This window comes from Microchirus variegatus (genome assembly GCF_963457635.1).
Source record: "Microchirus variegatus genome assembly, chromosome: 20".
Lineage (NCBI taxonomy): Eukaryota > Metazoa > Chordata > Actinopteri > Pleuronectiformes > Soleidae > Microchirus > Microchirus variegatus.
The window spans coordinates 8,652,408-8,724,496 of NC_139821.1; the positions used below are offsets into that span (position 1 = coordinate 8,652,408).

At 40.5% G+C, this 72,089-nt stretch overlaps 3 protein-coding genes across 5 annotated transcripts in view; 2 read left to right on the top strand and 1 right to left on the bottom strand.

The window, feature by feature from the left end:
* Positions 1-1,174: 1,174 nt before the first annotated feature.
* Positions 1,175-14,750, top strand: wnt5b (wingless-type MMTV integration site family, member 5b; the record flags this gene model as incomplete). Its single annotated transcript, XM_083906924.1, has 6 exons — positions 1,175-1,350; positions 2,198-2,285; positions 2,435-2,594; positions 6,582-6,874; positions 13,758-13,916; positions 14,307-14,750. The coding sequence occupies 6 exons, from the start codon at positions 1,175-1,177 to the stop codon at positions 14,604-14,606; spliced, it is 1,176 nt and encodes a 391-aa protein (XP_083763050.1). The 3' UTR covers positions 14,607-14,750.
* A 7,502-nt stretch (positions 14,751-22,252) lies between these two features.
* Positions 22,253-47,836, top strand: adipor2 (adiponectin receptor 2). Its single transcript, XM_083907122.1, has 9 exons — positions 22,253-22,362; positions 35,077-35,128; positions 35,215-35,507; positions 42,088-42,303; positions 43,187-43,358; positions 43,924-44,110; positions 44,200-44,387; positions 44,570-44,763; positions 45,707-47,836. The coding sequence occupies exons 3-9, from the start codon at positions 35,418-35,420 to the stop codon at positions 45,833-45,835; spliced, it is 1,176 nt and encodes a 391-aa protein (XP_083763248.1). The 5' UTR covers positions 22,253-22,362; positions 35,077-35,128; positions 35,215-35,417; the 3' UTR covers positions 45,836-47,836.
* A 9,376-nt stretch (positions 47,837-57,212) lies between these two features.
* Positions 57,213-72,089, bottom strand: part of LOC310941753 (protein PHTF2) — a 39,772-nt gene continuing 24,895 nt past the window's right edge. For 2 of the 3 annotated variants that reach the window (XM_083906990.1, XM_083906989.1), the window contains 16 exons: positions 70,463-70,532; positions 69,358-69,516; positions 67,919-68,084; positions 65,645-65,809; positions 64,202-64,424; positions 63,368-63,674; positions 63,198-63,265; positions 62,629-62,757; positions 62,450-62,535; positions 62,175-62,367; positions 61,970-62,101; positions 61,777-61,863; positions 61,522-61,677; positions 60,693-60,788; positions 60,480-60,605; positions 57,213-59,890 (listed from right to left, as the gene is read on the bottom strand). In XM_083906990.1, the coding sequence (XP_083763116.1) occupies positions 59,870-59,890; positions 60,480-60,605; positions 60,693-60,788; positions 61,522-61,677; positions 61,777-61,863; positions 61,970-62,101; positions 62,175-62,367; positions 62,450-62,535; positions 62,629-62,757; positions 63,198-63,265; positions 63,368-63,674; positions 64,202-64,424; positions 65,645-65,809; positions 67,919-68,084; positions 69,358-69,516; positions 70,463-70,532 (2,184 nt within the window). In that variant the 3' untranslated portion in view covers positions 57,213-59,869. The remainder of the gene's footprint in view (positions 59,891-60,479; positions 60,606-60,692; positions 60,789-61,521; positions 61,678-61,776; positions 61,864-61,969; positions 62,102-62,174; positions 62,368-62,449; positions 62,536-62,628; positions 62,758-63,197; positions 63,266-63,367; positions 63,675-64,201; positions 64,425-65,644; positions 65,810-67,918; positions 68,085-69,357; positions 69,517-70,462; positions 70,533-72,089) is intronic. The other variant, XM_083906991.1, reaches the window with a different exon arrangement.

Below are 72,089 nucleotides of genomic sequence, written 5' to 3' on the forward strand. Positions count from 1 at the left end.
TCTCTTCATTTCAGAGACGCTTAAATCTTTCTTTGCCCACCTTGGCTCGTGGACGCGCTCTCTTTACAAAAGCACTGAGTCGGATCAAAGCGGAGTCTGCTCCTCTGCAGGTTCACTGCCCAACGACCCGGTCGCAGTTTGTCTTTGACCGGGTTATGAATTGTGCGAGAGCTCGCTTCAACGCGCCTTTTCTTTACTCCGCGACTCCTGGCTGCGAGTGTGTGTCCGTGCGTAAAAGTGTGTGTGTGTGGGTGGAGGCGGGGTCGTGTGGTGTGTCGCCTTTCATTTCTCAAACCACACACGAAAAAGGATTAGGAGATTTTCAAGCGCTCACCTTTTATGCAAACACTTCAAGGAATTTCACTCATTTTCTTGGCCTATACAGTGATGTGTAATCTTGATTAATTCCACTATTCCCACTGTTAATGTCTATGTGTGGTCAATTCTCTGTGAAGAGACTATTCTTTAGAAGATAAAAAAAGGCTTAATTGTCCATGTTTTGTTTGTGCACCCAACCTCTCCAGCAACGCAGGTGCTTGTAGTCTAAAAAAAATGTTTTACCCATTTGTTGATCTGCTCTGTGCGCACATGCGCGCCCCTGCGCAATTTATGTGTATATTTATATATATGGCTGTAAAACGGGGAGGGAGGGAGTGAGGGAGGGATGGAGGGTCTGGTCTGAGGTGAAGTGGGGGTGAGAAGAGGAGGAGGAGTGCAGACCAGAGAAAGAGATGTGGAATGACCTGTGAGGGGACAGGAAGGGAAAGGAACAATCGCTCCGCTGCTCAATAAGCGTTTTACTCTACTTCGTGTTAATCTTTTTCCTTAAGACCACACATTTACGCACTTTTTATCGTTTTGTTTGTTTCCTTCTTAAAGCCAAGTAAGCGCGCGTGGACGCAAACTGGCACCAAACCATTTTTACGCACGAGTTACGTTTTATTTACAAGCGTCAGAAACAACTTTGGGCTCTATAACCACAGTGAAACTACCTGGGAATTACATTTTTGTTTGTTATGGTTGATTTTTTTCATCATTTTTGAGGGACTTTGTCTTTTTTTTAAATAACAGAGACAAAGAAGAGGAAAAGGCGAACAGAAAGTGGACTGCCTGAAAAGTGGGACAGAACATCAGGAGGCTTTGGCGAGGCAGGACGCCTCCTCGGTCTCTGGCCATGTCTCCACAGCGGAGCGCTTCCTCAAACACCGGCTGCGAGGCGGTGACGCAGCGGACCATGGACTACAGGACTGTCCGGAGAAGGCGAACCGGTGCTGTCCGACATCTGTTGCTGGCAGCCGCCTTCCTCGCCTGCAGCTCGCAGCTGCTGCTGGTGGATGCCAACTCATGGTGGTGAGTAGCTGAGAGATGAGTGGATTTGAATTTGAAAGATAAGTGGCACGATTGACGCGTGGGGTGAAATGTGATCGATCTTTAATGCGGTGCGTATTTGTGATTTTACGCACGAATGTTTTTTTTTTTTGACAAGGTGACACCTTTGGGCACACTGTGCGCCAGGGGATTTACTCATGTGTCTGTGTGTATGTTTTAGAGAGGGAGGGGGGGTGGTTATGTATGTTCCACTCGTGTGGTGTAGCACCAACAATGAATGGAACAAATGTGAAGGCTCTGTCACAATATTTACCCTGGCTGGGGCCCAAATGGCGCTGTTGGGCGACCTGTTGCTGCTGCTGCATGCTGCTGCGTCATTTAGCCACACTTGTTATTGACTTTCAAAAATGCTGCTGCTGCTGCTCAGTAGTATTCAAGGTGAAAAGAATTGTGCCATAATTTCATAAAGAGAAGTCAGAAAATCAATACTCAGCTTACAGATCTGATGTATTCTAACTGTATTTGTCTTTATTTAAAGCAGCTTTTACACAAATGGGTTGACCTTTTTTGGGGGGAGATTGTTAAAAAAAATGTGTAGGAAAAGAAGGCACAAAGAAAAACAGAGATGAAACCATGTGGATAGTAGCTACACAGATGTTCACCAGACCAGAGGGGCCGGCAGTAAATCTAATACATTTTATAGGCAGGTTGTACTAATAAAACCCGCGTCTGAACTTTGTCCCCCTGCAGCACGGACCTCGTCTCAAAGAGCGAGCAGCGTCTCCGTCTGTGCCACTTTCTCTTTGAGCTTACGAAACTGAGTTTATGAGATTGAAAAAGGTGAATTATTGTGGCCTCTGTGTCTCAGGTCACTCGCTCTGACCCCGATCCAGCGGCCTGAGATGTACATCATCGGAGCTCAGCCTCTCTGCAGTCAGCTCTCTGGACTCTCTCAGGTATCTCCCCTGCCTCCATAAATGTTACCTCATTTTTTAAAAAGCATATTCATATCTATTCGAATCCAGCACCTGATGTTCCCATCAGCTCCTCTTCTGTATATTCACCATCTCCTTCTCTGCTGCTGCTGCTGCTGTGTGGTCTGCAGGGCCAGAGGAAGCTTTGCCAGCTGTACCAGGACCACATGGTCCACATCGGCGACGGAGCCAAGACCGGAATCAAGGAGTGCCAGTACCAGTTCAGGCAGAGGAGATGGAACTGCAGCACCGTGGACAACACGTCCGTGTTCGGGCGAGTCATGCAGATCGGTGAGTTTGGTGGAGCAGAGGATTTCAGGATGAAGGAGATGGAGGAGTTTTTTAAGGAGCTTTATTTGTTGCAGTTTTATTCCAATGCCGCTGCATATTTTGCATTCCTTTGTAGTGTGAGACAATGAATATGAGCCCAGAAGATACTGTTCACTACAAACTGCATCCAACAAAGAAAATGTTTCAATATGTCCTAATTTAAAGTTGAGAAAAAACAGCATATTCAAACATTGGACAATGTGTCCAAAAACACAGAACGTGTCTTTCTTTGAATATAGCAGATGGTGGATGGTTTGATGGAGACTGCTGTTTGTTTTGAGTGACGGCAAAGGCAGGATCTGATGTCTGTAGTTATTACAGCATGTGAAATCACATGAGGTAAATAGTGTTAAAACAGTTGGTTTCATGGATGCACATTTATATACAACCAGGTGAATCAATAAGTTAGTTGTGCAGGAAAAGTTTCCCATTTATTTAACCTTTATATAACCTGGTAAAAGACCCTTGGAGTTTGAGATCTCATTTGCAAGGGGAGAAAGGGATTACAAACAAACAATACATTGAAATAAAACAGTGGTTTAAAAGGTGACAGTGAAAGAGCAGGAGTTGTGAATGCAGTAACACTTTTAAAAAGCTTTAAATGACATTAGTTTTGTCACTTTTTGAGTTCAGATTGGAGAGAATTCCAAGCAGAGTGGAAACACACAAACCCAGTTCAGTCCAAACATGTGGAACAGTCAAGTGAAAGATGTCACCGCAGCGTAAGTGAAGCGTAGAGGCTCGGAGATCTCTGAAAGATACATAAATAGAAGGGAACTAAACCAAGAAGAGCTTTATAAATCAGCCACTGTGTATATCAGGCAACATTATGGAAGACAACTGTTCTTTAATTCTTTATTATACTGTATTTTTTGCACCAAAAACACCTTCCTTGTGTGTTAAAACCCTCTTGTGTTACAGCTGATGATGAGAAACAAATACACAATGAGAATAAAAACAGAAATAATCTACAATTTTAGAATATAGATGCGGATTCTCGTTGAATTACATGTTATTAGGACCAATATTTGTAATACTTTATGTTGATTTTAACTACAGACGACATTCATTGTGTAAACGTTCTGCCCACTGACTTTACGCATGACTTTACGCAATTACACTTTATTAGGACTATTATTTGTCATATTTATGTTGATTTTAACTACAGTGGACATTAATTGTCGAAGTTCTGCCCACTGACTTTACGCATAACTTTACGCATGACTTTACGCATGACTTGACGCAATTACACGTTATCAGGACTATTATTTGTAATATTTATGTTGATTTTAACAACAGAGAACATTAATTGTCTTAGTTCTGCCCACTGACTTTACGCATGCGCAGTGCCAGCATTAACTTTCGTCTCTCGGAGCCTCCTCCGCAGTCATGTCGTCGTTGCTCCGATCGCGGATCAGCGTCTTTAATTCGCAGCGGGCGATGAATCTGATGTGGGAAAGCGCTCATCAACACGTAAGTGTCAAATCCGCTGCGGGCAGTCAGTGAGTCAGCGGAGGTGTTTGCGTCTGCGGGCTTTTTCTCTCTGCCCGTCTCTCTATTGACAGTCAGTCTCTCTCTCTCTCTTGCGCGTTTATATGGAGGTGTGAGTCGCTCCATTGTCCTGTTTTTTTGAAATGCGCTGATGAGCTGACACCGAGCCGGCACATCCGGCCCTGCTGTTTGAAGTCGAGGCTCCGCACTCTCATAAAAAACAGCGCTTCATTCTCGGCCTCAGTGTCTCATGATCCTGCTGCGTCTCTGGTGCGCCACTGTCCTCACTGATACTGCTCTGCCTGTCTGTCTGCAGGACTGCTGTTAATCCCAGACCATAAAATTCCCACCACAGATTACACACCTTTAGATTGGATCATTCATGATAATCTAATAATTATTCATATTTCAGTGCTCCTGTATTTGTGTATATATAATTCTACCAGGGATGCGACCGATACCACTTTTTTTTTATACCGATATCACAAACTCAAGTATCTACCGATATTAGTCCGATATTGTCATTTTAGACCAGTCATGAACTATGACGCTGTTGATTCAGCCCAAACATGACTCAGCTAAAATGCTTTAGATGATTTTTTTTTTACAGAGCATTGTGAAGCATGCGATTTAAAGGATTTTTGGATTTTATTGGAATTGAAATCTTTATCTGTTCGATATCCAATCCAGTGATTTTTGACCAGTATCGGACCGATACTCATGATACTGACCAATACTGATGATACTGACCGATACTGATGATACTGACCGATACTGATTCCCATCCCCAGTATAAACCCTGTGGGGTTTAGTGTCAATATTGTAAGATAAAATAGTATACCATTTTTTTAGGTTTCAGGTTTTAGTTAAATGTCTTCATAAAGTTTGAGTCCAAAACAATTCTTAATAACAAAACACATTAAGTTATTTCTAAGATTATTTCTGATTATCATTTCAGTACAAATATGCGTTTCACACATCTCAAATATTGAACAAATGTCATTAATTAAGTTAATAAAGTCTTAGTCTGAGTTTTAGGACATTGGTGCAGTATCAGGTGTTGTTGTCGCATGTATTTCGTCCCATAAAGTAGAAATTTATTGTGTAGCAGCAGCAAAGACGGTCAAAAAGGTCATGTTTACGAATATACAGTAGAAGAAAAACACATTATTTAATAACACAATGAAAAAATAGAAGCGTTTGTGAGATCAGGGTTTAAAGATGTTAAAGCTGTTTGCTCATTTAAAAACAATAAAATATTCGCGTGATGTAAAATACTCTCCACTGTTCACATGCAAATCCAGGAGTTTCACAGCACTTAACGCTGGAGCTGTCAGACTGTTGTCGTCGCGTTGTCGCGTTGTGTATTCCACAGCTGACGTGTAAGATGGTGTTAGTGTTTTCTGAGTTGATGATGTAGGATCTGAACGACGACATCTGTGATTGTCTCTGTAGACCGTGAATGGACAACAATGACAGAAATGACCAAATGATTTGAGACTTAATCATGTGATGCTTGTGTGTTTGTGTCACGGACGACCGAGCTGTTGAGTTTAACCAGGTACTGAGTTATGTAGAGCCTCAAATCACATCTGTTGTCTATTGTTAGGACTCTATGGGTGTGAGGCTGTTTGCTGTGTGAGTGTTAACCTGAGCAGCTACCCATATTTCCTTCAGAGATTGAACACACACACACAAACACAGGCTGTATCCTTACGACTATGTTTTCATGTTTAAAAAAAGGGTGTTTGCAAATTTAAAGGATCAGCATCCTGTCCAGCATTTAATCCCTGTATTTGAGGTAATCTGCGTTCATACTAACACACCTGAAAACCTATATCACATGACCATGGCAGCATGTAGGTGCTGATAATCTGACTTAGATTATGAGACCGACGACAAGGCAAGAAGATGAAAGTGAACATTTGTTTTAGTAGAGCTTCTCGTTCACAGAAAGACAGTCAAATTGTGTAAATAATCTCAGTTTCTCAGATCTCAGTTTTCTGCCCGTCCACACTAAAATATAAACCTCGTCATTTTCATAATTCTCCGTTTTCAGGCTTAGAAAAGTCATGTGGACAGCAGTTGTATCTGTATGTATATGCATTTTAAACTGGAAACCGAGTAGTGTGCATGTAGCCGTACAAACATTTAATTGAGCCTTTGTGTAAACATGTATGGTTCACTTCGCACACGAGCAACATAAGGCCCTGGGTCCGGATCTGGCCCGCAAACCAGTTTCATCCGGCCCGCGTCGTCCTCACAGGGTGACCCTTAACTTGACCCCAGCTCAGCTGAAGTTGTAGCATTAGCAGTTTTGATGACAGAATGAGAGCTAAAAGGAGAATTGTCAGTTTCACACCTTCACATTAAGAGTTTAGCCAAACTTTTATTTTGAAATAATCTCACTCCTTGTTCAATTTGTTAAAAATACTCACTCTGTGTTTCCTCCCTCAGGCTCCAGGGAAACCGCCTTCACCTACGCCATCAGCGCGGCCGGCGTGGTCAACGCCATCAGCCGGGCGTGCCGCGAGGGCGAGCTCTCCACCTGCGGCTGCAGCCGGGCGGCACGGCCCCGCGACCTGCCGCGCGACTGGCTGTGGGGCGGCTGCGGCGACAACGTCCACTACGGCTACCGGTTCGCCCGGGAGTTCGTGGACGCCAGGGAGAGGGAGAAGAATTACCCGCGCGGCTCCGGCGAGCACTCGCGGACGCTGATGAACCTGCAGAACAACGAGGCCGGGAGACAGGTATGAAAACGCACACCCGTGGTTTTATATTTGTCACAGAAGACGCAGGGTTTGAAAACGTAAAGTAAAACTATAGTGAAGGAAGTCGGTAGTGTGTGTACCTATGACATGACCTTTAACCCCTGACTATATCTGTATGTGTGTGTGTGTGTAAGTCAAGGTGGCCCCAAATTGCCTGACCTGCCAGTGTGGTGTGTGTATGTTTGTGTGTGTGTGTGTGTGTAGGTTATTTATTGGGAGGGTCCAAATGGTAGAACTGCTAACGCCCTTGGAGTCTGGTTAGGTCGCTAGGTCAACACGCATTCCATCGGAGTAACACACAAACACACACACACACATGCAAATATATCCTCCTTCACACATAAATAATGCAGCAACACACAACGACAATAGAGTAGTTTATATTTCTACACAGTAGTTTATATATTTCTAGTATTAACCCTTTACCATCCAACCCTCAAAATGTCCACGTTAGAGTTGTAGGGTCAACTTTTTGAGGGTTTTTGCTTATTTTAACTATAAAATGGACAGAAAAATGTCCTGTGAATAATTGAAATATCATGTTGAAATAGTGTATTAAGAATTTAAAATGAAGGAAAAAAGCGGTAGAAAAGTTGTACCCGAACACCATATTTTGCATGTTAAATTAGAATTTTGAGTTTAAAACATATTTACAAAAACATTTGTTTGAGTCTTTGTCTCAATGTGTAAAAACAGGCCTATGCACAGTGCGAGTGAAATTACCGTAATAACCACACGTTGGCATAACGTGCAACTTCTCAGCTTTCAGAAACAGTTGGAATTTTTTCCCGATACCACAAACTGTTGTCGGTTTATCAAGTAAATTAAGTTTTTTGTGTTCTGAAGCGTTTTTCCACACACACATGCTCACAAATGTATCCTAAACACTGGACATCTGCATAATTAGGGTTTGACCGATGAATTGTAGTTTTTCTAAGGCTTTTGTCCCTCACTGGTTGCCGTACGGAGACAATAGAAAACTTTAAACTTGACATAGGAACGTGTTTGGCAATGTTTTCAGGTACAGAGAGCGAGAGAGAGAGCGAGCGTCACAAGAAATGCACTTAAAGAAACCTTTCACCTTTGACTGGGATGTAAACAGTCACACACACACACACACACACACACACACACACACACACACACACACACACACACACACACACACACACACACACACTTGCCTCGTAAAAGGTCCATTTGGGCATTCAGGTGCAGAGTGGATCAGAAGAATGTGTTTATCTTGAGTTTTATCTTCAGAGAAGCTTTGTTTAAGCTGTTTACAAGAAAACGACACTCAGTGTCTGTCTTAACGTGTGTGTTTTTGTGCTCGCGCACACACACACACACACAGCTCAGCTCCCATTTGATTTGTGTGAGAGACAGCGAGTCTGGTTTTTGTGCGTGTGTGTCAGAGGTGAAAGGTGAGGGTCTGGAGAGAGGTTGTGTTTCTGCTGAGGGTTCCCTTCGGGGCAATAATAAACTGTATGAGAGAAAGATCTGCTGCTGCTCCAGCCTTATATTAACACACACACACACAGAGAGAGAGAGAAAGAGAGGGAGTTCTGTAACACACACTCTTTTCATTCTTGGCTTTCATTGTTGTCTGTCCATTGGGACGGAAGAGAGGAGAAGACTGGGATGAAAAGGAGGAGAGGAAAAAAAGTTTCTCTCCTCCTCATCTCTGTTTTTCCTCTTTTTCACGCGGAACACGCCGGTTTGTCCTGAGCGGGATTTGTCTCGCTCCGGTGGACAAGGCAAACCACAGGGCTATTGTAGAGGTGACAGGGGCGTGCCGCTGTGTGTGTCCATGTGTATATATATGTGTGTGTGTGTGTGTGTGTACAAGCGTCTGTAGACACACAGGGCGAGTGGGGGACCCCGTCACACTCCCCCGACTCTGAAAGCAAAGACACACACACACACACACATATACCCATAGTCGCCCAGGTCCACTGTCTCCATTTCCACACAAATCAAATGAGGCAGTGCTTGTCACACAGACACCGACACAACTGCATGTACATTCCTTCATTCCCTAAAGAAAATAACAGGCCACTCTTGAGCTTCTCCAACACAAGAGGAAACTCTCACATTTATTATCTGTAAACCTGTTGATCCCAACAGCAGCTTACATTCACTTTATGCACAATATCTTTTAAAAACATTCACTAATATTTAAGTTTGCTGGGTAAGAAATGCAAAAATAACTGGACGTTAATGTTTTTCTTCTATAGTAGATGTTAGCAGATACAAGTTGCTGGTCACCTGGTGTGGTCTTCTGCTGCTTCAATGTCCAGTATGTTGTCTTGCCTCGATTGAAACAAGTGGTTATCATATTAACCTTCTATCTTATGGGGTGAGTTTTCGTTAACTTCGCTAATCTGCATTAGTGTTCATTCCAAGTCAAATACATGTTTCAGAACATTGTGTGGCTACATTGTTGTGAACTAGCTCCAGGGCCGGCCTTAGATTATCACAGAATTGTTGCATCGTGATACTATTGGTATCGTGGACCCATGTATTATATAATATTGTATCATATTATGAGGTATCTTGAAGATGAATCCCAGACCCTCACTGACCGTATCGTACTTGACTTTAAGCTAACACTGTATCTGTGCACTGTCCTTACAGAGGACAGAGACTAATAAAGGGTGGCAGGCAGCATAGATACAGTACAGCAGTCTGTGTTAACAGTAAATAATGTAGTGCAGTGCAGTGGATCAGTGTAGCTCTTTATTTTAACAAGCACAGGATGGGACATAAAATGCACCTCTGCCTGTTCTCCGGCTTTATTGCTTCTCCTGTCACAATGGGTGGGCTGTTTTCTCTATTCCTGTCCCATTGTAGCAGCGACTCCTACCTATTACTGACTCCACACACACACACACACACACGTTCAGTCATCTGTAGTGGAGACACGGTCTCGGTGTCAAGCACAATAGTCTCTGCTCAGGTTGGGTTAGGAGTGTGTATGTGTGGTCCAGGTATTACTAATGTTGTGGGGACCTAAATCAGTTTACACACACATATTATGGACTTATGAACAAAAAGCAAGTCCACATAATGGAATTGACTGTGTTTTAAGGTTAGGATGAGGTTAACTTTAGGGTCAGGATGAGGATTAGGCCACTATTAATTGAGGATTTTGTCGGAGAGTTAATGTAATGTCCTCTGAAGTCATAGAAACCAGACTGTGTGTGTGTGTGTGTGTGTCCAGCAGTATAATGAGCTATTTGGTAGGTCATGCCTGCTGGGCACAAAGACACCAGACCTTATGACACACACACACACACACACACACACACACACACACACACACGGTCGTTGTATAGTTTCTATTTGAGTTGCACAAAAAGATATGATTCAGAATTGTACAGACTTTGCATCTTATCTCTCACTTTTCACAACATTGTTTGGCGTCTGCGATATTTCCGAGTCTCGGTGAATTCCTGCAGCTCTGCAGAGTTTCATCACACTAAAGATACTACATGACAAAAGTATATCTTCTTATATTCATACTACTCAAAGTATTTTAAAAAGGCACAGAAATACTAAGAAAAATCACTGGATAAAAGCAAGACATTACATTTACATGAATCATAATAAGACCGAGACATGAAAATCAATATTAAAATTCAAATCGACATTAAAATCATTAGAGATAAAAGTGTGATTTGCCAATAAATGTGCATTTAAATACAGTGCAAAAAATACCTCTAGAAAAAACAAGAAATTATAACCAATATTAGGGGGAAAATTACTTAAGTTTTCTTGAAACAAGTCAAATTATCTTAAGTATCTTCAGCCATAATAAGTAAATATGTCCAAAAAAGGGTGTAATTAGATAAATACACTGAATTCAAGTTACACTAGAACATATTTTCATATTTTTGCAGTAATTAATTTATAACTAATTTAAGAAAAACCTGCAGTAAACTAAAGTTGGACTTTGTCACAAGAAAAAACTCCCAAGAATTCAAGAAAGAATTCTACAACACGTCATTGTCCTCTGCTCTGGGTGTCCTGTTTGCGGGGGGTCACGGGGGGTTGAGCGGCCGAATTGGAGGGCGCTGAGTGCTATGCCTGCTGGGTAGTAAAGTAGAGGAGAGGGGGTGAGGGGTGAGGGGAGGTGGGGGTCAGTGGGGTAAACAGAGGTGAGAAGGTAATTGAGATCAGGCCGTGTGAGGAGACACAGCAGTGGGGTTTTGGGTTTTTCTGTGTGAGGTCAGAAATGATCCAATCCGAGTGAGTACAGTGTGTCGACTGATGTGCACTTACACGTAGCACAGTCTGCGATTAGCGACACAGAGTTCGCGTATAATTGACGTGAGAATGCCCCCGAGGGGGGGGGGGGGTGGTTGTGTGTGTGGTGTGTTTTGTGAATTGTTTACTTGAACGCGCCGTTAAAGCGACCTGGTAAACCTTTGCGGGGGTGAAGGAACCTCCCCGTAAACTTCACTGCTGCCCGGAAGATAATAAATCTTTTGTTTCCTGCTCTGGCTTTTATTTATTTGTGTGTTTACAATAAGCCAAAAGTAATCTAGTCGTCTGGTTACATCGTTTTTCATGCATATGTTTCCAGATTTTTTTGTATATATGTATGTATGTATGTATATACGTGTATGTATATATGTATGTATATATATATATATTTATGTATGTATGCATATATATATATATATATATATATATATATATATATGTATGTATGTATGTATTTATGTATGCATATATATATATATATGTATATATATATATATATATATATATATATATATATATATATATATACATATATATATATATATATATATATGTATGTATGTATGTATGCATGCATATATATGTATATATACATGTATGTATGCATATATATATGTGTATATATATATGTATGTATGTATGTATGCATATATATATGTATGTATGTATGTGTGTATATATATGTGTGTATGTGTATATATATGTGTATATAAAAATACAAATACAATTAATGCATTTCTTTTTGTTGTTTTTTTGGGGTTAAATTTGGACATGTAAGAAATAAAATTAGGATTAAGTTAGCAACAAAGATGACAATTAATCTCAATCCACCTTGCCATTTCTGTAACACCTAATATAGTTGAATGGGAAAACCAGCCATTTTAAATTTGATAAATGCATTTTTGCTCATAAATCTTTGAAAAAAAACTGCAAGTTTATGTGGTAAACTCAAACATAATCTCACATGACTGATCCAGAACATGGACAATTATATTCATGCTCCTCATGTATTGTCATGTAGCTGCTGCGTTACTGAATGTCCAGCTGAGATAATGCTATAGTACTTTCTACGCCTTCTTTAAAATCACTGCTTTCTATATGGGAACATGTCATTTCCTATGGTTAGCTGTGGAGATTCTATTCAGTCAGCTGTTTGTTTTAGTTTGGTGGAGCAGCAGTGACAGCAGCGTCGACGTATGGAGGCAAGAACTTCTTTGCTTTGCATTTTTCTCTCCCCCCTTTTTGTTGATCTGTGTCACTGCACATTTGAGCAGCGCCGTGGGTTCTGCTCCGGCACACAGTGCTGACAGAGAAACCGGCGTCAGGCCTGTTCCCACATATAAAGCTGTGTAGAGATTATTTGGATGGGAAACATCCTCTATTAAGTGCAGCCGCGCGTGAACGAGTGCTCCGCTGGCACACGCGGATCCACGTCACTTTTTGGCAGTTGCTTTATTCTACAGTGACTTACAGTGGATGCAGCAAAGACTGCAAAAATCTGTTTTATTATATTAGAAGTGTAAGATATGTGGTCGTCTTTCAGCCTTTTATCTTACGTTAAATTTAAAGAAGAAGAAGCCTTAAAGGTCCAGTGAGTGTGTAGATTTAAGAGAATCTATATAAGCACAAGTAGAAATAAATATTCATGATGATTCAACTCTGGCTTTAGGGAGTTTGTTTGTTTGTTTCACATTTTTATGTCACTTAACACCGATAAATAGCTGCATGATGTAAAATAATCCAAAGCTCAAGTTAGATATTAACTTCAAACTTTATAACCTTAAGATAAAGCATACAGTATATTATTGTCATGTTGTTTGTTGAGCGTGTTCATTTATTGCGTCAGTGAATTCAGTTACACACATCCGCCACTAGATGGAGGCAGCGTAACTTGAAACAACATCTACACAATGTCCATGTGGCAGACTTTGCAGAACACCTACATCATGTGTAGAGGTTTAAGTGATATGTCGGTCTGTTAGCATAACTCGAAAGGTCGCGGACGGATTTGGATGAAATATTCAGGAAATGTCCGCAATCGGATCAGGAACAAGTGATTACATTTTAGACGCTATCACTATTTTTATCGCTATTTTGTGGGGGGCTGAGCTGCCTTGGAGGAGGTCTGCGCTCTCCGAGTGCTTTTCTAGTTATATTAGTTAGTGTTACAGTAGTTATTTGATTTTTAAGAACAGCTTTAAGAACAACTGCAAAAAAACAAAAAACAAAAAAATAATAATAATATATAGTTATACTTATACTATATATGTTATAGTATGATTATAGTCTGGGTGATGAACTAAAATTTTCCAAAATGTTTACTTTTAAAGATGTGTTTGAGCTATCTGAATTTTAGTGTTTTTAAAAAGTAATTGTAATTATTAATGTTATAATAATTGTAAGCCTAATTTCTGAAAATAAAAGTACCTCTTTTGCCCAGGGCTGCTGCTCACACTTTTGGGAAAGATTGATGTTGTGGAAGTTTCCTTCTGCCTTGTATGGATGATATGTAGTTTAAAGGAGTTCTAAATAAACAAACTGCATTAAATTATAAATATATTTTTTTATTTTATTCTCTCTCTGTGTCCACCAGGCCGCCTATAACCTTGCTAACGTGGCCTGTAAGTGTCACGGCGTCTCCGGCTCCTGCAGTCTGAAGACGTGCTGGCTCCAGCTGGCCGACTTCAGGCGCGTCGGCGAGTTCCTGAAGGAGAAGTACGACAGCGCCGCTGCCATGCGCATCGGACGCAAGGTAATTACGTTTACGTTTTCTAATCTTAACCCTTTAAGGTACAACTCAACCATTTGGTCGAGCACACTTTAAGTCACTATATCTCATGCATCAAGCTGAACTCACTAACACTTAATTAATGTGACTTGTTCTGAATGTTGTACTTTATGAATTATGAAAACCAGGTTTATTATGAACAGACATCTCAACCGTTTGGTAGAGGTCTATATCTAAAATACTATAGGGTCTAATGAAAAAAATTTTATATATATATATATTGATTGTCGTTAATTATCATTAATAAATAAAATAAAATAATAAAAAATGCAAAGAAATCATTTTTCCTTTGCTTTTTTCTTGGTGCATACCTTAAAGGGTTAATTAAACTGTGTTTTCGTACGTGTCAAACAGGGCAAGCTCGAACTGGTCGACAAGCGCTTCAACACTCCGACCCCAGAGGACCTGGTCTACATCGACCCCAGCCCGGACTACTGCCTCCGCAACGAGACCACGGGCTCGCTGGGTACGCAGGGCCGCCTGTGCAACAAGACGTCGGAGGGCATGGACGGCTGCGAGCTGATGTGCTGCGGCCGAGGCTACGACCAGTTCAAGACGTACAAGCACGAGCGCTGCCACTGCAAGTTCCACTGGTGCTGCTACGTCAAGTGCAAGCGCTGCACGACGCTCGTGGACCAGTTTGTGTGTAAATAGATGGATCGGGAGAGGAAGGACGGATGGACGAGGAGGAGAGTGTGAGGATGGAGGAAGGTGATTCTTCAGGGTTTTGTACAGGATGAGTTAAGACAATGAGTTTGATTTTCTGACAAAGCTGCTTTTATGTTTTTTTTTTTGTTTTTTTTTTACCCCTTATCACCTCCTACTTTTTCACACCGGGACGCAGAAGCCATAACACCTGAAGAAGTTGTTGGGGTTTTTTTTCCGCTTTTTCTGTCTCTCTATCAACTGCTTTTCTGTGGAACACAATCCTGAAAGAAAGAAGGATGGAAGAAAGGAGGAGGAGGAGAGCGCCAGGAAAAAAAAAACTAATGAACAATGAAGGATGGACATGCAGGTGAAGGTGGAAAAAACTGGACCCCTAAAAAAAAAGAGAGAAAAAAAAGAAAAGGGGGGGGATTGTCATAGATAATGACAAGGAAAAAAGGAAATAAATATATAATTAAATAATAATAAATAAATAAATAAACATTGCAACTCCAACATAACTGTTTATTTTGTTATTTAAAAAGGACTCCCCCGTGAGCAACAGACGCAGTTCGGACCCACGAGAACTCACTTGTGGAATGGAACCATCTTTTCTTTTTTCTTTTTGACTGGACTGAGTGGCGTCTGCATGTGTGTTTCGACGACCTTTGACCCCTCTCCACGTGTGTGCGTGTGTGAGTGTTGCCAAAAAAAAAAGAAAACTCACCCGCAGGAATGGAGGAATCACTGTTTTTTGGAGGCGACACGAATGAGAAAATAAGAGAGGGAATACGGATGCGTCTAATGTCCACCAGAACACGTTTCCGGCACGTGTGGCCCGACAAGTACGCGCATGCTCGCCATCTTGAATGACAACACTGTGCTCATTTTAAATGAGCAGCTCACATCGGTGAAAACCCCCCCGGCCCCGCGCCTCTGTGACCTTCAGCCGACAGCGAAGCGAGCGAAGACCATTAGCGAGATTAATGTGCTGTATCTGCCGTAATAAAGCGCACTAAGAGAGCGACGCGTTCCGCCTCGCGTCGACGCCGTTAATGCAACTTATGAAGTCAACAAAAAGCCCTGTGGTGTGTTGGATTTTTTTTTTTTTTTGCCTCCAGTTTAAGAGGATTTTATAACACCGTTGTTGTCCCATCGTGAAAGAATATTGTTTGTTTTACGAGACGATGCAGTAAAAAAAAAAAACGAGGAGAGGACTCTTGAGTGATGATTTTTGTTGTTCGAAACAGAAAATGACTGCAAATTTAAATATGGGCAACTTAAAAAAAATTTAAAAAAAAAAAACTAGATCAGAAAAGAAAGTATATTTTATTATTGTTTTTCATTCTCTGTTTTTAATTTTTATACGGGAGTATTATGGTGTATATTCTTTTGATAAACTAGTCTTCTACCATGAGGCTGTGTCCTGTTTTTTCTGCTGTAATTATTTCTGGTATTATTATAATATAATTTTGATAGATTTTTGTCACAAACAACGGTAAAATGAGTATAAATTATTCTAAAACGTAAGAAAAGAAAGGGATTAATATCTACTGTATTGGTCTGATTCTTTTTTTCTGAAGGCAAATGCAGCACAACAATCAATTTCCATAGATTTACTGCTTTAAATGGAAGACAATGACTAAAACTAGTGTGTAATGAGCTTCTTGTCATATACAGAGAAATATTGTGTGTCCCTGGTTGTTGTGAAAATCCTTCTGAATCATGTGACATTAACTGGAAACTGTATTATAAAGAATCAGACTGACATAGGTTATTATATATATAAATATTGTCATATTTACCATGAAACGTCACTGATATAATCCAGTAATTTACGTTTTCATCCAGAGAAAGTAGTAGATTACGTTACATTTTCTGTCCATATTTATCACTTTTGATTGGGGGATTATCCTGTGATGGCTTGATACTAACTCAACAGTGTGACTTTATCTCCTCTTTATATCTTTATAAAAGGCTCCGGCAGCTTCGCGGCTCGAATCGCTGATCGTCCCCCCCCCCCCCCGCCGCGGTCACGGGTGAGCGAGTCTCTACAGTCGACCTAACCGACGATCCCATTACTTTTAGCTGCTCGCCGCTAATTGGATTATACCACTGACCAGAGCGGCATGACTGACCTTCAGCACCGTCTCCGTGTAATCCTCCTCACCTGACTCTGTGTGTGTGTGTGTGTGTGTGCTCTCTTTGTGTGTTTTTGTGTGCTCTCAATTTCACATTAGTTAAAAAACTGCTGATAACTGATTATTGCCAGAAAAAGTGATTTTTATGTTATTCATCGTTCATGTTCAGTGTGTGTGTGTGTGTCTGTGTGTGTGTGTGGGATTAGACCAGTGAAAGTGTCTAATCCCTTTCACCTGACGGCCGTCTGCTTCTGTGATTCTGACAACATGAGGTTATCTGTTTCCACGAGGCCTTTTCTTGTCATTTTTAAAGCGGACCTAGACTGGAAGTTCCAATTAAGGCTGTTTTTTTAGTGTGTATTGGTGTCATTACCTTGTTTAAGAAGCCCTTCAAAACAAACAGTTCAGCCATTGCTGAGAACGCTGTGTTTTATTGTAATCTCGGGCTCAGCGAGATCTTTGAAAAAACCCGGTCCGGTTACGTAAACGCCGGTTCTCCGGCACAGCAGATCGTCCTGCTCTGGGCACATCCGGTTGCGTACATTGTCCGTTGTGGAGGTGTTTCACGAGCAACAGTGTCTTCTGACTCTGGGTCTGACTCCAGGTCAAAGTCATAAAAGGGACTGCAGCGGGGAGTCGTGAAGAAGCCATTTTTAAACATTGTTAAATCAATGTTTTGATAATGAGGAGCAGTGCATCCACTGTTCCAGAGGGGGGAGCTGCGCTTCTGAGAGCAGGTGTGCTGAATATGTCACTTCAGGGTACTGGCCAATCACAAGACAGTTGGGAAGCCGGGGTGAGAGTTGAGTCTGAAATATCGCGGCTGGTGAACACCGTCAGAAAAGACGCTCGTTTACAGCAACTAGGAGGTTTTTGGACTACAAAAACAAGTTAATGTATGTAAGTAGACCTTCATAACTAACATATTATGTGCAACAGGACCACTGTGAGCTTTAAATATCGCCGAGTAACATCCTCACAATTACCACATACGTTTTGTTTCAAGAACTTAAACTTGACTGTTCACGCAGAGGGAAGAGGCCGTTTGCAGCTTTTTTGTGTGTGTGTGCCTGAAGTCACTTTTGTTCCATTGTTTTTTTTTTGGCACAAAACCTGTAGTTAAATCAACACCATGGAGGAGGCATCCATTTCTTTTATGTTCAAGCCGCAGTGTTAGAGAGACTCCTGAGGGGGCACTTTGAGTAAAATAACAATTAAGACGTTCTTCTGTGTCCCCGGGTCGACTCTGATGTGCTGCTGCCCTGCAGCTTTGGCTCCGTTATCATCTTTGATGTCATTTTTCTTGCCGGAGAGCAGCACACGGGGGACAAAGTGTGTATCACCTGCACACAAACTGCCCTCAGACACCAGGACAAGTTATTGAGTCATACAAGTTCAAATGCCCACAGTTCTTCTTACCGTTGTGTTTCACTTCCAGCTGGCCAATTATTCAGCTCCCACCTGGTGGCAATGCGCTTTTGTTTCTCGTACGCCGATAAAAAAAAAATGGTTAATACAATTAATCTAATCATGTTTTTAATTGTTCTCCGTTATTAAGAAAATGGAATAATCGCCTTCCCCACCTGTTCTCGCTGTGTGCGCGCAGATAAAGAGGAGTTAAAGGTGCATTATGTAATAAGTCTTAAGCAACTGGCCATAAAATCCTCCTAATATGTCACAGAGACTCAGGAATAATGTTCATATAACAAACTGAACTCACCAACAACAACAGTACAGACAAAATATTTGTATTATAAAAAATATTTTGCAGACTGCAAATCATTTTTATGTTTTGAAATCATGTTTTGGCATGTGGCGCCACCTACCGCCGTCTACCAATCGTTGCAGTCAGTAGAGTCTCAGCGGCCGAGCAACCACGGGCTGCCAGTTATGTCAGAAAACGAAACCTAAAAGACCTCTGTATTTTGAATTTGAATGTAGTAACTGTTTTTGGCCACATTCTTACATATGGCGCCTTTAAGGACACTGTTGTCTGTGTGTGATCCGTACATTTGATCCTGGTTATTTTACATCCATAGGCGAACAAACACTCTGATAACACAACCTTATTTACCCACAGATAGATAAATGTCTCATTCATGATTGTTTTTTCGATCACGCAAAACCTCACAGATTAGACACAGATGCTCGTACATCCGTATGTTTTCTACAGGGTTTGGCGAGAGAGCACATTGGATGCTCTGAATTCAGCTAAACCTGTTTATTGACAGTGTATATATGGTAATTATACAGTAAATTTCTCTTTATAAGCATAGTAATGGATTCAGGGCACCAAACATGAGCTTAATTTCATTTCTTTGAGTCACCAGCAGGTGAAATTAATTGCATATTCATATCAGTAGCACTCACCGTCCGGGCTTTTTAAGCCGTATACCCGTATTTCCTTTAACGTGTATATCTGTTTTCTAACTATCCAAGTACAGTTCATCTCTTGTTCATCAAATGCCAAATAGGAGGCACTTAAAACTTTCCATGACATGTGATGTGTTGAATTAAAAAGGCGCGGCTGCTGTTGCTATTGTATGTCACAGGCGTGTGTTCACTTGTATTTAGATCTTCTCTGGCGTAAACACTGTCCTTGTCAGGACCAGTCGTTCCCCGTGGAGACCAAAACTTGAGGAACTGGTTATTTTTTGCGGTTAGGAAGACAAACGGTGGTCACACATTCAATCAAGGTGGTTGAAGGTTTTGATCAAATAAAGAAAGACACCTTAACTGTGTGTGCATACAGTTCACAGACACTCAATCACTTTTTAAATATTTCTGTTATCAAGTCTATCAAAGGTTTACAGAATCACCATCATAAAGTCATAAAGCAGGCTTGTCGACTTCAGTTGCTCCAGTTGGTACAGCAGCAGAAAGATTATGGCCACGTTACCAAAGGAGTGGCGCTGTGTGCTCAGCACACATGTTCCCACAGAGACAAAGACTGCGTAACAAAGTTAACACTTAAACGCTGGATTAGCAAAGTGAGCGCGGCACAATCGGAACAGTCAGTATTATGCAAGGATTGAACCCTTTAAGGTACGACTCAACCATTTGGTCGACCACACTTTAAGTCACTATATCTCATTGAAAAATGCATCAAACTGAACTCACTAACACTTAATGAATGTGACTTGTTCTGAATGTTGTACTTAATGAATTATGCAAACCAGGTTGATTATGAACAGACGTCTCAACCGTTTGGTAGAGGCCTGTATCTAAAATACTGTAGGGTCTAATAAAAAAAAAATATATATAATAATGCATATATATAATTTCTTGGTGCATACCTTAAAGGGTTAAAGTAAAAAAAGAATCTTCTGTGGCTGGATCCTCCATAGCCCATCACAGGGCTGCATATAGACACAAACAACCATCTTGTGCAGCCATTTTTTCCAGTTTTCCAGGTATTCAAAGGCCACTGTAGTTCTCTGACGTGAGTTGGCCGTCCAACCATTCGATGTCACTAATTCTTACGCAATGGACCTTTAAAAATGAAGTTAAAAAAACACCCGAAAGGTTTCTCAAATTAACTTTTCTATCTGACTCATAAGATAAAATGTCATATTTTCTTTCTCTGACACCTATGAGTCACTCATCATCGGCTTTTCCCCCCGAACAAATTCTCGAAATGACAGTCATTGTGTAGTAGTTTGTTAAGCACTTTGTCTTCGGAGAAACATGCATAATCCCACCAGACGAGGCTGACATCACAGTTAGGACATCGAGTCCTTGGCACAGATCTCCAAAGACGCATCACTTATACTGTAAAGAAACAGGCTTAAGTCAATAAAACTACAGATTGGGTAGATAACGAGTTGTGATTCAACATAAGTTGTTTGTGATGCTAAATAAAGATAAAGTTCCCCTCCCGCATTATCTCTATGTCTATATTAGTTTATGTTATAGCAGTTGTAGCTCAATTGGGGCGGAAAAAAGAGGTTAAATTGAGACACTGCCCTTTAGTACGACGACAGTAAAACTTCATCCATAGTTATCAATTCCTATCGATGATAACACACACACACACGATAAGATACTGGACTCGAGAAAGCAGCAGTCATCGTGTCAAAGTACTGAGTTAATGTCACGTGGAGGTAGCAGGAATTTCAACATTTTTGGAGTCAACCAAGTCAACTAAGCGGCCTCACCCTCCCCGAGAGGTTGCTAAACATGTTTTCGGGGGCGAGACTGCGCCCTCGATTAGCCAGAGCAACAAAAAAAGGGCTCAGAAAGTGTGCTCAGATTTGGAACACACACCCCGCTTCACCAAAGCCACAAATCCTTTTGCGCAATAATCCGAGCCCAGATGTGTGTATTTGAGTGTGTCCCGTGTCAAGTGTACGTCCACGGCTGCCGCAGGCCGAGCGAGCAGAGAGGACACAGAAAAGGTCAAAAAGCATGAGCCCATTTATTTGTTTACTTTTAGTCATGGTGGAGCTGCACTGTTACACCACCTGCATTCTGTACTTATTGTTGTATGGTTGCTCAACACACGTGGTGAGGATTTACGGTTGCAAACGTTACTTAAGAACCTTTGGCTGCCAGGATTTTCGTTCATTATGTAACAAAAATGGTACTTTGCTTTAGGAGTTTGCTCGTATAAAACTAAAATCTATTTGAAAATGACATCATGCCCAAAGCTGTGTTTTTCAGGTTGACCAAACATAACAGAAACTTGCTCAGTTTCCATGTGGCAGCAGCTTGTCAAACGAGTTTCTAACTCAGAAACCGTCAACATAGTGTGACCACCATGCAGAGATGCTTGGCTCACATGATGATCCATGTAAAATGTTCACATTTTCACTCATAAATGTTGCTTTATCCATTATTTCTCTCACTTTTTTACTCACGTGTTGATCAAAAAGTGAAGGATGTTTTTTTTGATTAATTTTTACGAGCATGTAGATAATGACCCGAGATGGGCGCTAATCAATTTTGGTGGTGATCCAAAAACAGATATGGAATGTTTTTAAGGCAATCACAAATAAGGTGTGTTTTAACATAGTTTGTGCTCTCTGAGTGCTCGGTTTATAGTTGATTTTTCTATGGCTGCTGTCCTATTTTAGAGATCTGGGCAACTGTTTTACAACTGATAAAATGGCAAATGGCAAATGGCAATGGAATAATAATCTTGCTCAATATCCTCATGGCTGCTCCTTACCGCACAAGTTTTGAAAAGTTTTAATAATTTGAATTATGTGGTTGATATATGATCAACCACATAATTCAAATTATTAAAACTTTTCACGTTTCAACTCTTTACTTTATCCACAGTTCACACTTTTACCTCGTGGTATATGGACGCGTTAAAGAAACTACAACCATAGTTGTAGGCTTGTCTTCCTGTTCCTGGTCGTCTTGTGATTGGTTGTTTTTCTCCACGGAGCACTCTGATTGGCTGCACGGCGCTCATGCGACTGGCGTCACCAACTGATTGCCGCCCCCTGAAGCCTCCGGGTCCAGTCTGGTGTAACAGCAACCAGTTCATGTTGTTCAGAGTCCAGAGGCGCAGATAGACCAGCACAACTCTGGCAGAACACAACTACATGACCCGGAGGACGGACTCCTCCGCACGCAGCGGGACCTGGTGAATTTTACAACACACTTTCGCCACGGTAGGTTGTTATTATTGTTGTTGTGTGTTGTTTCGTACTGTTAAACGTCACCCGGGACTTTTCCTTGAGCGTATCGCTAGCGCCTCTGTGGATGTCAACTGCCAGCTAGCAGCTTTGCTATCCAGCTAATTCTGGCTGTCAAAACAACAGAGAGAGAGGGAGAGAGGGGCATAATCTGCTAGCCACCGCCACAACACAGCTCTGCTTTCTCTCTGCGGGGCATTATTATCCACACAGAGCCCGTATTTGACATGGTTAAAGACAGATGCGTCGACGTGGCGAGCTGTCAACAAACACACAAACCAGGTTTAAGAGTTATCTGGCTTCTTTTGTATGTTAGCGGTGTAGCCAGCTCACTAGGTCGATGTAAACAAACCCTGGTCTCAGCCTGTCTGTTGGCTGCAGTCTGCTTTTCTTCTTCTTCTTCTTAATTTTAAGGCTGTATGAACCGTGTGGTGAAATACCATCACATCCGTTTCATTTTACAGAAAAAGAAAACACGCTGCTTTGTGTGTTCCTTGTCAACAAGAAGGTAAATGTGGCAGGAGTTTGGGCTTTCTTTGTCTTGCTTGCTCGCCAGTGTTGAACTGACTCGTGTGCACTATAGCTGAGTTAACATCATTGCTTTCTATGTGAGAGAGAGACACTATTATTATATTGTTGCTGATGCAGGCAGATGTGGTAAAATGTACTTTGAGGGGGGGGCTTACAAAGTATTGTTGTAAAAGTAGATTCAAGCTGATGTAGTACCTCATTAAATAGTGTTCAAAACCACTGGCTTACTGTCTGAAAGAGAAAAATATAAATTCTAATAAATAAATAAATAAAAATAACCCTAATATTACATTAATGCATCACAAAGTACACACTGTAAACATGTAAATAAAAAGCAGCAACAACTTTTTAACCAAGAGCTGTTTATTACTTTTTATGTTTTTGTTTGAACCAGGGTGGTGACCATGCCAATTGGTTTTGTCAAAATGATCATTCAGTTTAGCTCCAAAAAATAGATTTATTTCTCCGGGAGAGAAAATAATTGCGTCTGGGGCCCTCATTCACAAAAAAAGTACAATAAAATGTAATAAAAAGTGCAGTTAAACAAACAGAGCTGGTGCTTTTGTTATTCAAGGAGGTTGTTAAATTATGATTCAAACTGTTCTGTGGATAAAAACAAATCCGACTTGTTATTTGTCTCTGTCTGTTTCGCTTGTTATGCCATTTCAGATGAAGACAATTCCACTTTCTGTGGAGCTTAACTCTTTGTAGCATGCGGTAATTGTTTTATAAATAAATGATGCTCTTGTGTAAGATAGTATAAGTAGGTTTTCGTTGTTGTTGTCGAATGTCAGGGACTCGGAGACCTGAATTGAACCCAGTCTGTCTGCTCTCATGTGCCTCTGTGCGCCGTCTGTGGAGTGACTTATTAATAATATTACTTATTATTATGGCAGTTTCACGAGTAAACTTTGGTCATTTGGTCTGTCAACACTTCATAAACGATTACGCTTGATACTCATAATGAAGACGAGACGGATGAATGAAAGTAGTTCTTCAGCCATCAATCATCACCATTGTGATATATTGTCATAACAGCTGTAGGCAGCATTTAATTTACCGTCATACAGACAAAATTCTTCATCCAATTGCTCCTTCATATTTCTTTTTAGTGATGCTGACTGCTTATCCTGCATATGAGCGATGATCCTCCCATTTCTGAGTTCAGTTTGCCACAAAGCATGAGGTCATGTCATAAATATTTTATGGGCTGGGCAGCTGATATCCTGCTTGTTTTAAACCAAAACTTTTCATGGCGAAAACCACTCCGAGCTCACGAGTAATCTATGGATATTTGTGTCGTTTTGAATTTTGAATTTGTGTGAAAGTTGAGCCTGTAGGTTTTTTGTAATTATTTGCAACTTCATGTTTGGCTCAATTTAACAGCACCTGAAAGAAGCTTCATACTATGATCTGTAACCATAACCACCCATCTCTGCTGTTATTCTGAAGTTGCACATCTATACATCAGTGCACTTTTGTTGTCTAAGCCTTGGAGGCAAAGCAGACCCATGCATCTTTTTTATATTTAGTAATTATGCTCTATACAACAATCCATGCGACACCACAGCATATTTACCATATATGTCGAAGTAGATCTTTCAAATTCTTCTCACCAGGACATTTGCAGAATTCTGTTGCTTGAGTTGGCGTTGTGTGCACAAACTCTCACCCTGCTACACATTGGCCGTTGAGCAGCAGTACATCATGTTTAGTGGAAGTACAAGTCTCTCGGGAGTTTAGTGTATAATGAAGTCGGTCTGTGAGAGTGTGCCAGGCAGGGGAGCAGCTAAACATAGCTTCTGAGAAAAGCAGCGACTTTCATTGCGGAATTAATTGATCAGAGTAAAGTAGCCTTCGTCTTCTTTCTTAAAAAATGTTTTCTTCTTGTCCCCGTTTGTGTTTTTTTTTCTTTTACAACCCTCTGGAGGTTTGTGTGTGTGTGTACAAAATGAAAATATAGTTCATATTGCTGCTAAGTGAGCATTTGTGCACATTATAGTTAAGCACTCTCTTCATAGACAGCACTTTACATCATTGAGAGAATATGTTCTTGTCTGTATGTGTGAGTATTTCTTTTTTCTCACTTTTAGACTGCTGCTTTGACAAAAAAAACAATTAGTTTACGCTTTTGAGTAATTATCATATGTAAGTTTTCCTTTGGCCTCTCCCTCTCTGGGGGTCGCCACAGCGGATCATCCGCACGCTTGATTTGGCAGAGGTTTCTACGATAATAATTATAAATTGGAGACATCTTGTTATATCTGCCCACATTCACATAATAACCTTGTGTTAGGAAGAGCACAGCAGACATGCTTTTCAATTTTCAGTACCTAGACAGTTGTGTCTCAAGAAATCAAGCTGTAATTAATTCTTTTTTATTTAATTCACCGACCCAGTTTCACTTCCAAGTGAGAACAGGTGTTTTAACAGATATTTGGAGATCACAAACATAAGAAGTTAACTCGATATAGTCGTAGTAGTTGTGGGTGTAATTTTCATCAGAACATTAAGAGGGGCTATTTTTATCCTTATACTGTATGACCCACATTTTGGCTACTACTAAGCGCTTCAAAAAACACTGCATTTGGTTCCACTTCATTTATCAACAGTGCCGACAGTGAAGTGACCTTCTGTGTCTACGTGGTGTTAAGGTGCTTGTTTGTGATTGCTGTTTTAAAGCAGAAAACTGTTTTAAATATCACGTTGTCATTGTTGCCTGTTTGTTTGTGACTTGATCGTCTCATTTCAACCAGGTGTTTTCATGTGGACATATTTCCACCATCCACCGCACACGTGTAAACTACTCTGTAGTGGCCCTGTGTGTATGGTGTGATTTGAGTGAATAAGTGTGAGTATGTGTGCTGTTCACTTCACACTGGTTGTCTTTGTTTATCTCTCCATCATAAGACTGTTGGCAGCCTCATCAGGAACTCACTGCTGTACCAGGAATGAAGGGTCACCAGGGGAATGCAGCAACACACTAAAGCTCAATTTATACTCCTGCGTAAAGTGCTCTACGTCGGTTATGGAGAGCCCTCTACGTCACCGGAGAGCCTGTCGGACAGGCTGAGATAAGGCTACTCTGTGACGGCCACTGTGCGCACCGAGCGTCCACAGAGGCGGAGCTGATCACCGCCGCCGACGTCGCTGCCAAACTATAAATACATCATATCTTAATACACAAACCACATGTTTAGACTTTAATGGCTAATTTCTTGCCTCAAATTATCTTAAAACGGCGTTCTGGGACAAAGAAAAATATTTATGACAGGTGAGAAACGGCCACTGTTTCAATGTTATTCAGCTGCAACAACAACAACAGTCATTCTCTCTCGGACGCCATTGCTCACTGTAGCCAGAAGCACAACAACTTTGTTTAGCGACCCCTACTGATCGGGCGGGAAATTGCAGTGCGTATCCGGCACCACGACGGAGAACTATGAAGGCTCAAGGGGTCTCCGTGGTTACTCACGCATTATGCAGTTGTAGAAGTATAATGTGGCCCAACCTGAGTTATAAACCCACATGTTTTCTTGATATTCAAGTTGTGTCGGTTGATCTCTGTTACAAGTCTGAGACCACCTTCCCATTTTGTAGAAAAACATGTCAAACAGCCTTGTAAGCGTCCCTATCTATTAGTTCCTCATGAAATGGTCTCCACCCTTTGGAAGCTGCGAGTAGATTAGAGCACACAGCATAGTAATTATTTGCACTCACTAGCTTTCAGGTGTAGCTGTGTGCAGCCTCGACTCAAAGCCTTTTTCATTAATATGGGCGTGTGTGTGTGTAGTTATGTTAAAGTACTGGTCTCAGTGAAACCACACAATCCCATCCAGCAGTAAAAGTAGTCGTGTGGTCACCAGCAGCTGGTTTTAATCACTGTAAAGTTGTGCCACATACAAAGGAAGGCTTAATCGCCGCCATGGAAAAGCATTTTTAGCACTGAGACGTAAATGGCACCCACAAAAACATAATTTGCCCTCACATTGACAGACCCACTATTTAACAAATAATGTTAAAGGCAAAACATTTTAGAAGTAAGTTCTACAGTGATTTACTTTCACCAAAACTTTACACACTGGACCCTTGAAAGGAACCAATAAAACTATTATGATAAATAATAGAAGTTGGCAGAAGTTGGTTGATGGTCTTAATTTATTTTTTTAATTTTCTCTTCCTACCAGAGTAAAACATGTAATGCCATTTCACTCCAGAGGCTAATAATGTTAAGGTTTAAATTTCTTTGTAAGAACAAAACCGCCAGGGGCAAAAAAGGAAAGGAATTGTTGACGTCAGTACTGTTTTTATGTCCGTCTGAGTCACTGACAGTTTAAATAAGAAATGAGTACTAGACACCACACCAACATTTTCAAACCACAAACCAACTGATTTTACAGTATAATATTCGCTGATATTCGCAAGCAGTAAAAGAGACGGAAACATGACAGGCGGTCAGAAGTCAAGTCCAAGTTACATGCAGTTAAAAGGGCAATGTGCAAAATGTGCTGTCACGCCGAAGTGTGATGTATGTGATGTGTCCGTGGCTTTTGGACTGCATCCTCCTTATCTGTGATATTAGTTGTGTGTTGGTTGTTCAAGTCCATTATTCTGGCTCATTTAAAAGCACAGATCTGCCTGGATCTGCATTTAATATTCACGTCTTAAACATATCAAACATTCTCAGTGATCACGGAGGCAGAGCGGCAAATAAAATAAGACACACAGATCAGAGTAAACATGGTATGTGTGATGATAATCTGCTACAGTAGTCCCAAGTATAACCTGTTCTAACAGTGTTATGTTTCTCGCACGAAGAAACCGATGTAAGGAAGCGATAAAGCTCAAGGTCATGCGAAAGCACATTTTCTGCTTAGTGGTCTAATTTTCTAATCACAGTGCAATTTTCGAACCTAACACACCATGCTAATATCTCAGCATTTATGGAGTCAATAGAAAATAAACAGACTGATCTTTAGAAAGACTGGAACTGAATTTGTAGATTGTAAACATGTGTATTTAAAATAATTTGGCTATCTATCTATAAATTGCAGGAACATATCGTTAAATATATCGGTAAAAGAAGCAAACATTGGCATTCGCCGCTCTACTGTAGCCACTCCCCCTCTCACTCGTACAGCACTGTGGGCTAATCTGAGAGGATAAGCGGGCCTTTTGGCAGAATTGAATCCGCGGGTAAAAAGTTAAGCGAGTGCAAGATGTGTGGGTGATTATTATGTTTACAATAAAGACTCAGCGGATTTTGCTAAATGCAGTTTGCCTGCGCTACAATGACACATCGGATTTTGCAACAACACGCCAACAAACACAGGTATGCAGTGGCTATTCAAAACTATGTAAAACTGACCATTCGAATAGCCCAGTCTACCAGTCTTTATACTTTGAATAAACAAACAACAATTCCGACTGCAAGGTCCCAAAGTTAAAATTACTACAAACACGCACAAAAACAGATGTTGCACTGCACTAGTTATGTTAATTTCACAACAGAGGAGACTAAATGACCTCTACATATCAGTATTGGTTATCGGGCCCAAGCACTCTCCCCCTCAAGTCTCCTCTCTCCTCTCGCTCTGCTCAGTTGGGTTTGGAAACTGTGAAACAGTCTGTCTACACATGTGTGAAGAACAGCTTTCGGCATGTGGAACAACTGCACTGTAATTGCACAACGCAGTTTGACCTTTGTCCGATATTGTGTTTTTGCTCTTTTTTCCCCCTTTATTAGACGCACAAGATGAAAACAATTGACAAGAAATACATAATTCAAATAATTCATCGACATTGATGTTGAACCTTTCCCCCGTGTACTGGACCCAAAATTAATATCAATCTTACACTTTTATCCTTTTTCTTACTACTGTCATATATTGACAGTTGTCCACAGTATTGATTTTATGCATGACTTTTAACAGTTTTCCTCTTAAAGTGCTTCTCTTTCCTCTAGTCATCATGCATCAAGAATCTCTCCACAGAGTTCTGTATAACTTTTCCAACCTCAGTGATTTCCGGTGATTCGAGGATCCATTCTTTCTCAGCTGCAGCATTTGAAGTAATCCAGCTTTTCATGATAATCACCCTTTTTGTAAGACTGCATCTTTTCAAGTTCGGATGCTGCACTGCTGAAGCTATGAAAATTCCCCAGTATACATGATTATAGTGTAAGAGGGACGCGTATATAATTTTTTATCATAGGCGCCTTTGTCATTCAGAGATCTTGAAAAATTGGACGTCCTTTTTTTTGTTGTTCCTTGATGTAGACCAGGGCTATTCAACTAAGATTTCCACAGGGCCAGCTTTTCTGAAGGCTGTCCAGCCAGTGGGCCGGTCAACCCCTGTACTACTATTTTGTGTTGCATCTACAGTAAACAGATACAAATAGATACGACATGTTTTAAATTATTTAGCACTTATTTATTGAAATGGCTGCTAGTTTTGTGCTAAAAAGGTAAGTAACAAAACCACCAACATACAGGTACAATACAATTTGCGTATAGTGCAAAAAGGTTACAGTGACAGTACCACCAACATTTGGGTATAACAGTCACAATTGGCTCGAGGTAACAAATATAAACAACATTAAGGTGCAATGGCCACAATAGGCTATTTTCACAGAAGTAAAAGTACCAATAATATTCAGTTACAACTGCTACAGTTGGCTCTTAGTGCAAAAAATAAAAGTTACAGTTACCACTACAGTTGGCTCATATGGCAAACTATTCTGGTACATACATAGGCTGCCTACAATTAAAGCTGTACTAGTATTTGCCAAAAAGTGTCGCAAAGTGCCAGAAATAGGTGAAGCTTTTTTGGCTTTTTAAGGGCCTGATCTGGCCCCCGGGCCTTAAGTTGAATAGCCTTGATGTTGACTAAAGGGTCTTTAAATACAAAACCTTGTTTGTCTTCTATTAATAATCGTTTCTGGCAGGCTGTACACAGTTCATCGTCGCAATTCGAACTTCAAGAAATGACTTCTTTGTTGCCAAACCCATGTTTCTGTAGTACATTGAACATAAAAGGCCATTCACTGCGATCAAAGGCTTTCCCGGCATCAGTAGTACCCAGTGCTGCCGAAGAGGGAATTTTATTTCCACATGGAATTCTAATACCGAAAATGTCTTTGTTTTATCAGAAGAGTATTGATTTTTCATGGAACCAATTGATCGTTCCTTATCTGCTCTCCGTTTCCTCAATGGAATCTAGCTGCGAGGAAGTTGGTGAGTTTTATTATCCTCCAAGTTTGCCAGTGTAATTAAACGCATTGTCTTCCTTAGGGACCTCAAAGTGTTGTTAAACTCCAGTGAAGCTTTAAGCTCCTCAGTGAGTCTTTGCAGCTGTTCTTTGTATGGTTGCCATTGATTTGCGTGTTTTTTGTTTTCGATTCTGCCTGAAAAATAGTTTTTTGGGCTAATCCTGCCGCATTTACAGTCATGTTTATTGATGTGCATTGTCCCTGTCAAGCAAACCAATAAAAGATTTGGCATTTTAAGGGAAATTCTGCCACTATACTGCTTCAATTCTTCAATTGTACCCCAGTGTAGCTGTATTTTAGGAATGCTTGGCATGGTGTTGCGTTTAAGAATTCCCGACGCCAGTCGTCTTGACAGATTTCTTGCTCTTCTTGAAATAGTCCATGACCTACAACAAGACAAACAGCGTCTGTCTACACAGTCAAGCAGTCTTCAGGGGCAACTGTGTGTCAGACATGCACAGAATGCCACGAATCAGGTTTATTCAGTCAACATCTCTGAGTTTCATTTCTCGTCTCCTTTCTCCTTTTGTTAGCAGTCGTATTGCTTTCACCCTCCTGCCAACGTCCTCATGAAGATTGTTTTTCGTCCTTGCCTTCATATCTTTAATGTGTTTATCTTAAAGATGAATCTTATCATGCACTAAGGTTTTGTATGATCAGCTGACTTTTATCAGACTCAGTGATACAGTGAGGCATAAGGTCACAGGATCTCCACAGTCAACGGTATTTATCTGATTATTGAGTGGGTCAGGGTTTGCCTGCTGTAGCACTTTCAAAACATCTGGACAAATATTATAACGTAGTTTTACATCGTTACTCTTTATACCAGCATGTACAGTATTTATTATATTTGATGGAGTTTTCCTTTTAAACTATTGTGCTGTTTGACTCTCATATTTACCTGTTGTGGAATTTAAATCACTCACCGAATTGGGTAAAGAGTAATGAGTTTTAAAAACAAATCGATTGCTTTAAGGATTTCTATGTGTCCGTCTGTCGTCCATCTATCAGTAGACAAACCTTGCATCTTTGGATCAATTCTGTGTTTGAATGCAGCGCAGATAAGACGCACTGTGACAATAAACTAAAAATAAACACACTGTAAGGACAAAGTCGTAGCTTAAGAATGTTTCCCGTAGTGCGGCATTAACACACAATGAAACATATTGAACGTGTGAGGCAAATCTTATATTTCTTTTGACCTTGTTTTTGTTAAAAAAAAAAAAGAAGAAGAACATTCACATAGCACCACATACTGTGATGTCCTGTGATACCTTTTATTCTATTGATGTCCAAAGGTCAAATTGATAATATAACTATTTAAAGATTAAAAACGTCCCTGGTGTCGGTGGCAATAATTGCGACGGCTTTTAAAAATGTTTGCATCAATGTTATCGCAGTCTGCCAGACACATATTGTATCGTTGGCTGCAATGGATACACACACAAACACACACACACACATGCACTCACAGCGCTGTAGCTATTGACCTCGGGGTCAAATCAATAGCATCAATATTAAAAGCACAATAGCATCCATGGTTAAAAGACAGTAATGCATATTAATGCTACTGCGCTCTCTAGTAGCTTCAGGGTCGGTTCAGATTGTCAAGAGAATAAAAAATTTAAAGATTTATACAGAAGTTCAGTGAGTGATTTTGCTTTTATATAATTAAGAGTACATGCATGTTTCTAAATATTGCTGACAGCGTTTTTTTCCTTTTCCATAGTTGGGAAAGCAAAGGCTTTTGAGCAATTATTAGACAAGAATTAGAAACTGTTGCTCAAGGGAACATTTGCAAGGATTTTTTAAATTATTTTTTTATTTTTGACAGTGGTTTTTTACCCAGCAGGCTGCTCCTTGAGGCTCCTACAGTTTGTATCCTCCGTCTCACCATGTGTTTTAACTGTCATTCTGCGGCTGGATGTCCAACCTTATTCCAATGAGCTTCTATAACTTGCTGAAACATGGTGCAGATTGTGAAATTGTGAATATAATTGGTTTGTTTCCTGTGGATAATAATTGGACTTCACACCAGGACTTTGTAAAAAAAGAGGGGAAAAAAAACAACAAACAAAAGTGCTCACAACATAATTCTTTGCAGACGTTCATTAGCCCGAGATAAGTGTTATTATTATACAGTTGCCATTGCATGTAGCAACTCGATGAGTCATCTTGTATCCTGTTGTCGACACAGACGCGTTATTATGTCTCCGCTGTTCACTGGGAAGTCACTGGATTTGTTTCACTGTGAAACCTGGGTGTGTGTGGAAATGTTTCCCCTCCCTTTTTCTCAGTACAGTGACTTCTTTTTATCTCCGTATGGGGCCAGTATGTTCAGTTTTGTCTGTCCTGCCTAGAACTGGGGTCGCCCGGTTTGTTCTTTCAAGCGCTACGTGTGTGTGTGTGTGTGTGTGTGTGTGTGTGTGTGTGTGTGTGTGTTGTTTGTGACTAGCACTTTGCAAATAATATGCTATTGTGTATAGAAGAACAATGACAATCAAGTTGCTCTCTATAGGCGATGTTACCATCTTCGAAATGGATATTAAAGTTTTAGACTTTTTGTTTTTTTTATATGCTCCTTTGCATCATATAAATAAAGTTTTTGTCGTTTTATGCAGCTCTGGAAAGCACAGTATGCAGAGTGGATGTTGTAGAACAGCTAATAGGACCTGCTCTTCTTCTTCTTCTATGGGGTTTAATGGTAGCTTGCCACTTTGGAGTTAGAAAAGTCCCACACTACTCAGTCTGTCATATTCTCTCCTCCTCTGTTCCTGTCTTAGCAGACGCCCAGCATCGGCTCGCTCTCTGAACTGTCCTGTAATCAGATTAGTCTGAAGCTGCCCCGGAGAGTGTCGCTCACTCTCAGATCACCTTATTTACATTAGGCTGAAAGAATGGAATTATTTATAAGTGATGCCAAAGAACCCCTGCCAACTGTACCCTCAAATCTAATCTGCCTGAATCTATCTAATCTCACTTTTGGTTCCAGTTGCCTGTGACGGACCACTTACCAAACAGAGGCAGTTTCAGTGATCGCATTTGTTGAAGAGAATAAAAGTATTGATGTAGTGAAATATTTGAAGGCGGCATCCATGCATGCCGTCCACACCGCCCCATTCTTTGCAGGGCTGCATTGGAAACAATGATGCAGTTATACCTGCGTTCATTTCCTGACCGGTTTTTATCAGGCACAAATCGACCAGCAGCTGTGAACAAGAAGCCTTGTTTAAAATCCCTGGTCCATTTTCACTTCCCGTCAGTAACGCTCTCTAAAACTAATCAACGGTTTTGAACAAATATCTATCTGTTTGAGTTAGATTTGGGGAACTGGTGAAAAGTGTCTGCGTCTGCTAAAACCCTCTGTTTTTCCCTGATTCGTTTTAATTTTATTCCTTCTTCCTCTTTCTCTCACTCTTCCTTTTTTATATATATATTTTTATATATATATGTGACGCTCATGTTCGCAGCAGCTGTGGCTGGACATTTCTGCTTGATAATAGTCATCTTGCACCTACACGCACCACACCTATTCTCTGGAAAAGCCAGCTGTCGTTGTCGTGGAGTCTGTAATCAGTGTTTGCTGCTGGTGAAAGGAAAACTTAAATGCCTACTGGATTTTTATGAAGTTGGTCATTATTTCTCTTTTTTGAAATTAGGTTTTAAATCTAACATGCAAACTGTTATACCCCCCATGTATTTGCACAGGTTTATGCGACCAATTACATGTACTGGTTAATGATATTTAGAGCCACTAAATTGATGGGTCCACCACTATTCTCCAAAGGAGGCTGTGTTTCCCAGCTACTTATTAAGGGACTGTTAACTGTTGTAGTGCTGTTTAATAATCTTAACAGAGTAATTGTTGGTAATTATGTTCTGTTTTTTTTTTAAATTAGTTTAGCATTTATTCATGTTTATGTACTTCATAGGTATTTCCCTGCAGGAAAACTGTATTGTACAAGTGTGTTAGCTGTGTCTTTTGCTCCTTGCCTGCTTACATTGCCCTTTAATAGTCTCTGTGTTTACAAGTACATACTCAGGTGTGTGTGTGTGCAAATGCCAAGTGTGTATCTGTGTCTTTTCCCCTTGAGTGTCTCATCCCCTAAGGTATGTGTGTGGTAGGCAGCACAGTGTTTAAATGAAGCGGTGCGGCGCTTGGGTACTTATGTGTGTAATGTGCACGTTAGAGCGTAGCATTCTATTTGTGTGTGTGTGTGTGAGAGAGAGAGAGAATAAGACAGGCATTGAGAGATGAGCAGTATGCTGATATAAAGGTGCAGCTGCAGTTCCTATCGCTTTACGGGACACTAAATCCTTGGTTGCGAGTGAGTGTTCGGACACATGCGGACATCAACGGGTCCAGGTCGATCACATGTGACTACATGAAGGTCTGCGGGCCTTCACAAGGATAAATCCTCCAAACCAAGGACTTTTTTAACGTTTCTGCATTTAGCATGTCATGCTTGTTGCAGGTTGAGGCTGTGATGTACTTGCTCACTCATGCTGCTGTTGACATCATGACTGACATGAATTCTTTCTTACTTTCCTACTTAAAAATGTCTTTTAAAAAGTATTGGCTTTGTAGAGGTAGTAGTTCTTACATAACCCCCACCTGTCTGTCTCTGTCAGTGAGAAGCAAGTCATAAAATACTTTTTAATTATAGCAGGTTAATTTATGAGACGTGTTGGCAGTTGTTCATCCCGAGGTCATTTTAGAACGGCGTATCACCTTCTGTGGAACAGTAGTTTAGCAACTTTACTGTCAGATCGTTTCTGTGGACACAGATTTTAAATACTATTTTAAGGCCCTTAAAGTGAAATCTGTACATTTGTGTGTCCATTTAACAATCACATTTTAAATATTGTTTTTGTCTCTTTTTTTCTAGTTCTGCAAAGTCCTAAGCGTAAAAGTCATCAAGACTTCAGCCAGGACTTCAGGTAGGTCACCTGGTTTTGTATGAACATCTTGCTCAGCGTGCATCTTCTCATCTAATGACTCTACTATTCCTGTTCTGTCCGATCAGGTTTGGTGGTCCTAAGCAACAACATCCACTCTGTCTCCTGTCCCGTCCCATCTGAGTCGGCTCCAGTTTTTCAGTGGAGGCAGGTCCAGCGTCTCAAGCTGGACGAAGGAGAGACAAGTGGGGCTGAGGGCCCCTCCTTTGTGCTGCGACACAGAACGTCGAACGCCGTAGAACGCGCGGCAGAGAGCGCGCCTACAAATCCCATGAGTCCCCGGGAGAAAGCCGGGGACGCGCCCACCTCAGGTTCTTCAAACTGTCACTTCACTACCACCGAGTGCGCCTCACACAATGGGGTGAGTATCTAGCTTTCGTGTGGTTGGTTCAGAGCCATGTGGTGCGATACGGGTCAGTTGGTCTCTCAGTAAAACTACCCCGCAAGAACACACACCCACACATTCATAATTAAAGAGGTGTTTTTTAGCAGCGAGGTCAAATATTCTGTTACTGTCCTGAAGTCTTTCAGGATAATAACTAACTTATCACACACATAACACCTAATTAAAGTAGGCAATAAACACGCACACACTCACACTCTGACTTGCAATTAGTTTAGAATCATTTGACCTCTCTTTTCTCAGTGTGTGTGTGCAGAACATGATTAAGGACCAGTTCACCTTTGACGATCAAAGGTTGTTTTCACAGATTTAAGATTAAGAAAAGATTAAGCACAAGAATATAATTTAATCTCACTTTTAAAGGATAGTATTAGAGTTGAGGACACAGTTAGATTCCTGCATGGGGTTTTTCTCCAGGTACACAGTTCAAAAACATTCAATATGGGGATTAGGTCAATTCTAAATTGACCGTGACCGCGCCTATCGCCCTATGTCAGCCGAGATTGGCGAGGATAAAGCTGCAGAAGATGGATGGATGGTTTTGGGACATTATACAATGTGCCTGTTGAATGTGATGTAGCACCCATATATACACACATGATACATACAAAAGGAAGTGAAAACGCATAAAATTGTAATCCTTTTAATGAGCAGCTGGCTCATGCAAAGTGGGGAAACCATAAGTATTTTTATTCTTAAACCTTCATGAAAGTGATTATTGCAAGTAAGAAGTGAAATTGGGCTCTTTGAAAAGGAAACGACACACTCACTGTGAATCAAAGCTTTTATCTAAAAGTCCACTGCAATCATTATAGCGACAGCAGTTTGACGTTTATTGCTCATGGCGGCGGGGGGGGGGGGGGGGGGTGAACAAGTGCATTCCAGAATCTGCCAGGTTTTTTTGGAGCAGGCTTTTTTGAAACTTCACTTGGCACAGTTTGATCCTGAGCCCGTTTCCTGGAGCGTTTCATCTCTCGCTCTCCCTTATTATTGACAAACTCACCATCTTCAAGGCTTTTCAGACTCAGTGAGTCACTTTGTGTCATAGTAATTAACAGTGCATTATCCGCCCGATGTTCTGCTTTAACTCCACTCCAGAGTCCAAAGTGATGCACGTATTGAACGACTTCACCGTCCCAGAATAGACCCGTCACGTCTATAAACAGACATGTTGCGGGAAGAAAATTAAGCACTTTACCAAAAAAAACAACTCCATGATTAGAATCCTGTGATGACCAGACAAATGCATCACATTGTCTCCCCTCTCTCTCTCTCACAGAGGCATCACTTGTGACTCTGTCGTACACAGACAAAGCTGCCGCTCTGTTGTTCGTGAGTGAAAGGCAATCGGCTCTGAGCCCGAAACACAATAGTGTTCATGTGTGTATTGAGACACACATTTTTTGTGAGTTAGCGCGTGGCCTTTTTTACCTGGTGTAATACAACACGGTTACCTGAGAGGATGCTAGGGGCCCCCTGCCCCCGATCTGCAAGGGCAGGCTGTCTTAACACCACACAGTCTGCCCGTTGAATTTTTCAGCATTCTGGGCAGGTGTTGGCGTGCGTCTTGAAAGGTGTTTTTGTGTGTGGTGTGAGGTTCGGTTTCGCACTTCCTTTCTCATCAGACTGAAAGAGGTGCCTTTCAGAATTCCCCAGGGGGAAACTGTTACTTTCATCATTTGATTTATATTATCACACAATTTGGGTTTATTTCCATGTTTGTGAAAAGCAAATGTTTCCTGTTTTGAAGACTCATTGTGGGGTTTGTGTGTTTTCCTGATCGCACCCTACAGTCACAGAACATCATGTTTTTTGAAACAATACCAGTGTTTACTTGCTGCACTTTCTGGTTAGCCATTTGAAAGTTTGGGTTGATGTAGTTTATGTGAAGAAGCTTTTAGAGACATTTTTGTTTGGGTATATTATTGTATTTTTACACCTATTCCCTCTTAGCCTTATTAACCGTTAACTTGACATGGAATATAAAGTCAGATAGGTAAGAAGAAGAGAATGTCAGCTGGAGGAATTCCATTAGACGTCCACAAATACAACTATAAACATTTGGACATTAAAGTCCACTGCACATCCTTTCTTTGTGCATATTCTTTTATTGCTGTGATGCATCAACGTCCAGGTCTGTGGTTTGAGGATGTGACATCCGATTCCTCTTCCTCCTATTGTACCTGTCCAACAGTCCTTTGGTTACCGAAGCATTACTTCAAATCACTATTCGTTGCATTTGTATAATGCACATCTTATCATAGCTGTAGCTTAAATTAATTATTGTAAGAAAAAAGATGTAAGGTGTCACATTTAAACATTTATTTGCTTTCTTCATGGAATGCTTTATCCGTGCTGTAGCTTCATTTGAGAGCAGAATCTGTACATCACCTGCTTCCCTCACTAGTGTCAAAACCCCTAGTTGATTCAGTTTAACCAGATTTTCAGTGTATGTTCACCCCTTGTAAGTCTCCACCTTTAAACTAATTAATAAAAAAATACATGTTTTCCTCTTTTCCATGCCCTCCGTAGACATGGGCGAGAACAGAGGGAACAGTTTATGTTGTGGGGGCCCAAGCAACCACATCTGGTTTTCAGAGTCATGAGACATGTGAGTGTGTGTGTGGAGCATGAATCTTTGGGAGGGTCTCTCACCATATTTTCCAAATTGTTACCCATCCCAAGAGAGCAATTGTGCCTGTGCGTGTGTGAGTCACATGTTGAATCCCTCAGCCTGCGCTGCCGTGCAGGGGTTACGGTGTACAAGGGTAAGCTCGTCCCTATTTGGAACATCATAGATTTAGGCTCTCTTGTCATTGGTGCACACAGTTTTAGCTGTTTCCCCTATTGGCTGCCGGCGGTTTTCCTGTAACACCACCCTTGCGACCCGAGCGGTCCACGTGACTTTTGTTTGTGTCTAAAGTTGCATGTTTCACAAAAATGATGGAGATTTGCCCTCAAGTGAGCCTCTTGCTTCACTTCCCTCTGGAACTGATCTTCTACGTTTGAGCTCAGCAGAACTGATTAGAGCAGAGGCTCCTCATAAACAAACACACAGAAACACTGTGTCAGGTGTGTGTGTGTGTGTGTGCGCGGGCATGTGAACACCCATTAGTGTGTGAGAAATCATTAGCCAAGTGTATATACAGAGTAGTTAATCAGTCTGAAGGGAGCTGGGTATATGTTTTTCTTGTATGAGTGAGACAGAGGAGTTGATTGGTCTTTAGGGGCTTTTAAGGTTTCCTTACGTCTGTATGTATATCATTTAAATCTAGCTGCTTGTGTGGAAAAGTGTTTGTTTCTTTATTCAAAGACGAGCAAACAACAACACAGCACTGAAGGCTCCTGTCAACTATTTTTAGAAATCATCTGCCCTCATCCATTCAATAAAAGTAAATGTGACATTTTTCATTCTACACAAGAAAAACAACAGCTCATCTTTTATTTTTTTTTCCCTTTAAATATGAGTTTTATGTTGCTTTGGATTTTATGATGTTATTTCTCGCTAACAAGAGTTATATCACACTCCTTTAGCCCTAACGTTTACTTTTGATAACCGACGAGTCGCCGCTTAAACGCATCGATTATGTTGCTGAGTGTGTTGAAATCAAATTTCCTGATTTGTGTAGGTTCCTCTGTCTCAGGCATTTCCCAGGAAAAAAGCCTTTCCGAGAAAAAAAACGGGAACATCGCTCTGCTCACAGCATAAGTGACAGACTGTGTCTGGGCACAAAACAGCCAGTCTATTAGCGCTGCCTCCCAGACTGTATTACAGTCACACACTCTGAGCTTGATTTTCAGATCAGAGAAAGTGTGGACACTTCCTCGAGGGAAGAGATCGTATCCACACATTCATACTTTCTCAGAGAGCGAAATTTGACTCCAAAACTTCTGCCATTATGACTAATGTGTGGCGATCAGGCAGCTGCGGTTGAGTCACGTGTAGTGGAGATGCTGCTTTCATCCAAGAAGTGTGTGTGTGTGTGTGTGTGTGTATTTGTTACAACTTCAGGACCTTGTTTGGTATCAACAGCACTGTACCAGTAGTCTGTCATTTTTCAGTGATTGCTCATCCTCATAGAAACGGCATTTTAGGAGCCCAGAAAAGACCAGTGTCCCAACAAGAATACCTACGGGAAACCGTGTGTGTGTTTTTGTGTGTGCGTAAGAGAGAAGGAGAGAATGTAAACACATGAGTGTGTTAGGGATAGCCCACATTTCCAAGAATCACTCCTACACCTCTCCTCCTCCTCCTGTCTGTATCTCCTCTCTGACTTGTTATTGGATCTGTTGATGGCAGTTGAAAACCAAACCTTCTGCATCATCTGTTGCCAAACGTCGACGCTGTGGCTTTTTCACAGTCTACACTGAGTTTAGCACAATCGAACATGCATTTCACAGGAGAAAAAGGCCGTTTCTGCAGCCTCCTTTTCCTCACACTGTAAAAGCACCCACAGCTTCCTCTTTACGGCCAAACCCTCTGTGTTTCATATGGATTAAAGTTGGCGAAAAGGCTGAGTAGAAGACACATGACAGCACTGTTAAGCAATAATATTGTGTGTGTTTTTTTGCAGAATGTGGGAAAGTACCGGTAAAGTTGGCGCTGTAAGATAACACGGAGGAGGAAACTGTGCGTCCTTCTCAAAGGAAGCTTTGTTGTCGCCTTTTTTTTGCCGTTGTTGTCATGATTGGAGTCCAGGTGGTGTGGATGCAAGGACACTCAAACCTCACACACCAGAACCAAACAGGACACAGACTGTATGTGCAGTAGCTAAACAGCTGTAGTGCTCCAGTAACAAAAAAAGAGAAAAGAAGGGTTTTCCCAGTGAGGAGGTGGCTGATCATAAATCAAGTCAATGTGCAGGTTGTAGGCTAAATGCCTTTCTTTCTCTGCAATTTACTTAGCTTTCTTTTTCATTCTCTTAACGAGAGCGTGTGTGTGTGTGTATGACCTGTTAGTACAGTCACTTCCATCCTGTTCTTCTGCATGCCTTGTGTGAAATAGCTGTGCGTGTGTGTGTGTGTCTGTGTGTGTTTAATATGTACCTGAGTGCATTGCATCATTTGGCCCAGAAGCACAGCAGGAATGAATGTGAATGTGTTTTTTTTGCTGGCTTGTCAGGAGGTTCAGTGATGTAGTGTATTTGCGTGTGTCCTTTGTCTCTATTGTCAGCCTGTGCACGCACACAAACACATTGTTTCACAAACCCTGGGGTAACATCTTCTTAATATAACGCACTAGTTGCTTAATTTAACCACCACAATTTGAACCATATCTTAAAATCAAAGTCAACAATATAAAAACAGCACGTGCACTCTCTCACACACACAGTTATTTCACACCCTTTAAGAATACCCCCCCCCATGCACATACATGACAGGGCACTGCTGACACACACACACACACACAAAGACCGCAGAGCACACGTGACTCCTTGGCAGTCGCCCAGTTACCCTCACGCTCACGTAGTTTACTCACTCACTGACACGTCCCCGCGGTCGATGTCAAGGGTCACCTTTATCTTGGTTTCGAAACACAGCCGATTCACGCGAGCGTTTAATAAGAACTTGAGCGCGTGTGTCACCTTCGTGCCGTACACAACAAACGACATCGATTAGACCCGATGCATTATTAAGCGTGCGCGTGCACATGCACACTGGCAGAAGTGAGACTGACTGACACACTCCGAACTGTCTGTCCAAGAGACACAACATGGTCAACGAGACACAAAGTCAAACATGCAGTGGGTGTACTTTGCTGGTGGGAATTTAAAAATTGGGTTAGTCATGCATTATATATGAGGCAGGACTTTTCTCTCTCATTCTCTGTGCTGTTCTCTCGTTCTGTCTCGCTGGTTTTTTTCTCACCCTCCTCCTCCTCTTCTGAAGTAATGATAAGAGCAGAAGGTCTCATCTTTTTTCTAATCATATCCTCATCCTTTTACATGGACCTAGTGTGTGCATGTGATTAATGTCCACCTGAAAGCACATAAAATATTATTTGTTTTTATTGTTCCATTGTGTGTTCACCTCTGTCTGTGTGTGTGTGTGTGTGTGTGTGTGTGTGTGTGTGTGTGTGTGTGTGTGTGTGTGTGTGTGTGTGTGTGTGTGTGTGTGTGTGTGTGTGTGTGTGTGTGTGTGTGTGTGTGTGTGTGTGTGTGTGTGTGTGTGTGTGTGGCTCTGCATTGTTTCTGTGCGTGTCATTTATGATGAATGGCCATGTATTCATCGTGAAGCGATAGCCGTATTAATTCTGTCCCCGGCTCCGCTGCTATGACAGCTGTTGTGTTAGATTGAATTCACACCGTCGGTCTAATCCTGGCTTTATAAATGGTCGGTGTCTTCGTCGGATCAAACGTCAGGTTCTGTTTTCTTGAAATATGCTTTCGCTTGATATGATAATCTGTATGCAGATGGGTAAGAGGAATCAAACGGGGCCGTTTCGTTCCATGGATGTAGTTCTCTATTTATTTCTTATCAATTGGATGTTGGTTTCTCTCTTACAATGTGTACCTTCTCTTTGTTTCCTCCATCTCAGTGTGACCCAGAGTGTGACGAGGAGAGAAGAATAACAGAAGAGGACGAAAGAGGAAGAGCAGAAGAAGAAGAAGATGATGACGAGAAAGAAGAAGAAGAAGAAGAAGAGGAGGAGGAGGAGGAGGAGGAGAAGAGCAGCGATGAAGGTTTCATGGGAATGACTCCGCTGCTGCAGGCTCACCATGCCATGGAGCGGATGGAGGAGTTTGTACACAAGGTAGTGACCTCGCATACACGGACGCTGCTGCAGGTGCAGGTTCTCCGATGTCGTCCACAACTGTCGCTCTCCTTCCATGAATTTAGAATAAATAACCACACTGTAAAATAGAAACCCATACAAACTGTGAAAACAGTGATAAAAAGACATTTTATTACAGTGTCATTTGCGATTGTAAACGACATATTTGTCCTTTTTATTGGACCGTTTACAACAGAAACATAGATATGATAACACATTCTGAGAGCTTTATGTTCACGCCCTGCAGGTGTTACTTTATATGTTGCGTGGCGACGGACATTAAAAGGTTACAGAGACGGAAATGTGCACTCGTATGAACTCGTACGAGTGTCTCCAGCTCGTTCTAATATTAACACACGCACTGGTATTGCAGCCAGCATGTTGTAAATTAGGTAAATTAATCATTCTGCAGATACACTGAGAGCGTGCTCTCTCTCTCTCTGTGTCTCTCTGTTGGGGGTGTTTGTGCTGTATCGGGACTTGTTTATTTATTTATTTACATCACTTGACTAAGTACTGTTAATTTGACACTGATGACTACGCTGCACTACACACAAACACACACGGATTTGTGGAGTGATCCTTTAAAGGACTTGGCTTCCATTCACTTATCCCCAACCATAACCACATCTTAGCTCTTATCCATAACAGTTCCTCAGAATTGAGGTTCTGCCTCATTAGGACCAGATTTTGGTCCTATGAGGATGATGTGAGTTTTTATGCGTTTATACACACAGACACACACACACACACACACACACACACTCACAGCCTGTGCACAAACCAACCAGCTGCTTCTCTTTGAGAACTTTTCCTCTTCCAAACTTTAATGTGGTGTTTGTGTCCCTCGCTAACTCATCAGGTGTGGGAGGGCCGGTGGCGCGTCATACCTCACGACGTGCTCCCCGATTGGCTCAAGGACAACGACTACCTGCTCCACGGCCACAGACCGCCCATGCCTTCGTTCCGCGCGTGCTTCAAGAGCATCTTCAGAATCCACACGGAGACGGGAAACATCTGGACACACCTGCTAGGTAAGCACACACACACACACCCTGCTGCGTCTTTAACATCTGACATTCATGAATTCAGTAACCCTTAACCTCATGTCCTTAAGGTTAGTCTCCAAATAGTACATTTCACAAGCTTCACAAAAACAAGAGCAAAAACACACACAGAGGCAGGATATTGGGTTATTGGGATATTTACCAACAACAACAACAGTATTTTGGTTTTGTTTCTCTGGGTCTATTTCTGTATCGTAACACCAGCTAATCTTCATATCTAACCTGACTCGTTAGGTAACCAGTCTTGTGTAAAACACCACATGACGTTACAGCCAATCAGCGCAGAGCTGAGGTGGTTTATGTAAGACAACAAAGGATTTCATCTAATATGATATTTATAATTGCGTTGACCCTGGAATGTGTTTGAACTTGTATTTTTTTATGACATATTTAACCCTACATGAAATCTTTCCTCTGAATGCTTATGTCCTCTACTGACACCTGGTGGACTATGGGGTCTACTACACCTAAATATTGTTGGTCTCTGAGTGATATTTTCTTACAGCATCTCTCTCTATCTCTCTCTCCACAGGCTGTTTGTTCTTCCTGTGTCTCGGCCTCATGTACATGTTCAGGCCCAACATGTCGTTCGTGGCTCCGGTGCAGGAGAAGGTGGTGATCGGGATGTTCTTCCTCGGAGCCATCCTCTGCCTGTCCTTCTCCTGGCTCTTCCACACAGTTTACTGCCACTCCGAGGGCGTCTCCAAAGTCTTCTCCAAGTAAGACGCCGACACACACAAAATTTGCAGCACATGAAGCCTGAGTCGTCCTTTTTAAACAGTTTTACTCTCTCTCTCTCTCTCTCTAGACTGGACTACAGTGGGATTGCCTTCCTGATCATGGGCTCCTTTGTTCCCTGGTTGTATTACTCCTTCTACTGCTCTCCTCAGCCTTGTTTCATCTACCTGATCGTGGTGTGTATACTGGGACTTGCTGCCATTACCGTCTCCCAGTGCGACTTCTTTGCCACGCCACAGTACAGAGGAGTCAGAGCAGGTACAGTGACGTGTTTAAAGATGTATCTGACTTGTTCTGTTAAAGTGTAAAATCAGTATTTTGTACTGGTGATGGATTCATAAAGCATAAATGGACAGATGCATTCAAGGAACCCCGTAACCACATTACTTCCGCACTCCACCAACCTTTGCCTCTCTCTCTCTCTCTCCACACGTGTGTAGGAGTGTTTGTGGGTTTGGGGCTGAGCGGCGTGGTTCCCACCCTGCATTTTGTCATCAGCGAGGGTCTGATCAGAGCCACCACCATCGGTCAGATGGGCTGGCTGTTTCTGATGGCGACGCTCTACATCACGGGAGCCTGTTTGTACGCCGCTCGCATCCCCGAGAGGTTCTTCCCTGGCAAGTGTGACATCTGGGTGAGTTTCAGACAAGAGAGTCATTATTGTTTTTTTTCCCTGTGCGTTTCCATATGTTCACTTGAAAGGAATCCTAGAGTACGTGCAGTTTTTTTTATGCCTCTGTACCTGGTGACAGCTTGTGCCTGCAGGCTTTATGTCTTCATGTTGTCTTTGTTTTTGTCCTTTTTTTTGTTGTTGTTTTTTTTAACACAATATCTCAAGAACACCTTGAGGGAGTCACTGGGTACATACACTACCATTTAAAAGTTTGGGGTCACCTTAGTTTTGAAGGAAAAGCACTTTTTTTCAGTGAATATAACATTAAATGAATCAGAAATACACTCTATACATTGTTAATGTGGTAAACGACTATTCTAGCTGCAAATGTCTGGGTTTTTTTTATGGAATATGTACATAAACACCATCTCTCCAGTGTTCTAATGGTACATTGTGTTTGCTAATCTCGTTAGAAGGCTATTGGATGATTAGAAAACCCTTGAAAACCCTTTTGCAATTATGTTAGCACAGCTGAAAACAGTTTTGCTGGTTCTTTGACGAAAGCAAAATCATTATTTCTTTTCTATTATGTCTTGACTATGTTTTCTATTCATTTTGCAACTCTTTTGATGAATAAAAGTGTGAGTTTTAATGGAAAACACCTTTGAACGGTAGTGTACGGGTTGGCAAAGTACAAAACTGACATCTCAGGAACCTCTCCAGGGAATCCGTTCACATTTGGTGAAAACAGTAACTTGAGCTACTTTCTTACATTCACTATCAAAATGTGCAGTTAATGTGAAACGTCTGAAGATCCACAGAAAGAAAACAATCACGTGTCTTGCCTCCTGCATGCTCAGAACACCCAACCATGTCCCACTGTGTCCGTCATACGGCAGAGTCATGTGTTATAGGAGTCTCACACACATTTATTTGACCCCTTCTCTCTCTCTCTCTTTCCTAGTTTCACTCCCACCAGTTGTTTCACATCCTGGTTGTGGCCGGAGCTTTTGTCCATTTTCACGGCGTCTCCAACCTCCAAGAGTTCCGCTACACGGCGGGAGGAGGCTGCGCAGAGGATGGCGCTCTCTAACGTACACTCACGCGCGGGCGCTGACTCGACTCACTCGTTCACGCACACATCCGACAGGGAGGTACCAGTTCTAATAATATGCACAGAAATCTCACACGCAAGCTTCTTCGACGCGTGCACTCGCCGAAAGACTGAAGTGGCTTGCTCAGTGTGTCGTTTGTATGCTTACTAAACAGAATGGACTCCCAGGGGGCGCTATTACAGCTGATTTAGGAGGGGGTATTATTCTCTCTTTCTGTCCCCCTTTTTGACTTCCAAGATGGTGCGTTTTTTAAAGGCCGTTTCTCAAACTGTTTTCCTGGAAGGAAGCGGGCGAGACATTCATGACCTCCCTCCTGTTATTATTCATTACTTTTAAAAGTGACATTTGAAGAGGAAGCATACTTTTCAGATAAAAAAAGAAAAGAAAAAAGAAAGAAGACATTTTGAGGTGTTTTGATGCCGAATGCTGTTTTTCCAAATCACAATTTAAAGCATTTGAGTATGAAAAAAAAGAGAATTGACTGGTAAATGTCTTTGAATTTCTTCCGCCGTTGTTTATCTTGTGGGTTTAAGATGTTTCCTGTGGGCGAGTGCGGTGGTTAAAAGTCACTTTAAAGAAAAGAAAAGACAAAAAAAGAACCCTTTTCCATATAAATAAGATTTCTACCTTTTGGGTTATAGATTTGTATGAAATGTATTTGAAAAATGACAAAAAAAATATCAAAATAAATGGCGTCACGTGATGGCGAGAAATAAATATATTAGATAATACATCAATTAAAGGCGAGGAACGGCGGTGTTTTATCTACATTTTGTTTATATATATAAAAAAAAGAAAAAAAAGGGTGAGGTGCAGTGCAGTGAAAAGTAGATTCTTATGCAAAGACGAGGAAGGAAATCTAACGCACAACGCTTCAAACTTTGTGAATAAGCAACTTCTGGACTTGCTTGTTTTGTTTGTGGTGTCGGTGGAAAGTAACGGCTCAGTCGCTCCCCCCTGACCTGAAAACCGTGATATTTATATAAATCTATCTATATATCTATAGATAGATATATACTTAAACAAGGAGATAATGGAAGGACTGTGCTCCTCTCGCTTTGCTTTTCACACTTGTGTTGAACCCTATGTGTGTTTTTCGAATCGAACCTTCTCATGCGCTATAAAAACCAAATATAAAATATCGAATCTATTAAAAAAAAATTAAAAAGCGTCTCCTCGATGTGTAGCCACTTTCATTTATCTTCTTACTGTAAAATCTTATTGTCTTATATTGTATATCTGAAGAAGAAGAAGAAAAAAAATGTCTATGCCCCAGATATAAGTTTATTCTTTTTTAAATGACCCATTATAGAAAAGATAACAGACGTTTTTATAAACAAGGCCGCACAGTCCAGTATGTCATATTTGGTACTGTAAAACTGTAAAACTACAGTATTAGTACACATTATTGTGGTTCTCCCCCTCGGACATGCGGTGATGTTCAAACTCCACACAAAAGAGGATGTTTTTCTTTGTCTGACTCGATTGTACTTTAATTTATCCACTGCTGCTTTTTGGTATTATTATTATTATTATTATTATTATTGCAAGCTTTAATTTCACTTGTTTTCCTTTCTTCTTGCTCTTAATATTCATCTGTTGCTGTGGTGAGACAAAAAAAACGACAGGGAAAATTTGTAACAACAAAACTCCAAAAAAACAACACTTTATTTGGAGGTTAAAACAAGGTGACCTTATAATAATGTCACACCTGCACAATGGACTCTCTTATAATCTAAGCTTTTTATTTCTTTTTTTTTTCTGTTTGATTGTTTGAAATTTAGGTTTGTGAGTCTCGAAATGAAACCACCAGTTGAATTCACATTTGAATAAACAGCATATCTTCTGGTTTATTTTACCATTTCCCATTTGTTTTATTTCATCCTGTTTCTATTAATTTATTTCTCTTGGGGAGCGCATTTCATCTGTTGAAGCACATGTTCTGTTCTTATGGGAGTGTCTGAATGCAATAGACCTTTATATCTGCCGTATTGTTCTAATAAAAGAAAAAAGTTTTTTTTCAATCTGTCGTTTTGTCCTGGTCATGTGTAGTAGTACTTTATACTTTCTTATTTATCAAAAAGTTTTTTGCTAACATGTTAGCTTGTCTTTTTGTTAGATATTATTTCTACTTTGAGCGTCTGATTTTATTGTTTGAAGTTCTGAATAGCAATAATAATTTCACGTAACTTTTAGTACAAAGTTTTCATTTAGTGCTCAGTCACATATGTAACAATAGGAATTATTGTTAGGAACCTTTATTGTTGTTCAGTGTGACACACGGACATGTTTTGAAGTAACACCACCGGAGTTACCGAACCGAGCTGTATGGACCTTACACGCGAACGTTTGTTACCCAGTAGGGTTAAACAGTAAGCAGGGTGTACGCTTCTTGAGACGAAGTTGCATACTTTACAATGGTGGCAGCGGAGGAGGACTCGGTCTGAGACTCGGTCGGAAGGGAGTTACCTGTTTTAGCCGCTAGCGTGAGGCTGCCGTGTGACGCCATGGACGGACTGAAGCCGCCACAGACGCTGTGTTTGGACTCCAGCAACCTTTCTAAAACGTGGAAGAATTGGAGGGACGAGTTTGCTCTCTATGTGGACCTGGCATTGGCCGAGGGTAAACAGAAGGTAGAACTGTTCAGCTATCTTGTCGGCGAGAGCGACAGAGAACTTTTGGACACACAGCTAAGGATACATGGAAAATAGACGAACGCTGAAGTTGGCACCACATTCGCCTCCGGTTCTCTTTAAGTTTCCGTTCCACCTTAAAAAGTGCAAGTTTCAGCCACTGGGTGGCGAGCTATTCTGCAGAGCAGTGCTGATCACACAGCTGTTGATATGGGGGTGTTTTTTGTTTTTTTTTGTTTCCACAGTAAATGTGGCTATATGGAGCATCACTGGAAAGGTGAGAAGCTGTAGTATGTGAATCAGGTGAGACCTTCAACGGGAAACCTGTGATGCAGCCCAGCCTCACCCAGACTCTATATCTCATGCAGCCCCCAGGCAAATTGAGTTTGAGACCCCTGATCTATATGTAATATCACGTGTGTCCACCGGGGGGCAGGTTTAACAGTTGAACAGCCGTGAATTAATTCATCTACACGTAATATCACGTTTGTCCACCGGAGGGCAGCTTTAACATCTGAGCAGCCGTGAATCAATTCATCTACACGTAATATCACGTGTGTCCACCGGAGGGCAGTTTTAAGAGTTGAGCAACTGTGAATTAATTATCCCTCGACTTGGAATCAATCTACTTGTATATGTAAGATTGAACAGTTGAGCAGCAGTAATATTACGTTTGTCCACCGGAGGGCAGTGTCAAGTTTTGAGTAGCAATACTATCACATTTGTCCACCAGATGGCAGTTTAGATACAACTATTTTTGGAATCTTCCAATTCCTGTTTGTCATTCAGAACTTCCGCGCACGCAGGTGCAGGAGGAGACACGCGGAAGGACGAGGAGCAGCGGTGACAAACATGTGGTGGTAACTGCTGCTGAAAAATGATTGTTTTTAATGTTGAAGACATACTTTATACTGTGACGCTGACCGTGACCGTTTTGTTTAGGAAGCTGTCGTTTCGTGTCGGCCAAAGCCAAGAGTTCCCGGATGTTCTGCTGGAGAAGCCACGCTGGATGAAGAAGACGAGCCGCCATGAAGACTCGGTGAGCGGCTTCTTTTACCACGCTGAGACATCATATCAATGTAGTTTCATTTATATTCACCAATTCTATTATTAAAAAACAGACTGTATTACGTAGACATATTCTGATAATTCTGAAAATTAACCCGATTCAAATGTAATGTAAGTCTATGAGAAAATTAGCTACTTCTCACTTGATTAAAATGTAATTTAAGCTCTTAAATATAACGTGATGATAATTTTAATCCATTTTAGTAAGATAACAGATCAGTGTCTTCTCATATGAATCCTGATTTGTCTAAATAACAGCTAATATTGTCCACTTTTAAAACAAACCTTCTGTGGGGGAAAAAAAACATCAAATGTCTTTTAATATTTACTTGCTCTAATTTTATCAGTGACCTGTCAATAGAATGACTAGAATTATTAAGTCTTAAACTTTTAACTGCATTAAAGATATTACTCTCACAATCTCCTCAAATAAACTTTAAATTCCTGTTTTTATTAATAGCTAAAACTAATTGATCGTCTTTGTCACTAGAGACTTTGAATTCTCCTGCTCAACCTGCCAAATAAAATGATTAAACTAATCTTTCTGTATAGTATCTTTATATTTTAAATAAGTGAACGGTCACTTTGTAAAATGTGTGTCCAAATAAAAAAAATCTTAATTGTACTATGTTTCTATCACGTTTTTTTATATATAATTTTACAACAATCAAACAATAATGTCGTCTTTTGAAAACCGTGCTGCTTTTTTCTATAATATAAATAAACCCAGTGTTCACAAAATAAATGTAAAACGAATATAATATTGTGTTGTTAAAGGAGTACAATTTTGGAAATGCATAAAATCATTATGTAATTATACAATCTTGCATACAAAAATAATCAAAAATTCGTTTAAAAAAAAATGCTACTTTAATCCCATGCTCACCATAAAAATAGATTTACTTTAACTGATTATTAGACCAAAACTAAATATTATCATTTCCTTCTCTACTGAACATGAACTATTATCATTTCTTCAGCGACTTATGTTAAGATTTCAATCAATAATCATTGAGTAATTTAACAGTAAACTGTAAATGTAAAGAGTGAAAATAAAGTTACAGCATTAAATAAAGTGTACTGTCTATTTATTAAATTATCTAATCAAGCCCCTTTAGGATCTATTTTTAGACCAATTTATTTTTCCAACTCAGATTAATTCAAAATAACCACACAATACATTGCCCATCCAGTCTAAACCATAATGTCAGTGTGTCTCAGCAGGTGAAGACCACCTCTCTCTCTCTCAGCCAAAATAAAATGCTAAGTTAACAGCTAACAATTGTCACAGAAACATGTTCAGCAGCTCTGTTAGTGATCAGTGACACAACTGCAGAGACAGTGTTTGAGTCTTAAACTTATCACTGAAGAGTTCTTCTTTAATGATAAGTGCAAGTCTCCACTGTCTCTGCAGTTGTGTCACTGATTACTGACAGAGCTGTTGAACATGTTTCTGTGACAATTGTTAGCTGTTAACTTAGCATTTTATTTTGGCTGAGACATACTTGTTATATTGTTTATACTTTGTCAGATTATTTGACTTTAACTCTAGCTTTAATCTTGTTAATGTCTAACTTAGTTCAGCAGCTCCTCTGATAGTCTTGTTTGTTATAATTATTCTGTGCAGCTTGTGTCACTCTATATTCATACTTAGTCATTTTTTTCTCCATGTTTTAATGTGTTTATACTTAGTCTTTTTTTTCTCCATGTGTTTATACTTAGTCATTTTTTTTCTCCATGTTTTAATGTGTTTAACTTTACTTCATTCAGCAGCTTCTCTGGTTGTTGTACTTTGTTATAATTTTGTCCTTAGCTCCAGTGTTAACTGGTTCATTGAATGTACTTAGTAAATTTGTTTTACTTCTTCTGTTCCTTATAATAAAGATACACATGAAAAAAAAATGCTTGGAATATTTTTGAAAAAACAATTTGAAACAAAGTATAATTCAAGTTTTTATTTTGAAACACAACAACCCCTGCATTGCACTATCTAAACGCATGTTTCTCTCTGGACAATGAGCGCTCAAGGGATTCTTGAACACTCTTCTTCCAAATGGCAGCAAATAGACAAAACTGAAGTTCTTGCAAGAGTCCATCTTCATTCTGGAAGACAAAGCACAACAACTTCAACACAAACACTACAGAAGTGGTGACATGCTGTAAGACAACATACTCACATGATGGTGCAGTTGTATCTTCAAGGAGCTTCTGGTTTCTCAGCCAAGTGGAGCATCATCTCAACAGCATCCTGCAGAACACAAGACACCAAGTTAGACATAGAAGACAAATGGACCCTTGTTTAGCAGAACATTAATAAAGATTGTCCATGTGAGACACAATGACAGTCAACATAAGGCTGGGTATTCACAATAATTTGGATTGTGGCTAATAGGAAGGACACGCGGACTATAGCAGTGAAGACGCAACATAAGTCACTAACACTACAAAACACATCTAGGTAATTTAAACCAAACTTTTAGTCAGATACTCCCAATTTAGTAAGGGCACAATGGAAGACCTTTAAAAATGACATCTTCTGGTGTTAGCCTACAGCACAAGTATTTAAAGATCAAGGTCTTGCAGATTAGCAGCTTGTTGCATGAATGACTCAAATTTAACAGCCCTTTTGGATTGTGGGTAACAGGTAGGACACGACTATAGTGGTTAAAAGACGCAACATATGTCACTCTAATTTGGGGACATGGGCAATTTCTAAATCAGTTAAAGTTAGACATGAGTCAAGGAGCTGTGACACTAAAGCAATGTAAACCCAACTTTTAGTCAGTTACTCCAAATTAAGCAAGGGGACAATGGAGGACATTTATAAATGACATCTTCAGATGTTAGCAGCTTGTATGAATTGCATTTGTGGCCAACAGGAAGGACTATGCGAGTGAAAAAAACAATGCCAGATTGAATAAAAGCAAAATGCGTGACCTCAAATCAAACACCAACAAGTAACTTTGTTTAAATGCCTTTGAGCATATGTTTATTAAACACAACTGCAAACAGTTCCTGTGAAGCGTACCTGAGGTGGTTCACATCCTGCATTACACCTTCAAACATTCCCAGAGTCTGAAGTAAAGACAAGAAAAAAGGGTCAAGCACATTTGTAAGAGGTCAATAAAGGAAAACTGCAGATTATAATCTGTCCTCTGGCGCCATCTTGTGGTCAAACAGCGACGCTGGAGATTTACCTGCTTCTCCAGCAGATTGTCCAAGCTTCCACTGCTGCAGGAAGTCAGGAATCCTGAAAAAAAAATACAAGTTTATAAGAATAAAGAGCAAGAGGAGAATGTGAAATTTAAAGAACATTAAATGGTTAAGGGAATCACAAACATTTAAGTCACTAGTCAAGGCAGCACTGGCTTAATGCATGTGTGCCATGATGTTAAAAAACAACATTTCTCCATAGAAAATGGTGCAGGGACTAAGTTTAAGATGCCATTATCCCCATTTGCTGTGAGCAAGTGAGCACATTTGAGGATGTGGTTACAAAAAAAAAATACCTGATGCAAGTCTGCTGCAGGGACTCAGGATGGAGCTTCCGTTCCTTGTCCGAGTGACTCTGAACAGGAAGTGATGCCGACTCTGGGCAGAAGCGGAATAAGAAGAACCGGAAGTGAAGAGGCTGATTCAGGCCGTGTGTGACGGCTTTTTCCTTCACCTGGTGATGAATAATGATGCAAGTTAATGGCAAAACACACAAATGGAATTCCACTAGTTTTCTTTTTCTAAAAGTCATTATCTACTGAAGACGATAGATATCCTGCAGAAGACAAGACACCAAGTTGGACATAAATGACAAATGGACCCTTTCTTAGCAGTACACCAATAAATATTAGGGTAATTTAAACCCAATTCATGAAGACACAATGCATCTGCATTCAAACAAATTTGACATTAGCACAAGTATTTAAAGATCAAGGTCTTCCAAATTAGCAGCTTGTTGCATGAATCCTAAAGCCTTTTTGGATTGTGGGTAACAGGAAGGGCACAAGTCACTCCTACTTGAGGAGTATATCTAAAGCACTGAAAGTTAGACATGGGCATCAAGGAGATGCAAAACTAAAGCTTGATACACATCAAGGCAATTTAAACCAAACTTTTAGTCAGTTACTCTAGGTTTAAGCAAGGGGACAATGGAAGACATTTAAAAATGACATTAGCCTACAACATTAGAACAAGTTTTCATGGCTCCATGTCTTCGGAATGAGTCCGATGGCTTTTTTGGAATGTGGCTAACAGGAAGGACACACGGACTATAGTAGTGAAGAGAAGACTACAGAGTGAGAGAATTCACTCCAAATTAAGCAGGAGAGGATGGAAGAAATTTAAAAAACATCTCCAGATGTCACCAACATGAGAACAAGTATTCAAAGCTCAACATCTTACAAATTAGCAGCTTGTTGCATGAATGTGGCTAACAGGAAGCACTATGGTAGTGAGTGGAAAAAATAGAGTCCAGATTAAATAAAAGCAAAATGCTTCACCTCAAATCAAACAAGTAACTTTGAGCATATGTTTATTCAACACAACTGCAAACAGTTTCCATGAAATGTACCTGTGCAGATTACTTGAAGGGGTTGACTTCCTGCATGACTCCTTCAGACATCCCCAGAGTCTGAAATAAAGACAAAAGTGTCAAGAACATTTGTAAAAGGCCAATAAAAGGAAATCACAAGATTAAAGTCCACCCTCTGGCGCCATCTTGTGGCGAAACAGAACAGATAGTGGATGGGGATTTACCTGCTTCTCTGGCAGATTGTGGACAAAAGCTTCCACTGCTGCAGGAAGTGGTACACGGCCAGGAATCCTGAAAAAGAAATACGTTAAAGAAACAAAAAGGAGAATGTGACTCTGAACAGGAAGTGACGCTGACTCCGGGCGGAAGCGGAATAAATAGGAAGCGGCCGGTCTGCAGGCCGTGTGTCATGGCGTCTTCTTTCACCTGGTCATGAATAATGATGCAAGTTAACGGGGAAAAAAACCCACACGTACACAAAAGGAATTCCACTAGTTTTCTATCAAAAGTCATTATCTACACACCTCCTTCGTGTGTCTCGGTGTTACCGCTGGAACCTACAAATGGATGAAAACAAAAGTTTAGTGAAAAGGTGGGAATCTTTCGCAAAATGTCAATGAGACGAATTGTTCAGCTTGATCCAACTGGAGCCGGAACAAGTCCTAGACACAAGGGTTTTGGAAAGAGAGTCACTTATTAAAGCGTTAGTTCACAAAAATGGCAGAAAGTTGAACGGGGTTTGGTTTGTGGCTCTCACCGAGGAGCAGACATCACGGCGGGTGGACGAGCAGTGTTTCAGTCGCAGAGTCTGTTAAAAAAAACAAAGACACGTTAGAAAGAAACAACGCTTTTAAGACAGATTAAAGACAAAATGATCGACTGAGCGTTTTTCCTTCAGTTCAGGCTCAGCTGCTCAAGTGACGATTCACTGAGGTTCAGCGGAGAATGAAGCATTTGAAGGAGTTGGCTCATACACACACACACACACACACACACACACAGGTGTCAGTGATTGGCCTAATCACCTGCTCATTTACGTCACCTGTGATACCTGGCCGCTGGGGGGCGTGGCCTCCGCTCCACGTGACCTCGCGTGCTTCTCTTTTTAAAACAGTCGTTTTTTGTCTTTCATACTAAAACTACTTCTAAACAACAATATAAACTCTACCTCCTATCACTATATTTAAAATGTATATGTTATTGTTTAAATAGTTCGTTCACTGTGTGGAAAGTATAAGACTTTTTATTCCGCTGCTTCCAAAATACAGCTTTTGAAATGTATGTGGTCAGTTTACAGTGATCTTCATCTGAGAAATGAGAAATAAACAAACACAAAGTCACATTTAAACATCGATTACAAATGGTTTTAATTCAACACTGCAAAACCCACATTAACGCTGTCTCTGCTGGACTTTGATCACTTTTTATGGAGAAATTTGACATAAAAAAAGATGGAATTTAGGCTCCACAGTAAGACAGATGTGTAAAAGTAAAAAAAAACAGGAGAGCATTTGAGATTCATGTTATTATTGTTCATATCCATCTCATTTAAATACTTTAAAAAGACCTATTTAAAGAATTGATCAAACATTACAAAGAAATATGTGCTCAGTTTATACTCTTATTGTCTATTTCTGGATTTTTCCACACAGTGTTTATTTAAATAAATAAACCAGAATCAGGAAAAATACATTTCATTGTACTCGCAACATAAAAAATGAGCTAGTGCTTATTTATTGATTGACACAACTTTTTTTTGGAGGTGTAAAACGAGCAGAGTATGAACAAACATCTGTTTGGATTTTTCAGAAACTTTATCAAAAAGACACAATTTAGTTCTGGCAACACGTTTGAAAAGGACAAATGACTCAAATTGTACTGAGCCCTTAAATGTTGGCGTATAAGGGGATTGAACCCATAACCTAGGGATCCTGAGGACTGCTCCTTAACCAGTTGAGCTAACTCCAGACTCTTTCTTTTGTTCTTCGAACTCCTATTTACTCTTTTTGGTTGAATATTGTATTTAAAAATCAGTCCATGCAAGATTCAAACCTATACTCACACAAATCTCAGGAACTTGAGTCATTCTCTTTGCTATTTGTCCTTGTGTGTTTAGTTGCAAAATGTGGAAGCCTTTCAATAATCGAACCCATGACTTCAACGTATTGAACTACTTAATAACGTCATTCCAGCACACGCAGCCAAACAGTTAGAAAATAAAAGCAAGAGTGTGTAGTTAGCTCAACTGGTTAAGGAGCAGCCTTCAGGATCTTGAGCTTGTGGGTTCATTTCCCTTGTACTCCAACATTTAAGGCTCCACATCCAAAGTGAACACTGAAAAACACCAAGAGCTCCTAAATCACACAGGGATGTGTGGCGTAGTGGTTTGCACATGTATGGTTGTGCCAGTCTGGTGGTGGCTGGTTCAATTCCACCTCGCAGTCCCAAGAGATTACGTGGTGGTGTGGTAGTTGGAGATCGGGGCTGTGATCGAGCCTCCCCGGCCCCCCACAGACATGACATGACAGGAGGGGGGTTATGACATTGTATATATATATATAACACAAAGGGATGAAATGATTACTGCATCATTATTAAACCATTACTAAATGAATTGGCAATTACTTTAATAATCAATGAATTGTTTTTGCTTCTTTAATTGTTTTATTTTATTACACAAGTTTTCTGCTTTATTTGTTCCTTATAACAGAATAATTTTTGGCTTGTGGATAAAAAATTATTCGTCCTCTTCCCGGTTGTCTCCTCCTGCCCCTGCTGGCTCCAAATGGCAAACGGGAAGTGGAAGATTCCAGATTGATTTATCTAAACTGCCCTCCGTTGGACAAACGTGATATTACATCATTCATGGCTGCTCAACTGTTGAAACTGCCCTCAGGTGGACAAACGTGATACTATGTCATTCAGGGCTATACTGTGACGTTTTTGACCATTTTTGGACGACATACTTAAAAAACAATGCCAAGAAACTTTCTGAAAGAAAAAACAAGCAAACCAAAACAATACCTTGTTCATATGTTCCTGTTATTTATCAAGTCTTCACTTGTTAGTGTACTTACTCTGTACTACCGTTTTCTACGCTACTGAAAGACAACAAAGGAATCAGAAAACTAAACATCAAATCGTTTTATTTTTCTTATAAAAATGTAGACCTTGTTGACAGACCAGTTCACAGAAAAAAACCCAAAATCTTCTGACTCTAGGAAAACAGAATCACAACAGTTCTTTTAACCTAGAATTATTTCATACAATTCAAACGTCTGTTCCTTAAAAACAACAACTGTTTATCTAAATAAACGTGGGGAACAAACAGAAACAACGTGAAAGAACAAAAAGTATTTCCAAAGGGAAACAGATTTTAAAGCAAAATGCAGCAAATACATTCTTTTTTCTTTTTCTTTTTTTTTAAACAGCAGAGACAAACAAAAAGCACTTTGGTCTTCTTCCTCCTCGGGTTCATACCGACATACAGATTATTCTGCTCGCATATTCATGAGTGAAGATAGTTTCAGTCAGTTTATGAGTCACCAACTCATTCACCGAAGATCTGCAGGTCATGATAACTTCACGTACCATGTAGTATATTGAATTATAACAGCACACTGTGTTAATAAGCAGGTGACGTACAACAACAACAAAAAAGAAGATGTAACTTGTTTTTTCTTCCATTTAAAATCAGTTTTTAAAGTGCAATTATCTTCATTCTGCCGTCTACGTACGTACTCATGGAAGTGAACTCTTCTAAACCGATTCATGAAACTAATACTGACTTGACAAGTTGACATGTTTAACTAAACTAAACTAGCAGACGGCGCTAAAATAGCGTGATGGTATAGCGTCTCCTTGAAGAAGAGACTGAACATGCAGTGATCATTTCGGCCTACAGGGGGGCAGCGGGGGGAGGGACGGTGACATTAACGGAGCTTGAGTTAAACACACTTGTCTCGTTTCATTATCTGTATATTGTACCAAACATCAGGGAAATTTGTTTTAAACTAAGTGACGTTTGTTATTTCCATGAAGTGGATGATTGTTTCTCTGCAATGAGAGCACCACCAGGGACTATTTTCTCTGGTAAGTCAGCAACTTTTAAAACGTACACCTACGCTTGGTTAGGGCTGTCACTTTCTTTGTTATTTTATCTGTAATTCAGATATGTTTAAATAAAGCTTAGAAAGTTAATTACGGTGTTATCCAGCAGAGGGCGCGTTTCCACCAGCTCTACTCAACTCGGCACGTTTAGCATAGCACTTGGAACCAAGTACTTGTTTTTTGTTGTCACAGGAAGAGACGAACAATGCCGAACTATAGACGAGTTAAAAAGAACTTAAGAATCCTAAAAAACGTAGGCTAATCTCCCGACAATTACCAGGGAAATGTCTGAAATGGCAATATTTAACAGAAGAGTCTAGTCTATTTTTATTAGCGCTGGGTGCGTTAACGCGATATATCGGCGGTTAACAGCGTCAACGCTAACGCATGTTAACGAATGACGCGTTTCCATGACGACTGACTGGAAAAAAAGACACCCGTGACGTCATGTTTACGTGACTCCGGATTGTTAAAATGAGTCTCTAAAGTAACGCTAAACTTTAAAAACAGAGGCACACATACGTAGTACACAGGTAAGCTGGTTATTTGTAGCGCTGCTGTTTAATAAACAGACCGCTCCAGTTCGACTGTAGGCTCGCTAACCGCCGCTAAAGGAGCTAATGCAACTAACGGAGCTAATTGGTAAACCGTGCCTGGACTGCGGTGTTGCAGCACGTAAACATGACGTCACGAGTGTCTTTTTCCGGTCAGTCGTCATGGAAACGCGTCGTGCGTTAACGAAGTCACAGCAGTTTCATGCAGCCGTGCAGTGATGACTCCGCCCACATTGAGGAGGTACTAAACTGTGCCGTGCTGAGGCGAGAAAAGACGTTGTGAACTTCTTAACCTTGAGTTTCGCTAAGAAAACGGACAAACACACGGAAAACTACATGAAACTCCAGAATATTCTGGATTTACATTCCGGATTAGAACGTAAACGACACGTAGCTAGCTATCATTAAAGTGACAGCCCCAACTCATGTTACGCAATGTTCAAATCTGCAGATTCGATTTAAACGTCAACTTTAAAACAAACATTTGTCAACGACCGGGATTAATACTAATCCAGCCAGGCTCAAGGATAATAAAGAGGATTATAACTTGATCACGATGGTTTCAAAGTAAATGTTTCTTTACTCCTTTTTACAACCTAAGAAATTTTCACGCGTAGTAAAATATAAGAAAGTTCGTCAGAGGAAAAATGACTGCACTGACTTGAGTATTTAAAAAAAACAAAAAAAATTTTTTTTCAAACTGATACATAAATAATCTTCAGCTTAAGCAAATAAAACGTAAAGATTTCCGCCCGGTCAGCACTTAAAATGTTGCCTTCAAACGCAGCTTCGAGCCTAAACTATCACAATAACATTAATAACAATAATAATAATAATAATAATTTATGCTTATAATACTTTATGTAGATGGGTAAAATAGCATCGCCTTTGTGTCATAAAACACAAACAAAATAGAAACAACAAACTAGAATTCAAATAAACCCTAAATAAAAACACTGAGCGGGTAAATAAATAGCTTCTTTTTTTTTTGTGAAGTGCACAAAGTGAGAACATTGAAGGTCAGAGCACTCGGATATACTCAGAGACTGACTTCCAGTCTTCAGGTCAGTGACATCGACAGCTCCACAACCTTTGTTTGTTTTCTATTTCCTCCTTTCACTGTCACGATTTGATCTTCCACAGCTGTGGAAACAAACACGAGGAGAGTTTTTAGAACACAAAATGTTTAAAAAAAGCCCCGAAATATACAGTTTTCTTCAGTTATCAGATCTGAACAGAGGACGATGGGACTGAGTATAAGGGTTCTTCTACAACGACTGAGGTTCTACCTTGAACCATTTGCTTCTGAAAAACCTTTTCCCGAAGAAAGGGTTTTTCAAGGGTTCTTGGTAACACTAATGGTTCCACTAAGAACAATTTTGATCCAGAGAACCCTTTTAAAAACCCTTCCCCGAATAAAGGGTTTTAAAAGGGCTCCAGGTAGAACCTTTTTATGCCAAAAAGGGTTCTCCTTAAAGCCCATGTTGAAGCGTGTAAAGCAGCTCATCAAGACTAGAAAAGCTCTATATAAATACAGACCATAATACCAACTCCTTCTTCTGATTTTATAAAAGTAAAAGTTAGTAGAAGTTGCTCGAAATATAAATAAATTTAAGTCCAGTAACTTTCATTTTGTCAGCACTGCTAAAAAAAGTACAGAAACTTCACTACACTTCCCACAATGCATTTGGTCTCATCATACACGTGTCTTTATAGTACAGAGGAGACTCACCTTCAGGTTAAATCCTAACAGGTCAGAGATGACGCCCGACACGGCCGACAGGATGACCACCTGCGTGATGTTGTAGAGCAGAGGGTTCATGGTCAAACCGTACAACCTGAACGGAGTGTCCAGCTCCTGAGAGGACAAACGGGAGGCACACGTGAGACAAGATTCTCGATTTGGTCGTCTCCTCAGACACAGTGAAGACAGTTTAGTGTGTACCTTTAACAGTTTGGTGGCCAGTTTTAACACATTGTTGACCAGAGTCAGTTCTTCTTTCTTATTCGGTTTCTTCTCCATCTTCAGATACAGGTTGATCTGTCAAAACACACAGTGGATTACATATGTGTGTGTGTGTGTGTGTGTGTGTGTGTGTGTGTGTGTGTGTGTGTGTGTTCTTGTACTTGCAGCATACTGAGGACCAGTGAGGGTTTTAAACCAACAAAGTGAGGTCATTTGTACGGAGTGAGGACATTTTGGCTGGTCCTCACTTTGTTTTCATTGAAATCACTTCCTTAGGTTGCTATAACATCTATAACAGCTATACTCAATTTGTCAATTTTTTTTATTTTGGACGACTTTTTCTCAAATTTTGGACCATAATTTTTATTTTCAAATTTTGGACCAATTTATTTTTTTCAAATTTTGGACCAAATTAATTTTTTCAAATTTTGGACCAAATTTATTTTTTCAAATTTTGGACCAAATTTATTTTTTCAAATTTTGGACCAAATTTATTTTTTTCACATTTTGGACCAAATTTATTTTTTCAAATTTTGGACCAAATTTATTTTTTCAAATATTAAAAAATAAAATAATATTTTTTCAAAAATTTAAAAAATAAAATAAAATCGAAAAAGTTTTCCAGCCCTTTTTGCTCTGGGGCTCCACTTGCAGACATTTTATGGTACTGCAACCAGTAGTTCTTTGTAGATGTCATTCATGAAGTAGATATTTGTAATTGTGTTGATTTATAAAGTGGAAATGCTGGTCCTCAGTTTGGGCAAGTACAAGAATGTGTGTGTGTGTGTGTGTGTGTGTGTGTGTGTACCTGTTCCGTGAGCAGTATGGAGGTGTTGCTGTACTTCTTGCTGGTCTCGGAGCCCAGAGTGACGAACCTGAGCAGGAACAGAGACAGACTGGAGCACCAGATCACCAGCTCCCAGTTATAGTGACACTCCAGGAAGGTCTCGTGGACGTGGAGCAACTGAAGAGACAAGAGAGATGTGCAGAAATCGATGACTTTAACAGGAAAAATGAAGGAAGGAGGCGTTTCATGCGTTAACATGCCACCATTTTAAATTACCTGAGCACAGCAGATGAAGACGACGGACAGCGTGAGCAAGAAGGCCGACGACACGATGACGTCCACCGAGCGCTGAGGCCCGCGTCTCTGCACGGAGATGAACTCGGTGAGTGTCAACACATCTGATTATAAATAATGTCATACTTTTTTCTTTTTTTTTTTTTTAAATAAAAGAGCAGAAATGTGTTGTAACCTTGAGGTAGGAGCGCAGTGACAGCCACATCTTGATGTTCTGAACTTTCTTCAGTCTAAAATGGGGAACTTCAGACTTCCTGGCTCTGCGGGCCGACGTCAGGTGACCAAACAGCTTGGCGAACAGCAGCCTCTGAAACACAAAATATGAAGTTGAATCTTCTTGTGCTTTAAAGGTGATTTAACGCGGAGTGTGATGACCTCACCTGCTTGTAGGTTCTCTCTGCCACGCTGAGCAGGAAGAAGAAGAGCCATATGAGGCAAACGCGCACCAGAAAGCTCAGCGTCACCATCGTGATGACCATTGAGTCTGATCCAGACCCGCCCCCCAGGGCCACGGACAGAAGCTCATTGGCTGAGAATGTGGTCAGCTGATCAAAGTCTCTGTACTGAGACAGTCTGCAGAGAAAGAGAAAGATTTGTTTTATTCAGGTATTTGAAGCCGAGAAATATTGCCCGAGTCAGGTTATGTCAGAATTACCTGTATGCAAAAGGTGTGAGACCAAGTGTCACTGAAACCACGTTCCCAAAGACCTGGTACCCAAAACCAGGAGTGTAGAGATTTACCTGTGTATAGAACAGCAGTAAGTTACTCTTCTCAGATATGTATCATATATATTAAATAAGGTTTGTTCTTCTTTCAGGATCAGAAGAACTCACTCTGTTCATGATCATGCCGCTGATCTCCAGGACGGACATGTCGGCCTTCTTGCACTCGTTTCCCTCCCACACTATGGCGCTCACTCTCTCCAGGCCGGGGTTGGAGCTGTGAAGCCAAGGAACGTGACCCTGCAGACATGAACACACACACAGAGTAAGACACTTAAGGAAATCCAGCAAATATTTACTGGTGTAAGAATTCCGTTTTCCCCGTTACTGTTTAACAGAAAACATTGTGAAAAAAGACTACATTTGTGGTCCTATTGCAATCATTTGCATAACTAAACACTATTTATCCAACACGAGCACCGTTTTCCTCTATATTATGACGTATGAACACATCTGAATGCACCGCAGTCTCTGAGAACCGACCTGGAACACTGGCAATCTATCATTCTCAATGATTGAAATGGCTGTCAACAGGGACGCAAAGGAAAAGCTTATTTCAGTCATTCATCAAAAGGCTTGCTTTCTAATTGACTTCTATATTTCAGAAGTGTGTTTCGCCACATTGTTTCACACTCAGACAGCCTTTTCTCTCAGATTCATTTGAAGTTTATAGCACATACCTGATGAAAAGGGTCGTCTCTGTATTCCTTCTTAGCCGGGGTGCACACGGTTCCTCCGGCCTCTCCCTCTGTAAACAACAGCATTAGTTTAAATGGACACAGTAAACTAAAATGAACTCATGGAGATGAACTAATCACTGCTGTTATTAGTTCATTATTTTTCCTCATACCTGTCTCTGAGGTGCATGAGGATCTGCACTCGGCACAGTGAAGGAAGTCCTCCCACATCAGGTCTTCTGTCTCAGACTCGTGTCGAGTGCTCTCAGAGTCCTGCGTCCTCAGACTGGAGCATCTGGAGCTGCAGCTGGTGCCGGACTTTGAGACGTCCTCTACGGCGTAGTGTTTCTTGTAGTGGTGGTGCGAGTTCTTGCGGTTTCTGAGTGTGCAGTCGCTGTTCATTCTTTCGACTCCCCTGCGGAGGGCGCTGTAGGACGCTTCAGGATCCTCCTCGCTGGACGCCTCGTCTGACGCTGGCTCCTGAAACACAAAATTCCAGGGTTCAGCTTGTGTTTCCTAAACAGCATCATCAGCACCAAAGCGAATATATATTTTTAATTATTTATTTTAATTATATTAATTATATATATATAATTATATGTGTATATATATATATATATACACACATGTATTTATGTATGTGTATACATATATGTATATATACACACGTATATATACACATATACACATATGCATACATGCATATTTACACATATATACAGTACATACACATACACATATTTACACATATACAGTACATACACATATACATATTTACACATACATACAGTACAGTACATGCACATACATATTTACACATACAGTACATACACATATATTCATACATCCATATTTACACATATATGCATACACATATACACACATATGTATATATACACACACACATATATATATATACATATGTATATATACACATATATATATATATATATATACACACACATATACAGTATATATAATATTAAAAATGGTTGATATTGTCTGACCTTGTTGCCATTGGCCAGAATCAGGCCCGTGTTGCGGGCTACATGCGTCGGAGGGACGTTAGAGTTCCAGCAGACCTCGTCGGCCTTGTTGATCATGTCACAGCGCTGCTCGTGGAGCTGAAGCCCCTCCTCACTGCTGCGGTTGGTCACGCGGCCGTCCAGCGACACGTAGCCGTTGTCCGTCTCTGTGGATTTGTCTATGGAGAGCTTGGACTTCTTTGATCTACAGGAGGAGGAGGAGAAGAAGAAGACGGACACACACGGAAAGATAAATGAAGATTTGGATAAAGTTCTGTAATAACACACAGACGTGCAAGTGAGATAAGGCAGGCATTAGACACAACAGCACTGGAACATTTGTACAAAACTCAGTAATTAAAATGCTAATCCAGTTTTCAAGGAAGAAAAAAAAAACACACAAATGAGTGAATTAATGCACGGACTGATGAATGGATCACTGAGGACAATGAAGTGGAGTGTTACAGATAATCCACAGATGAAATCAAGTCACTTAGTGACTACAAATGTTCCACACTGTTGTGTTTTGGCTGGAGGCTGAACAGAGCTGAGGCACAGGCAGCAGATTATTGACCGTTTTTCCACAACAGCAGCTGGAAAACAGCTGGACCATGTTTATTGTTTATTGAATATAATTTTTTCCATTTCTGAGGCCCACACCCTGTGTGTCTTAAATGCGTAGCTTTGCTCAGCGTCTGTTAGCATTAGCTGCACGGTGTCATCACTTCAGGTGTCACTTTGGTTATAAAGGAATCGGAAGAACAATCGTTATTGTCTTTTACGGATTATAAAAATGATCCAGTAGTGACTTAAATGTTCAATAGTCACATGATGGTGGAAATAGAGGAGAGGAAGTGATGATGCAGCTAAAGAAGCTCAAGTTACGTCTGTGGTTTGGACTGTATATAAAAATGGACGTTGTCTTGTTATGGTTTGAAAAATAAATGTCCTGGATGTAGGATGAATGCAGGAGTTAGCCACCGGGGGGCGACAGTCTACGAGTTCCAGGTTTTCTACAAGAGCACATGATGTCAATTTTGTTCATTATGTTCCCATTTATAAAAGAAAATAGATGATAAAGCACTAATGAGTGCGACCGTCAGCTTCAACAGAGCCTGGTCGCAGGTGAAACTTGGGAGTTTGTTTTGCAAAACCAAGACTACGTCCATTTGTATATACAGAGTCTGGTGTGAGACAGGGCTGGATTCAGGTTTCAATAAGCTCCATGTTTCATTTGAAGAGAGCTTGTCGACTGGATATTGATGTTGTGGGATAATATTTCCACATTTGTATATCTTTAGATTTCTTTGCATTCGTTCACCAATTGGCGATAGGATTTTCTCTTCCGTATGTTTGGAACCTGAAGCTCAGCCTCGTCTCTGTGCGTCATCTCTCTGTAGGAAGATGGAAAACGAAAATACACACCCAGCTTTACAGATATCATGCCAGAAATCTTGGAAGAGAGTGCCCAGGCTGTATGTGGTGCTGCTGGCTGAGTGGGAATGTGGCGCCCCCTCCTGTGTGTTATCGGTAGTGCTAGACCCGTCGCCTTCCCTATGCACCTCCATCTGAGATGCCTTCCTCAACTTCCTTCAGTGTGAAAAGAGTAGAGGAGTGGAGACAAGACTTAAGAGAACGTCGACACCGGGGACACTACAGCACAGTGTCCACCGGGGACATCTGAGACAGAAAGCGAGTCCTGGCGCCCGCTGGACAGACGTTGTCACAGTTAAAGGCAAATTCCACCAAAATCTAGTCATTTTTTTGTGAATTATTATAATCTTCCCATATTAACACTGCATTTACGTAAACATGGGATGCATTTTTAAAGAAAATGTCATGTTTGATTGTATCTATTTGGGTCATTTAATAATCAAATTGTGTCTATACTTTTGTAGGATGTTAACACAAAAGTTAGATTTCGCAGATAAATGAGCAAGGGGGAAATGTGTGGGACAGGATTAATGTTTCTGATTATATATGTGAAGACATAAGAACGAGACATTTGAAACATAATGAAAATACCTTCTTTAAAATGAGATGGAACAGCTTTATGTAAAACTAGAAACAGCTATGTAGACGTCACTTATACGCGACAGTTCAAAAGTTTGGGGTCACTTAGAAATGTTATTATTTTTGAAGGAAAAGCACTTTTTTAAAAATGAATATAACATTAAATGAATCATAAATACACTCTATACATTGTTAATGTGGTAAACGACTATTCTAGCTGCAAACGTCTGGTTTTTAATGGAATATGTACAGGTGTATAGAGGCCCATTTCCAGTGTTCTAAAGGTACATTGTGTTCGCTAATCGAGTTAGAAGGCTATTGGATGATTAGAAAACCCCTGTGCAATGATGTTAGCACAGCTGAAAACAGTTTTGCTGGTTCTTTATTATTATTATTTCTAATCTGGTCAATGTCTTGACTATATTTTCTATTCTTTTTGCAACTCTTTTGATGAATAAAAGTGTGACTTTTCATGGAAAACACAAAGAAATTGTCTAGGTGAACTCAAACTTTTGAATGGTAGTGTATATTCCTGTGTCCTGTTAAATTTGGGTCTTAATGTTTTGATGTAATATCTAAAAGAGCTGGATGAGAGAGACAGGACAGGGGAAAAAAAACTGAGGCTGAATGAATGAACGAACGAAGAAGTAAACATCAGTAATTTTGCTCCCTTGAATTGCTTCCAAACCCCTTTCCAAAACTGTGGCATAGTCCAATTTTCTTTCCAAGAGACTGAAAATTGTCTTGACGTCATTGCGACGCACACACACACAAAAAAGCAGCAAACACACCCAGAAGCTTCAAACCAGCAAAAAGGGAACACAAAAATACACAACCTGCGAATCTAAACACTACAAAACACACACCGAGTACTACAAGCTGCTTTCACACTCAGTATACTATACACACACACAAAGGACTTGTCCTTTTTGCAGTTTCTTGTACAAATAAAATAACTGAAAAAAAGCTGTTGGCTCATAAATCATGGTTTTTAAATGTGATTTTCTCCATGTGATTTGGAACAGAAGGGTCTCACCGAGAACTTGACGGGGAAAAAAACGATCAACACAGCTGCAGGAATAAAAACAAGCTTTGGTGTCAGGGGGTAAACAAAATACGTGGGGAATCCTAAAAAGCACTTGATGCAGCTTTTCGTGGAAAGAACTGGGGGAAGTAGGTGAGAGGAGTCTCCTGGCAGAACAGCTTTAGCCTTTTAAACTGGAAGACGATGCATTGTTCTCATGGCAACTGAAACTGTGTATAAAAGTCCTTCACTCCAAGTCACAACTGAGCTCTCCATCCAAAAACTGCAGTTTCATTTCACTCCGTCTGTCTCGTGTTTTTACAGCTTGTTGTAAAACGATCTCTTATCTTTTTTTCTTGTATTCCATGACTGCATGTTTCCATCTTCTCTATTCTCGTCGTCTCCTCTTCCGCTCTGTATCTCCTGCCTTTTTATCTCCGTTTGCTTTATCTCTTCCTGTGTCTCCTGTCTCTTCAGATGCAGTGTCCAGACATTTTAATCTTTCCACTCACTCCTCTGTCTCCTGAATGACTCGTGTTGCTCCCTCGCTCCTGCACACAATCTTATCCTTAACCTTGACCTCACCATCCAACACCCTTCCTTCCTTCTCTACCTTTTCTCATTTGTATCAATTCCTCCCCCCTCTCTCCTCCCTTCCTCACCTGCGTCTCTTCCCCCCGCTGCTGGAGGGTGGTTTGGGCGTCCTGGTGGACACGATCTGACAGTGGACGGTGCCCAGCAGCAACATGAGCCAGATGGCTCCAAACACCTCAGTGGTTGGGATCCCATGAGGCTGAGGGATGGACACGTAGAGAAGGGCTGCTGCCACTGTGAGAAAGAGACAGAATGTGGACAAAAACGTGTAAGGTTTCGATTCTCCGTCTGTCTCTAGCCGTCCATAAAAAACACAAGAAATATGAGATAATATAAGAACGAAAATGTGAGATTGCTTCTCATATCTACTGTACCTGGATGACATATGGCCCAAAATATTACCATGACAAAGTTTCAAATCAGTAGATATCGATAATTATCACTGTAAAATGTCAGATAATAAAAGATTCAGTTTTGTTCCTAAAAGAAACCTGCGTAAATAGTGGTTTTGAACTATTTTATGGACAGAAAACAAACACTGAGGCAACACTATTGAATACATGTGTTGTAATCAACCTTTGTGATATATAGTATAGTAATGACTTATGACTACTGTGCCTCATTAGACACTAAAACGGTCAACGGTTTCAACAGCATCACAATTTTTGCTGCCGTGTCTGTTAACTACATGTTTCACTCTGTCCTCTCACAGTGGGACCTTTAAAGTTATTATCAATGCTTCTGCAGAAATTACCACTTGCAGTTTGCTATGTTTCTCACCTTCTATATCCAAAACCTGCTTCATGAGTTAAAAACAAAAACAAACAAAAAAACAAACAGCGTCTGTTTGTTTCTTTACTGCTAATGTTCTAAATAAGAAGAAAAGAAAGGTGATTCCTGACTAACCTGCTGTAACAGTAAGTGCCTCTAACATCCAACAATTTAAGGTTTTAATCGATTAAAGTTCAGTTTAAATATTGACAAATGTGGATGTTTTGATTTTGGCAAAGTCACGTATGATTTTTCAACAGTTGGACACATTTCTCATGTGAACTGGCCTTCACGGTGGCTGCTTGCAAATTGTGGAATGTTTTGCAGCTACACATGAGAGAGACCTCGTCACTTCCTGTTTTTAAAAACACATGGTTTCTCTTTGACATTCAGCTGTGAACAGTGTATGTTGTGTTCTTTCAAATGTTTGCTTTATTACTTTGGTCAACTATGTTGTTTTAAATGTCGTTTATGAATATGAATGTGTGATATAAACAGACTTTGGTGTCTACATCGGGGGGGAAAATGTGATATTTACACAAACACGTGCCATGTTTTCTCTTTCTTTTTTTAAAAAGAGGCAAACTGCCAGTCATCTTGGTAACAGTTGCCTTGGTTAACATCTGTCTTGACAGACTGGGTTTGCAGGACTTACAATAAAAACAACAACATATTTGGCAGCTGTTCAACACAGCGTCTCTCTCTCTTTTTCTCTCACACACACAAACACGATTACCTTGCAGCAAATAAAGAGCCAGCAGCAGGAGGAAAATGGCTCTGGACGTGACCTGGATCCACCAGCGGTAGAAGAACGGGAAGAAGACGACTCGGACGATGCCTTTCCTGGTCAGCGACGTCCATGGACTCTCTGGTTTGGCTTTGGCAAAGGCCGAACCTGAAGAGAACAGATTAACAACAACTGATTAAGGTAATGTAAAACACAGTGGATTCACATCCCAAGCTGTTTTGTTTTTTTTGATTTCCCCTCATCCATCTTGTCTCCATCTACTCTCTTTTCTTACTTAATGAACTCTCTTTCGGAGTAATGAAAAGACAATGAGGGGTAAATTTGACTGATCTGATGAATAATTGAAAGTGTGATGAACCTGAGATGGATGAGAGCACACATGTCCAGAGCTGAGGACGGAGAAAGGACGACTTTAACGACTGAGTGTGTCCGTCTGGTGATTTGAGCAGGAAATCTATTTAACCGGATAGTACTGAGCGCACATGAGGGCTAAACAATAGGAAAATATGCCACAACATTTTTGGATATACAAATTAATATTTAAAACTGCATTCTTTTACTTTTTACCTGTTGTGTTTATTATAAGTACACCTCATTCTTAAATTGCATGTGGAAACAATACTGTCAAACCTGATGAGGGAGTGCTCTGTATGTGTGTGTGTGAAGTGAAAAACAAAAACACAACTCTACCTTTACGATAACACAAAACAAGCACAAGGGAAAGTCTTTGTGTTTGTGTATATGGAGGATGTGAATATCAGGATGACTGTTAATTATACAGTACAATGCAAAAATGGATTTGTCACTTTAGCAGTGCTATAATGATCAGACATAATTCATCATAATTATTTCTTGGAGCACATCCAGATAATGCAGGAAACATGTATGCAGTTTAAAAAATTATTTCAAGGGAAATAAAACAGCTTCTAAAGGTTAAAGTGTCAAGTATTTAGTGTGACCTACACAGCACGACGCTCATAAACCTGGAGTGGAACCATAATTGATGTTAGTGGTAAAAACATGTGTTTGTCATACTATTTTAAAGTGAGATTATGCCAGGTTTATGCCAGAAACACACAGGCAGTTTTCTTACCTCTAACCAAGTCCACATCAATAAGATCTGGTTTCACATGTCCTGTCTTCTTTGGCTTGTTCCTCAAGCCCTGTAGGGGGAGACACAGAGTTAGTTCCACATAAAGAAAACCACTACAGGAATAAACATCATCTATCTCTCTCTTGCTCTTTCTACACACACACACACACACACACACTCACAGGTTTCACTATCCCCGTGGGGGACACTTATCCACATAATTCATTGTCTCACGCCCTTTACTCCAAACCATAACCAGAACACTCGGGGGTTTAAATCCCCCACCGGGAAACAAAAACAGGCCCACACACGTCTGCATGAACTCGGCCTAGGCAGGCTTTTCCGTGCACTTAATAATGTTTCATAAACACAAATGTTCACATTCAGTGTTTGAGGTGGCACACCGTGCATTCTATTCTCCGTCACTCACATCATTTTCATCCAGGGAAACATGTTTCTACCTCGCTCTCATGAACTGACTCAGTTCTACTTTGCAGGTGTCGAGGAGTTTATATTAAACCAGCTGCGTCATTTCATAGAAGCGAGTTCACTGAGGCTTCTCTGTGGAACACAGACAACTTCCTGTGCCAGCCACTCACTTCCTCCACTACATTTAAGTGTATGTGTGTGTGTGAGAGACTGCATCGTCAGCGCTGACTGAAACTGAACCAGTGATTATTGACGAAGTTCACATGCAGACGGTTTGTCTTAACGGCCTGTGAGTGACAAAACAAAGACGTTAAAGATAGACAGGTCTATTATTACTATTATTCTTCTTAGGGCACAAGGAAGGGGATTGGGCTTGTAACTGTAAGGTTGCTGGTTAAATCCTGGGACGGGCAAAGGGCTGCGGTTCCCCTGAGCAAGACACCCAATCCCCCATTGCTCCCTGGGTGCAGATAAGTGCAGTACTAAAAAATTACTAATTCAGTCTTCTAAATGTAGTCCTTCATTTAGCATTTTCATGCTTTTAAGGTCAAAATCTTGTCTTTATGTCCTGGTTGGAGCCTCTGGGTCTGATAAACCTGTGCATTCTTAAGGTGAATGTAAAGGGATTTTGTAGAAAAGCTATGCTTATATAAACAAACATTAAGGAATCAGTGCATGAACCATTGTATCTGCAGCACACGTAAATTAAACATTTCTGAGCCTCACTTAAAGATTTGACCCTAACACTTTATTATCAAAATATATTGGATTGTGGGCACAAAGTTTTTTAAACACACAAATCGCCAACCACTTCAATTTGACTGTCTTATACTAATATTTACACACGCCTAATAAAGTTAGCGCTTATCAGCCAGTGATCTGCTACACAGCCTTGATAGAGGTTTTATCTTTAAACAACACAACCAACGAGCCAATACGCTCAGTGTGTGTGTGTGTGTACTTGTATTTGGTACCTCTTGGGGTCTTTCTCTAGGATAAACCTGGTCCTAATGAGGCAGAACCTCATATCGGAGGGAACTAGTGAAGTTTAAAGCTAATATTTTGGACTGTGGTTAGGTTACGATTGGGCATTAACTTGGCATTAATGTTTTGTTAAGGCCGTCCAAATGAATAGGCGTCAATGCAGTGTCCTAAGAAGAACGCCTGCATGAACCTTTGTGTGTGTGTGAGAGTAGAG

Excerpts from the sequence above, each read along its gene's own strand:
- adipor2 (XM_083907122.1), top strand. The coding sequence starts at position 35,418 with ATGAGTCCCCGGGAGAAAGCCGGGGACGCGCCCACCTCAGGTTCTTCA. Across the intron at positions 43,359-43,923 it reads CATCTGGACACACCTGCTAG|GCTGTTTGTTCTTCCTGTGT; the intron begins GTAAGCACACAC and ends CTCTCTCCACAG. Across the intron at positions 44,111-44,199 it reads GTCTCCAAAGTCTTCTCCAA|ACTGGACTACAGTGGGATTG; the intron begins GTAAGACGCCGA and ends CTCTCTCTCTAG.